Consider the following 72,089-nt stretch of genomic DNA (forward strand, 5'->3'; position numbering starts at 1 on the left):
GTGGGCATGTGGTAGTTTTGAAGATTTAATCACTGGATACATTACTATATGGGATTATGGTGGATATAGTGACCATGCTTCTACTTTCCTGACTGCTTTGAGATCCTATATAAGAGATGTGAAGAGGGAGGATGGCAAAACCAATCACAGATTCTTTTTTATATGAAATAATGTGATCCACTGACCCATCTGTTGTGGGGTCAGTGGTGATGAAACAGATGGCGTTTATTGGCTTCCATTTCAAAATGTTGTTGACTTCAAAACTATGGACAAAAAGTTGTATTTTCAGAAACGTTGCACAGAAGAATGCATTTGGCATTTTTGGGCAAGGTGCATAGAGAGAAATATGTCTATTAGGAAAAGTTGAATATAAAATGTGCATGCTAGGGAGACGTGCATAGTAGATGCATATTAAATTTATTGATTTTATTTTACATTTTATGTTATTTATATGGCTGCCCAACTTACAAAAGTTACTCTGGGCAGCCTACAGAGTTTAAAACCAAAACCACAACATGAACCTCATGGTGCCTGAGGTGAAAACAGTAAAGCCCAATCACAAAAATAAAAGGCAACCACAAGAACAGAACTCATCTAACCTCCTGAGCCAGTTACCTGGGGAAATTGCCAGGTCCTCAGAGCCTTACAAAAGACTAACGGGGTATGCACATGTAGGGAAAGTTATATACGTGGATTTTCTTGCAATTAAACAATAGTTCAGAGAATGCTGAAGTGAATTAAGAACTGAATACACTGAATATTGATATCAGCTAAATATAGATACAGGAATATTTTCATCAAATTTATACCAGGAAGATATGTCCAAGTAACATAGTTCCATTCTCCTTTGAATATTTTCCCTTAAAAAACTACAAACTGAGGATATGGGGGGGGGGCTTTCTTTCTTTCTATCATGGATTACCAGAGACTAGCAAAATTGCAAACTTTAAGATTATGACAGTAAATAAAGCATTATTATAAGCACTATTTGTGGCTCAGGAACATATATCCATGCTAAATAGGTCGTACTACATATCCCTTGTGTTGCTTCATATCTGCTGCTTACACCAGCTAGGAATTCCAACCTCTCAAAATACCAGGGCATGGTGGTGGGGGGGGGGTGTCAAAAAAGTCAAGGTAGCATCCATGATCATGTGATTGAAGCCCCACCCCTGCAACTTATAATAGGAGTATATAATAACGGTAAAAAAAAGAAAAGAATAGTTTATGCTGCCTAACAATATCTATAATCAAGACGGATTGAAGTTGCTATGTTAAATCATGGACTTTATTGAATTACATATATGCATTACAAAATATGGAATGAGGTACAGCAAGGAAGGTGGTGTAATTTGCCCTCTCCACTGATTTATACAATATAGCATTAAAGGGATCTTAAAATCATATAATATACCAAAAAAAAAAAAAAATGATTCAGATAATTCGCTGAGTCACAATGTTAGTTCTTTTGTTCCCTTACAAGGATTATTGATGGCCTCATACTCTACTCAAAAGATAGATAATTCTATCTTACATTCTGCTGTGATTTACAAACCACATTTTAATAAAAACAAAAGCAAACAGTCATTAAGATATTAAGGTATAATAAAAATAGAGTAATAATTTAAAAAATTAAAAATCAGAAATAAAAATATTGTTATGTTTGTTCTTGTTATTTCTCTCTGTGTGTGTCTACGCTTACATGCGCACACAACTTCCATAATACGTATGCAAATTAAAACTATAAAAGGCAATGAGAACAATAAAAAAAAAATGCAGCCACAAATACAGTTAAAAAAAAAAAAAGATAGAACAACATGATAAAACTACCAGTGCTTAAAAGATATAAGACAACTTAAAAGCTCAGGAAAATTAAAATGTTTCTGCCTGGTACCTAAAGTAATATTGTGCCATGAAAGTATTTCTCCCATATTTCTTTCTTTCCTTTTCCTTTTCTTTTTACCATTCTAGTTCTGTTGTAGAGGAAAGAAATTGCTTTCAAAAAAAGCAAAGAAGTTTCAGTAAATTGTTTTGAGGTGCACAGGGGGTCCTTCCTGCTTTTCTAGTTATGAGGGTAGCATCATCTTGGCAGCGTAAGGTGTCACATGCTAACCCTTCCCTCAGGAAATTTTCAATTCAGGAAATGCAGGTGGTCAGAAAGGCTTCAGACCAATGGAATGGCCTGTAATGAAGAGGGAAGGGGGTACTACCATCCTCCGCCATCTCATAAAGATTCGCTCAAATTCAGCTCTAAAGGAAATTCAACAGAAATTCTAAAGCACCCTGAATATGAAGCAGGAAGAAAGCAAAGCAAAGCAAAACAGAACCGTCTTTTAGAGGAAGGAGATCCCTTTTGCAAAACTGAATCAAATTTTGGCATGACACAGGAAGCAGCAGTCATGCTTCTTCACAGATCAAATTCCACATGCAAAACATCTCTGGTCATTTGCAGCCTAATCTCTGATGGTCGGACACCAAGACAATAGCTTAATCTCTGGGAAGATCGATGTGAAAAGAGAAACTGGCTAATGTCCCTATCTTATTTGTTTAATTATTTATGTATTTCTCATATTTGTTAACCACCCCAATCATACAATTTTGGACAGTGTACAATGAAATTAAGAATCAGACAAAAATGATGCCAAATAAGCAAAACGTGCAAACAAATGCACTAGTAGAGTCCCATAATCAATCAGCTGGAGCTAAACGACTAGTGGAATAGTAAAGTTTTAATTATTTTTATGGGTATAAAAAGGAGGGTAGTGTTCAACCCTCTGGGTGAAGCATGTTCCACGCTACAGAGGCCACCACAGAGAGGACCCTGCAGCTCATCCAGATCCTATGGACTTTCCAAGGAGGAGGGTTTTGTGGCAGTTTTTCTTGACCAGACTGGAGCAGGTCGGGGAAATCAATTCTGGCATTTTTTTTTTGATGAACCTACTGCCATCTGACTGCATGATATGGGTGCATCTATTTATTTAAATGCTGACAAGTAATACAGATGGCAGTGTGATGGAATGCCTTGACAAATCCTGGAAACATGGAAGAGGGAGCAGGGCTGTTAAGGATTCCTTAGTCCAGGGGAGGGGAGAAGCATGAGAAAGAGATTCAGAGATTCAGATCCAGATCCTATGGACTTTCTTTAATTACACTAGGTGTAAGTTGATCTGGAGAACTGCTTTGACAGGCTTTCGAGATTCTGTTACATTACCCTACAAGTGGTAAAGATCATCCCAGAAATCCAGATAGTTCTTGTTTCCTGAGTTTGCCAGCCCTCAAAGGATTTGGCATCAGTCTTGAAAGCTTGCCAAAGCTATTCTCCAGACCAGCTTGTATCTAGGGTAAGTAAAGCAGTTATTCTGAGTCTCTTTTTCACATTTTCCTCTTCCTCTGGACTAAGGTACTTTTCTGTAACAGACCTGCTCTTTCCTCTGTGTTCCCCAGGCCTCTTAGACATTTCATTACAAGAAGGTTGAAAGTACCACTGAGGAACATCTGGATGCCTTCTACATGGAGGCCAACAAGACTGATAGGAAAGATAAATTCTTTGACAGGTAAGCCAATCTATATCTGACTGCAAAAGATGACATCCCATAACAGGGATAATTTGGCTCTGTGCCATAAAAATTTGGTCAGAGCAGTCTTGTAGAAGTCTGAGAGGAACTTCTACATCCTAAGCTTTACCACCAAAATATTTTTCCCTTCAGAGACAAAATCAGTTTCAATGCTGGCTTCCTTTTTTTTAAAAAAAGAACCTGTTAGGGAGAACAGTTGCTGATCCATCCTGATGTTGTTTGATCCTCCAATAAACAGCATCAGAACATTGATGGCAAGGATACCAAAAATGTAGCTTGAATGTGTAATTGCCAGTGTCTCTGCGGTGGCCTGCAGAGCCTTTCCAGAGCAGATGGGACCAAAACTTTGGCTTATTTTTTTTGGGGGGGAGGGACATGTTGTGCAGTGTTAAGGCATCAATTTCTTCCCTTGAAACCCCCAGATGTTCTCCCCAAAAGAGCATAGCCAAGCACATTTTAGCACTGACATGTCACACAAAGTCTTGTGTCATAGCCTCAAGTCAACCAAAGTTACTGGCTTCCATCCTAAGGACAGGCAGTCATTTCTATGCAGCTTGTGACAGCACTGTGTCATCTCACATCAGTTTTCTGCCAACCTGAAATTAATATCTATGGAAATAAGCCAGGCAATTTTCCTTCCCAGAATAGAGCACACAGAACAATAATATTCTACTGCATTAGTTTCCTAGTTAGATAGAGACTTTCATGCTCTGGTCTGGATCCTAAAAGGCTATTCCAGAGTAGAAAATAATACACTCAATATTGGAGATTTCTCCAAGACTGTGCAGTGCTGTGGATTTCAAGGCAAAGAGGTGTTCAGACCATATAAATTAAATAAATAAATAAATAAATAATGGATGGGGTGCTCTTAGAGTACCACTTCTCTTTCTTTGAAGCCACACAGCTGTCCTCTGTAGCTGCAGTGCAATCTCAAGAAGAGGCATGTTTGGCTTAAGGAGTTGCCTACAAGCATATGGACACGAGCTCTCAAGCACCTTTTTCTCTTTGAATTTGAACTATCCTGTGCTAAATTTTAATAATTTAATATATTTAGTGCTTCGTGCTGGGAGTTAGTTTGGATGTTATACCAAAACAGACCAAGTCATCATTTTTCCTTTGTTCCTGTAGCTTCACCTAGCTAATGAACTTAAACCAGTTAGTGCCCCCTCCTTCACACATTTCACAGAACATGTGAATGGAAATTGTGCAGAAGACCAGGGCTACAGCTTGGAAGTTCTTCATGCTTCATCTGCCTGCACCTCCCTTCATCTTCATTCTCCTCTACAGTAACAAGAAGAGTGGTTGGAAGAGGAGTTCCATTCACTTTCCTTTAACTCCAACTCCAACTCTGCATGATGCCTTGATAATGTAGTGTGGGACTGGAGATCAGCCAGTAGCCTGCAGATAAAGACCAGGGAGCGGGGGACAAGAGATGTCACACTCATCATGACAACTTCACAAAAATTATGCAAATGACATATTGTATGTCATTTGCATCATGATGCAGCTGACACAAATTACATAACTTCCACAACAATGTCACTGTATGTGACACCATTGTCATACCAGATGCCTATAGATATCAGTCAAATTGGGCTCAGAGAGGAATATTGGGAACTTCAGAAATGCTATGGAAATGTATTCAGCAAATAACAGCTATGGTTGAAACATTATGATACGTTTATGGTAGTTCATGCTGCATTCAAAATAAGGGCTGCATTTCTGCTTTGGAGTAACCAGAGTTGTTGTCACATTAAGGGTGGCTGGGAGATATCTAGATGGATCTTTAAAGTTGAATGTTGCCTTCCGGTTCTTGTGTTCTAATCATGCATTGTAATTTCTGTTTGTCCAGTTTCTCCAGCTACCCATTTTCTTGTGTTCTTTGGATTTGGAGAATCCTTGCTGTGGGTCTGTTTCAAGATCCATAACACAGAATTAAGCCTCCTCACTTCCCATCACTGGTATCAAGTTTCAATGAACAACATCTCCATGCCAGCTTTTTCTTTACCTGGTTCTTTATTGGTTGTCCTAATTCCCATATTTATTCATTCTTTTAACACAGGATGGAAGTTTTAGCAAGAGGGTAAAGCTTGAAGGATGGTTACCAACTCTTTTATGCTACCATAACTTTGGTATTCACATATTTTAGCATGTTGGGTTAATGTGGGATGTTCATCCCAGAGTATGGCACAACAGTTATTAAAGTGGTCTGCCATTTTAAAAACATCTCATGTGCTTCAGAAAAAGCACTTCCCCAAATTTCATTTTTAGCTCATTTTATCTTGATTTTGATTCAGTGTAATTCAGTTTGATTTGTTTATTGATTGGAAGATTGAAAGAATACTGTATATGTGCTTTACACATTCATATGTGAATACCACATATCAATGAAGATTATTCTAGAGATTTATCTTAGCCCTTTTTTCTCTTACCATTTTCTTTTTCTTTGACTTGTTTGTAAATAGACTATTGGCATCCTGCTGTTTTTTCTGGGGTGCTGTTCATTCTTATGAACAAGCTCCTTAAAATGGTTTACTTCCTTTAAAGATTAAATCCAGATGTGGAAAAAATGCTTTACTTCAAACACGTATTGCAAGCATTAGAAATGTACCAATGCAAGCTTTGAAATTTGAATTGTTAAAGTAAAATTAATAGAATATTTGGATTCTTTGTGATGGATTAGAGGAGAGAAAGACAGCTTTTGATCCAGTGGAAAAGGAATGGATGGGACTTTTTCTGGATCACTCTTCCCCTTGCAACCTTCTGTACATTCCGCAGAGGGCTAAGGAATTTCTACAACTTGTAAAGAGAGATGACAGTTACAGGAAGAAGAAGAAATTTGCATAAATATACATCTCCTTAATGGAGACTTTTGTCAGATGAAAGAATCTTCTGCAAAGGTGAACATTCATTTCCTTCACAAAAGTAAACCATGAGATGCAACCCAATCTTTCAATTCCATGAAATATATTTGGAAAAAAAATAAATGAAAATGTTCCTAGCTACATATGGTTTTCCCTTCATCAGTCATTCAGTCAGGTAGCAGAATCATTTGTTTTCATTCTGATTATTCACTATCAAAATATTTGACTAGAGATACAATGACTTCAGACCAGATTTCTCCTATGCCAGCTGATTCTCTCTGCATACTCACCTACCTACCCATTCTATCTTTTCCCCCTCCCTTCCTTTTATGCTTTTGTAAGGGAAGAAACAATGAGATGACATGTGTCCTTTCATCACAGAAGTGCAATAGTGAAGACTATTATAGTGAAAAAACTTCAAAGTATGAATTCTTTCTATGCTGTATTAAATGCCAGATTCTTTATTTTGCAATGAATATGCATCTTTTGAAGTTTCAAGGGTAATGCTGGCATTGAAATGAAAAGTAGCTCAATGAAATGCTTTAGCAAATGTATACAAAACTGGTTCATCCACTAAATGGTGCCAAGGCCAGACCATCTCCTGAACATATGGCATAATTATTCCAGCCAAAACCCTACAGAAAATTTTCAGCAACCATCCTACCTGACATAGGATAATATTGGGGCAGAAGCAAGGCGCTTTATGTTTGATAATCTCCAAGCAAATGACTCATCAAGTATTTCAGTGGGATAACCTACATTTTCTTAGTGGTCTTTTGGGCTTTTTTTAATGAGAAGATTAATCATGATAGATGTGTTTTCCCCCAACACTTATTTTCACAATTAGGAAATAACAAGCAGTTTCATTTCATGCTGGCCATGGGTGGGATTGAGAATTCCACCACAGCTTTAACTAGGACAGTTTTGGCAGATGTTGCCCCCTACAACATACCAAAGAGATTCTGCAGTGGCTAAGATTATATTAAGATAAGATTGAGATTTTGAAATGCACTTGGCTGAGACTGGAGTGAATCTGGAGTGTTCTCTCTACCTCAAGTAGGTAGCACGGTCATTGGCATGCTTTCTTGCTCCTTCTGGTTCTGCCTGAGCCAGGTTGCTGACACTGGGTTGCAGGTTTCAATTCCATATTGCAAAGATCAGTTTATTACTTTCTCATCTCCTCAAATGATCATCTCCTCCTCCTCCTCCTCCTCCTCCTCCTCCTCCTCCTCCTCCTCCTCCTCCTCCTCCTCTTCCTCTTCCTCTTCTTCTTCTTCTTCTTCTTCTTCTTCTTCTTCTTCTTCTTCTTCTTCTTCTTCTTCTTCTTCTTCTTCTTCTTCTTCTTCTTCTTCTTCTTCTTCTTCTTCTTCTTCTTCTTCTTCTTCTTCTTCTTCTTCTTCTTCTTCCTTTTGTCAGTGTAGACTCCTGACAACTCCCTGGAGAAGTCCCTGCAATTTCCTTGGCAAGATTTCAGAAGTGGTTTGCCCTTGCCTTCTTCTTAGGGCTGAGAGAGAGTGACTGGCCCAAGGTCATCCATCTGGCTTCATGCCTAAGACAAGACTAGAACTCATCAACTCCTGGTTTATGGCCTACTGCCTTAACCACTACACAACACTGTTCAACTGTTCTTAGTATTAACATTAATATTAGTGTTACCTTCCGCTCATGATTTTTTCCCCCCAGTGTTGGTGCAGAAGAGGGGAAGAGAGAGGACAATGCTATATAAAACCAGGTTAAGCATCCCTGTCAGACTTGTGGAAATCATTTTAAGTCTCCCTAGCTTAGTGTAATCCTGTCAAATATGGCTGTCCATATGCATACTGAAGAGTTTGACCCATCTGACTAATTGGGGCAATTATGCAGCCACACTGATTTTATTTTGCAGAAAATAAGGCATATCTAGAGAGCATTTCTTTCTATAAATGTAATAAGAGCCCAGTGGGGAGTGGTGTATTTTTTTTGGGGGGGGGCAAATATAAAGATGTATGTGTGCAAACATCTTTCAGACTTGGAGGAAATACTGCACAATTTTTTTCGATGATGAATCTCTACAGAAACATCTGTTGGCAAAAGGTTAGCTCATGTTACAATGTATTTCTATTGAAGGAAATGTCATATGAAGGAGAGTATGTTTGAAAAGGAACTTGTTTTATTCACGAATCCAGCTGTTGGGTATCCTTAGAGTACCAATGCAAGAATTCTGAAATCCCAACGTCTTCCCTTCTACTGTGGAATTGTGAATGGAGTGATCGAATACCTGCACAACCTTCCTGCTGTTTCAGAGATGCAGAGGGCTAGTGCTATGATAAGCCTGGGCATATCCACTCGGTATACCAAAAAGTTAAAACAAGGCCATGATTATTTATTTAGTATGTGGGTGGGTGATGCAAAAGCTGGTGGGCTGGTGATGTGCAGCTAGTGTAGGTAAGAAAACAATTCTCAAAAAAATTATTTATTTATTTATTTATTTATTTACTTACTTACTTACTTACTTACTTACTTACTTACTTACTTATTATTAAACTTGTATGCCGCCCATCTCCCCCAATGGGTGACTCTGGGTGGCTCACAATAACAAAAAAGAACAAACACACCAATCCCTCCATCAGTGACTAAAATCCATAAATAATTAAAATACAAACATACATTAAAAATGTCCTATCCCCCCCCCCTGTATATTTTAGCACTAAAACCTTCAAGATGCTGGGGGGGGGAGCCAAAACCCATCACCCCACCAGCCATCTCCACAGGTGCAAGCCCCCATCTGGCCCCCAGGCCTTCTGGCAGAGCCAGGATTTAACCCCTTTTCTGAAGGCCATGAGGGAGGGGGCACACCGGACCTCGGGAGACAAGTTGTTCCATAGGGCAGGAGCCATAGCAGAAAAGGCCTTCTGCCTAGACCCCACCAATTGGAATTCCTTGACCAGTGGGGTCTGCAACCTGCCCCTTCTGCTGGACCAAGTGGGGCGGGCTGAAACAACTGGGGTGAGATGGTTCCTCAGATAACCCGGTCCTGTGTCATGAAGGGCTTTAAAGGTGATGACCAACAAATGAGTTAAGTAAAATGTCACCAAGGACATGTAAGCACAGGTTTGAGATCTGATATGGACCAGACAAACCACATGATTTCCAGATTTCTCTTTTATTCAAAAAACAGACAAAAATAAGCAATTTGAATAGAAGCCAGGTTTTATTAGAGCAGACAAATAGTTTCACTTTTCATCAGCTTCTTTACATGCTTGCATTCCTTAGCAGACATTTTCCCATCTTCCACCCGATAGCTTGACAGAATCTAAAGTAAAAGTACCAAGCAAGTATTTTTTCCTCTACATCTCCATTTGTTCTCAAAAGCACTCTAAGTAAGCAAAGCTTAACACAATATGATAGATGCCTAACGTGTGTGCCTGACCTGCATGCACACCCACCCACCCAAGTTTCTAACTCCTAGTTCTGCTCTTGTTTACAATTCTAGATGTAATGAAAGGCTTTACATAGTTAACTGACATTGTACCATCCACTTTCAAGCTGAAAAGATGGGTGACTGATTGGTCAATTCTTGCTGACCAACAAGAAAGGGAAATAAATTCTTGGGTTTTTGTTTTTGTTTTTGTTTTTGTTTTTTGGTTATATTCGACCATAGTCAAAGTTTTATCTGGCCCTAAGTCACCACAACACTTTTCCCCTTCAGTATTCTTCTCCAGATTGTGCCTTCAAACTCTTTTATAAGTCTTCTCCGAGTCTCACCCAGCATCCCTTAAATCCTAATTAATGTCAACTGTTCAGTCCATCTTAGGTTTACTAATCATGCTTACTCTGGATAGAAACCAACATGTCCACCTTCAATAGCCAGTAGACCTGTCTGGTTCATTTTATATGTGGTAGCATTTCTAGCTGCCAACCTCTCCTCCATTATTCAACTTCTACTCCTCAGAATCCCTCTGATCTTAATATGTCATCCTGGTAGTTTTAAGACTTCCTACTTGAGGTCAACTGGGTATCACCCCTCCTTCTCTTATGAAAAGTATTGTCAGATGCAAAACTATTCCCTATTCCTACACAGGGTTTGTGATTTCACAACTCCAAAGCATTTCTGACTGCTAAAACTCAGAACTGCCACAAAACTCCAAGCATCTATCTCCTTTTACTCCCAACCACCATGGATGTCCCTGGGCTATATAATCTACTGGGCTGCTAGTCCCCTTTCTTTCCAACACCCTCCCATCCCTCCCTGGGCTCTCCTCAGTTCCCGCTGCTGTCAATCTCCCAGGTTAGCAAAGACCCATTCAGCAAACATTGTCTGTTAACACTGAAGTCAGGTAACTGAGGCCCATTTAACTGAGGGTTTACTGTGAGTATATTTCAATCTCCTTTTTATTATACGCTGCCTGCTGTAAAAGTCTGCTACTGCAGAGGGAAAATCTAGAGCATGAAGTGTCAAAATGTAATAACAGGAAACTTCCAGTGCCTGAGTACTTAGCACTGAATAATATAAATGGAGCACGTTAAGAGTTCCAGGTTCTGATTGCTTGTTTGTTTTTAATATGATTGCCTACATGTTGCAGAACTTCCCACAGTTATTTCCCATCCTATTTTATTTTAGAAAGTAAACATCATATCTCCAGATTTCATATTTGCAAGGTCATTCTGAAGACAGAAGTCTTTCTTCTCATCATCTCAATATCTAGTTCATATGGACCTACTTCATATCATTCTTCATATGGAAGAAGACCATATAAAAATTTCAGTCCCCCCCCATAAATATTTGTTTTCTGCCTTTGGAGCAATTTCTACTTTTGTAGCTTATTGCTTTGCTCCTAAAACTACTAAGAGTATATATGTATGTATGCATGCATGCATGCATGCATAATATGCTCTTTTAATATATTTTGCTTTACTCAGGCGGCTTATAATGGTGGTGGTGGAGAACAATAGTGAATGCTATAAAATGACAATAAAAGAATGGCATACCATAAAACTAGTGAAATAATGGTTTGAATGGCTTAAACGGGATAAAAGCTGTAAAGATTTAAAAGCCTGGGACGTAAAATAAGACAAATAATACAATATAATATTCCCCCACAACTTAAACAATAGTCATTTGGATTCAGGCAGCACCTATATCTAGTACAACAAACAAATAAACATGCAGGCTTCATGGAATATATTGTTCCCCTGAAGGGAGGCCAGTATGGAAAAAATGCCCAATGTGGAATCATTTGGAGATTGCAGCTGCGTGTCTAGGCCATGAGGTCAAGCCCTAAGTTCTCATGTTGAAAAAAAGTCTCCCAGGATGGCTTTAGTTTAATTAAGCCATAAGCCTAACAAACAGCTATCCCCAACAGATTTCTTGAAGCAAATAATTCTTTCCTGAGAAGAAATGCTTCTTGAGGACAATTTCCTTGTCATGTAAAAAACAGCTCTACAAACTGAAGGTTTGTTTGGTTTTTTTTTAAGGAAAAAGCTGTACTTAGATGCACATAAAGGCACACCTCTGTACATTTTGTACCATTTTCTTCCAGGCACCCTCTGTCTTTTTTCATATTGCCCAGTCCGTTTCCAAATTTTGTTCTTCAGCCTTTTTCCCCCTTCCTCTGCCCTTTTCTCTAGCCTTCCTGACTTGTTCTGACCACAAGCATTTGAAACCTTTCAAATATTCACTGCACAGCAATGAATATTATTTCTATTATAAATACAATTAACAGGTTGCCTTCTCGCTGCTTAAACATTTAGTTTGATTTTAGTATTAATTCATCATTTATTAGCGTTAATATTTTCTTTATATTTTCATCTATATCACTCATGGCTAGCCATTACTATCATTAGGAGTACTTGTTATTGCTATTACTGCCATTTTTATCACTCAGAAATAAATAAACAAACAAACAAATAAACATCAAAGTTACTTTTCCTCAGGGAATTTCATAAGTCTGCATTGATACAATATTGATTCACAAGAAATGCTTCTCTTTTGTTCTAAAATACATTTTAACTCAGCTTTCAGCTATTTGCTCTGAAATTTACCCACTATGCCTCCTTCTGAGAGGCCTTGCTGTGGCTGGCTGTACTTATATGACTGGAATGAAACTTGCAGGAAACCTTTTTCCAAACAGATGTCCTGCTGAGCCTCACATATGGAAGATGGTGGGAAGGGAAAAGCATGGGTCTTTGGTCACTAAGGTCTGAGATTCTCCCTTCTCCTTCTCCTTCTCCTTCTCCTTCTTTAACAAGAGCCATGATGTGACAGAATGAAGAAGATAAATTCTGCCTGCTATCCTGTCACAGGACTGTTCAAACATACAATCTGTGCTGATAATCTGAGGGTGAGAGAAGAACAGATAAGTCTCCCATGGGAGGAGGGAAGTAGAAATAGGCAAAGAAGCTATCAGAAGGAGTTGCAGAGGAAGTTGGAGGAAGAGAGAGGAGGAGGAAAAAAGGCTTCCTAATGAAGATGGAATTAGATATTCTCAGGCTCCAGAAGAGATGCGGGCTCCAGGGGGATTGAAGACCATCAAAGAGGATTTGACATAGAAATCCCTGTGCATGGAAGATGACGCAGCATGGGATCTGGCACAGGAATCCTTGTGCATGGAAGATGACTCAACATAGCACAGATATTCAGAGGGAAAAGAGGAACCAAAGTTACCAGAAAGAAAATCCAGTGGAGTCCTTGGGGTTCTCTGATCTTAGTTCTTTTCTTGCAAACATTTCATTACCTGGCTAGGCAATGAAACTTTGCAATAAAAGAACCAAGCTCAGAGAACCCCAAGGACTCCACAGTTCAACCCTGAGCTACACATATTTGCTTCCATTAGAAAACCCAGTTTTTGCTAACTGTGAGAGGTTGCTATGTTTAACTGAACCACGGATTAACCCTTTGGGGAATTTTAGGATAAGTACACTGTCACTTCAGCAAAAGGAGTAATCTTGTTGATAGATAGTTAATATCCAAATTGTAGAGCAGTTAGGTCATAAAGTAATTTACTGCATTCTAACTTACTTTGGCGACCAATGCAGGAGGGAGGGGAGCACTGTAACTCGGTTCATGAGCATTAGTTGAATTCTTCTTCCTTAAACTGATTTCCTTTTTCTAATAAGAAAAAAGAAAAAATGAGATGGTTCACAAAAAAGACCTTATATGTTGTATTTTGTCTGATCAATCATTAAAACTGAGAACACATGCCACTAGGGAAATTGGACAGCCAACTGCCAATTCTACAATAGAAAACCAATGCTAATCAGTGCAGATCAATTCACGGGTCTTTGAAGCATGACTCATATTTGAAAAGTCAGGCAACAACTTTAACACACCACTCTTTCAAACAACAACAACAACAACAACATCATTCTGGCCAAGAAGGATGAAAAGAACATCTGTAAGAATTCTCCCAGATTACTAAAATAGCACACAATCAGGTGAAGATTGTGAGGTTGCTGTGAGGACCCCACAAATCCAAACTAGGAACTGGATTCCACTTCATTTAAAATTAACTTCATTTGGGAGGGCTGATTTGCACTGGAAATGGAGTATTATCTGATTTCTGTGAAATTTAAGTAAACACTAGTAACTATTTCTAAATGTGCATGTATAGTTCTCAATTAAGTTATGGGCATTAATTATAAGATAATCTATAGCAAATTTGTCCTATATACTTTAGCCTAAAATCTTTCAGTTGTCTAGTGATACCCCTTTTAAGGGTCTAGTAATGCTATTTTAGGCTGAGCATGTGGAAACTGCAAAAACAATAATGTTACTAGAAATTGGCTCAAAAGAAATTATCAGATGTGTTATGCTCAAGCACAGAGTTACCAAATCACTACATACTGATAAAATAAGAAACTGATACTATTCTCAGCTCTAGGAAAGTATGAGACATTTACAATAGACAATTTTACTAGTTTTTTTTTTAAAAAAATATACTTAAAAAAACATAATTAATATAAAAGATATTCTGGGTTTGGTTGAGGTTTTTCCCTGTCTCCCTAGGTATATATCACATTATTTCTTATAGCAGTAGCCTCTTTGCAGCTCATTTTTCAGAAATTTGTCCCTAGAGGGCTCTTGATAGAGAGATGGAAAAAGTATGGAGATTGGAAGAAGGAAAAATAAGAAAATTCCTGAAATAAAGAGCATGATGTGAATAAAGGAGCAATTTGCTTGCAAAGAAACTTATATGGTGGGCAAATAGGAGAAGCGCTTGGCTGATTTCAGTGTGGTTCTATAGCTTTTTAATTATGTCATTGTTAGCTTCAATAGGAAAAAAGATAACAATGCTGGTTCCAAGCTGGCAAAGCTGAGGAACCATTCCTGAAAACCCTTTGGGAAAATAAATAAGCTTTCCGGTGTATCTAAGGGTGCATCCAAATGTTATGGCTATCTATGGTCCTGTATAAATGAGAAATCAAACGCTATGGTAATCCATGGTCATTTCTCAGTTAAATACACATGTGCAATATTCAGTCCAATCCATTGATCTTTTCTTCTGTGTTTTCTTTGCCACCCATAATGGTTTATCTCTTTTCTATACAGAATGAGGCATTTGTAGACATGCTCCATGCAGATTGCAACTCACATGGAGCTCCGGAGAAGCATATTGGGCAAAAGGTGTATTGTATTTATCTGCATTCACGCAGCATGAACCCACTTGATTGAACATAATGACTACGTGAGTTACGAAATCTCTGAGATGTGTGACTATGTGAAATTTCTATTGTTTCAAATGGAAGCAGCATTGTGGTTTGCTATTATATATTCAAAAGAATCAGTCACTTTCTCCTCAGTCAGCTTTCTCATTTACATAATCACATATAAATTATGCTGGATTTTCCTTGTCATAATCAGCACCATTCTGTTCCCATAATGAAAATGTAAACACTTACAGGGCATAAGCAAAAAATAAGATAAGGCTGCCATCCTGGACAGTATTAAATAAATAAATTTAAAAAAGACAGACAAATATCCTGGCTGACAGTTATCAAATGAAAAGTGCTGTCATATTCTGGCAGAATTTAACACTGCCAATGCATTGAACTGGAATCACCACAATGAGAAATTGATTATGCTTCTTGATGAGTTAAATCAGAATTTAACTATTTTTGTCAGCAGTTGTTCTGACTGACCCTTATTAGTAACATTCAGCTGTACAAAGGACATCATGTGTTCTCAAGAGGCTTTTTGAGGGTTGTACACTAATAGGACATATTCTTTGAAAACTCTTAAAAATCTAGATTTTCTCAAAAAGTTCACAACTCTTGGATACACTGTGTGTACACATATATATTTATTGTTTATTCTTTCACTGTCTCTCTCTTTAATATTTATTCTTGTAAATATTCATGAGGGTTGTGCACTCTCAAGTATGATTCCCAAGTGTTTTGGATTTTATGTGAACACCTCAGCAATTCATTAACACAGCCTAATGGAACTTGGAAAAAAATGCAACTATGTTAAAATGAAAGTCTCAAAGCAACAGCATGTATATTTTTATTTTATTTATATATCAAATTTGTCACTGCCCATCTCTTTAACAAATAACTGTGGGTGGTTTACAGAGAAGATACAATCAATTAAAAATACAATGTAAGATAGGATGTTAATTGGCAAGTAGCTTTTGTGGAATTTGAAAACCTTAAAACCTTATAGTGAGACACAAGCATCTTACTAAGGGGAATTATGATTATTTATATTTTTGCGGATTTCTATGTACTTTAGTTCAGCAGTATCCCTAAGTGATTCATGAAGCCCTCAGATTTTTCTCTCCAAAATAATTCTATTGAGCAAGCAATTCTGAAGAAATGACTAAAATATTCATTCCTGTCGATAAAATCAGGATTTTTTTTTTCTTCTCCACACCATCAACAAACATTAGCAATATCTCAGATTGAAAAGCATTTGGTTTCATATTATCAACCAAAGTCAAAAGGTAAAAGATTAATTTATTTTTGATGCAATGGGCCTGACACATGATTGTCCTAATGTTTGTCTGGTAAACTAACCTTATCCTTTTGTTACAACATTGACATTCTATGGAAGGTTTTTATTATTCCCTCAAGCACAATTGTACTCTGAACTCTTATTCTAAGTTAACTGTAAATATTTGTGGGCACATTTTTTGTTTATGTGTGTACATAAGAGAAAGAGAGGGGGGGAAGGGCTCTTGAGAAGGAAAAATTCAGATATGTTTTAAAAATACAGAAATAATCTCAAAAATAATATTTGTAATTATAAAATTTTAAAAAATAGATACTAAATTCACATTTCACTGATATGTGCTACAAAATATGAAGACATGTTTTGTAATTCTGCTATTTTGTAGTGCAATTCTTTGCTTGGAACACAAATTTTGGGAATTTGTAATGCTAATGTTATATATGAAGCATTATGACACTAGATTTCTCCTCTGGCTGATATTTTCATCAGAAATATAGAATGACTTCCCATCCACTTGTTCAAGGGTGGGCCATCCTCAGGACCTCAACTAAAATTTGCTGGTAAAGTTACTCAAGAATGTTAATGTACATTTTTCTGCTTTTCTTGTTGCTCTTGTTGTTGAAGGAGGAATAAAATAAGAAAAATAGGTGCAATAAGCCTGATTGTTCAACACATCTTTTTCAATTTTTAAAAAATCCTCCTTTCATGTAGAGGGAAAGGACTGAAAATTCTGGTTCTCTTCCAGTGACATCACTGCATTAGTGCCAGATGTTCCTCAGCCGTTAGTGTCCAAAAATTAAGGGAAGGGAGAAAAAAAGGAAATTTTTCTTTAGTCAGTTTCAGTATTCCTATCAGGAGCCTCTTTACTTCCTACTACTTATATAACCTGAAGAGAAACCAGGCCATAAAAAAAAATTAGTTTAATATTCCTATTATTTTGGAAAATAGCCACTTTCAGTAGAAGAGAAACAACCACATGGTTGTTTACAACCACATGGCATCACCATAGCATACAAACCAACTAAAGCCCTCCAAAACATCTTCAGTAAACCAAAAAACCCAGTAGCCCAAGAAGAAAAGAACAGGAGTCATCTACAACATACAGTGTAAGTACTGTAACAGCAGCTACTGTATGTAGGACAGACAGGCGGAAGACTAGTGGAGCACATCCACGAACACCAGCTAGCAGTCAGAAGACACAATGAAAACTCCTTATTCTCACAACACATGGACAGACTCAACCATAGTTTCAGCTGGGAAACTGTGAGCATCCTACACCAAGCTAAATCTCAAAATACTAGGGAATTCCTGGAAGCCTGGCACTCAGAAACATCAGCCATCAATAGACATATAAACTACATTTATACACCACTCAAAAGAGAAAATAAGAAAGCTAACAAGGAAACAAAAAGACCAGGACACATTCTGTCCAGCAGCGAACACCCAGATAAGCAGGGATTAAACCAGGCAAACAATGAAGCAGAAAACAGTACCCTAATCAAGGAACTACCAAGGAGAATTTAACTGTATATTTATTTATTGTTTTAATATGTTGTAAGCTGCCCAGAGTCCCCCATTGGGGGGAGATGGATGGGGACGAGTTTAATAAATAAATAAAATAAACAAATAAATAAATACATAAATACATAAATAAATAAAATAAGGAGAAAACCACATCCCTAACAACACTGGCAAGGTAAGCTACTGTATACAGTATAAACAAGGAGAAAACCCTACACTCACTCACACTGATGATGTTACCTAGTTGGCTAATGAGACATTTGCAAGCAAACAATCAAGCTCAGAGAGCACCAAGGACTCCACAATAACCACTTTATCATAGGCAGCTAGGCAGGTTTCTCTCCATTGACAGTAAAGGGGAAATCAAAAAATGATTATTTATTTTACATTTTACTGACAGCGTTGAATCAAACATGTAAGTATGACATCTTGTCAAATTTCAGAAGGTGACAAAGATTTTGTACTATTGCTTTTAAATATAATAGAAATATAGAATAGATATAATAGAGAATGATTAACAGAGAATAAAAATGAAATATAACAGAAAAAAACAGGTTTGATTTGAGGAAAAAAAATGAGTTTTTTATACTCTTGCTTCATTGATGCAGCTGATCATATTTTATAGAAATACAAAAGTGCTTGGGCATAGCATACTTCAGAGCTAGGCAACTTCTCTGACTTGAGGCAGGCCTAAGAAAAAAAATGGGCAGGGCAAGAGAAATCCCATGAAATAAACCAAGATCAAACTGCTACGAACTAATTCTGTTTAACAGCAGATACACTGCTACCCATTTGGTCCATCAAAAGAAGCACTTGAAAAAAAAATAAAAAGATGAAATTTAAATAGTAAACCAGTAATTTCAAAATCTTTCTGATTTTTTTTGATGGATCACTACAGACAAAAATTTTTGCAATATTAGGCTGGTACAGAATTAATTCATTTGTGGAATGCTGTTGTCTACTAATATAATTTGTTCTGATCTTAAGGAAATGGAATAATTTGTTCTTTATGAAAACTCTCTTCACACAAAATAGACAGAATAAAGTCCTGAATATAGCATCTGTAGGCATGGCAAATAACGAATACATTTTAAACAGAATTGGGCAAGGTTGTCTTGATTCTTGCCATCTTAAGTGCATAGTGTTCACTTGTTCTAATCACTAACTCCAAAATTCCAAGAATAACATTTAGCTTCTTCCTACTAAATTAAGGTGACACTTTTATATGATACCATGTGATAATTTACTCCTTGTCATGACTGCTTTGGGAGACAGACACAAAATTTAAATTATTCATTTTCCCAGTGCTGTTGGAATGCATCTGACTCCTAATTGAGGCTGAAAGTCATTTCTGGTCTCCAATATATTGATTTGCCTCTAACATGTAGAATTCTCTGTTTTAAGGGAAACTCTGCTTATACTTGTGGAATCTCCAACCTTCATATTATACCTACATTCTTAGATCAACCATTGAAACACTATCCTTTACGGCCTTTTCTGTAGTAATCCCAAAAATGCCCACTGCTCTTCACAAAGAGATAATTATTTATCTTTCTTTTGCAAGCAAATAAATATGTATCTATTCTACCCAACTTTGTGAAACTGAATTATCTTCTCTCTGGTACTGGTATTAGCTTCAGGTTTTTTTTAATTGTAAACTGTTAATTATTTTTGAATTGTTCCTTTTTTTCCCCTTTAGTCTTCTAGAAAACTCATTGACAGACAACTTATAAATGTCAATAAAAATAATCACCACCACCACCACAAGCCAACATGAGCAACAACACTTACAGCATTTTCCTTGTTCATGTTAATTAATCTTTCGTTTGGAATTCCTTCCAGCAGTATCCAACCTGTGATTTTTACTTCATAAAAACAAATGTGAATATTCACTTTATATTTAAATATTTTTGCCGTCTAATTGGTTGTAACTTGATTAATATACCAAAGCTAGGAAAGTGGAGCCATAAATGCCATTCATTCATGTAGTCATTCAGGTATGCAATCCACTTTTCTGTTTATTGTTAGAACACTGATGTTAAATCAATAACACGGGCATGTGCCATACTATAACTGTAAATAATTTGTAAATTACCCATTTTTGCTACTATAAGAAAAGTCAACTCTATAATATACAGTATTGATACAGTGCAAACCAAATATACCTGTGATATTTCTCATCAAATTAATTAAACATTAAATTTATTAATCAACTATTATTAAGTCTTCCCCTACTACACATATCAGCTGCTTTCATTCCCGGCACAAAAGTAACAAAGACAATGCTTTGATGTCTTTAATTTTGTATTAGATTGTTGCTCATATAGTTGAATAACTCCTCCAGCTCATTGAGATCATCTGATGACGTTTACCTAAATTACTACAGGCTCATCTCAAGACATCTCAGAGTTAAGCCTTCTTTGCAACTGCCCCAGCTCTTTAGAACACACACTCTGCTGGGTTAACCTCTAACCTCTTTGTTTCTTCCTAAAAGGTCCAAAACAACACTTTTTAAGAACCTCTTAATTGTTTATTCTATTTGATTTCAACTGGTGTTTTCCACATGCTGAATGTGTCTCAGTATGTTATACATACTCCTATTGATGGGATTTGGGCAACAGTATGATGGCTTGTAAGAAAGCCAGATTGTACCAAAATTGAGCATTATTGTGTGGTTATCATTAGCAGAGTGGTGTGTAGCATAGCTATGACTAAGGCTGATGACCAAGTCTACACTTATTGTCTTATGTGAACATAATATGTGAAAATCCCAGCTGATCAAAGTCATGATGGGCAGCGTAAGACAATACTCCTGGACCCATCTCTTGATGACTGTGGTATATGGGAGACTGTGGCGTGGACTGGAACAGGAATAAATGATAAAGATCATTAATTAATGAATGAAATGCACATATACCCACAAACACTAAGAGGAAGAATGATAAAATAATGAATTACAATTTAGGAAGTTAAAAAATGAGGAATAGGAGTTAGTATAAAATAGTGTTGTTTTAAAAAGTCCCCAAACTTTTATCAGGCTAATTACTTATTTTTCATTATGAAACCATTTACAAGATGAATGATTATAAGAAGAGACATGAATGCTGAAAATGTCCACTGACCTACCTTCCCTTGAATAATTATGCATGAAAAAACACATCTTTAATTTTAACTTTATCAGATCATCATGTATAAATAAGACTGTACTTATAGAATAATAAATACAGCTTTCCAAAACATGTAAATTATTCACAAGAATGCATATGAAAATTCAACAATTTCTGTAAAATGGTCTCTGTGGGGATATTCCCATGATCAGAGCCTCTTTCAATGGACTGATTCATTATTCTGGGGAAACTATTTTCCTTTAGCTCCTCAAAGTTTAGAGGCTTGTTAATTAGTGGATGGATAAGCAAGAGTTGGATGTGCAAACTTCAGTGTTACTATAAATTCCTATGCTTGGAGAAATGAGTGAAGTATGATAAGTAGCTTCTTCTAGAGTAGGCCTAAATTCATTTACTTGTAATCAAAGACTCTCTCAATATTTTCAGAACCTCTTTATCACTTATAATAAAACATCACTTATCATTGCCTTGAGCTTCATAGAGAAAGAAATGCATATATGCATCACCATATGTAATTCTTTTTGAAATATACAGTTGTTTTCAAAGTACCATGAGAAAACATGTATTTTGGACCTTGAACAACTTGGAGCAGCCAAGGTGCCAAAACAATTAGCTACAGATCCCAAGTTCCCTTCTTTTACATCTCAATTTGAATGCTTCACACCCTCTCCATCCCCCAGTCAACATTACCATTAGTGCAAAGCCACTTTGACTCCAGGTAATAGAGCAATCTAATTTGATACAGTAACTCAATATGCCAAAGTGAGGTGCTCTACTTCAGTGCCTCCACTCCAAACCTTCGAGACAGATCATTTCAGTTCATCTGGCTGTTTTGTATCACTGGAAATGTTGAAAGCCAAGGAAGAAACTGGTATAGTGAGACATGGCAAACAAGCCAGTCTTTATTTCATAGGGCCCCATTGGTGGACCTCCTATAAAAAGAAAGATCCTTTTGAGACTTCACTTAGGCTTGCTAATTGCTCTCCTGTTTAGTTACATATTACTCTACATTATTAGCTGAGTTGAAGCATACCCACCAATAGAAGGGCTCAAATGAGTTAGACTGGCCCCATTATCTGGCAAAAACTGAGAGTGGGCATTCTTTGAAAGTTTAAAAAGAAAGTTGTTGGGGGAAATTTGACAAGACTCTGTATTGTTCAAATGGAGGTGGTTTACAAGATGGATACGAAGGCTAAGACTTTCACAGCTTTCACTTGTGTGCAATAAGCAGCAGGCTGTTGGCATTTCTACTTTCCACCAGAATGACTGAAAGGGAATAATGCAGAGTAATTTCCAGGCCGACCAATACCCTGGGCTTGAACTCATCAAACTGATACTGTCCTGAAGGGAGAGATGTTGAAGACCTGATTGTTTCTCTTGTTTGCTATTGAGGAAGCACTTTAAAAAACAAATCCCTGGTAAGAATGCAAAATGTACTAGTTTCCCCCGCCCAACCCTTCAGTAAGTGTTTATCCAGCTAATGCATGCTGTTGAAAATGTGTTTGAATTACAGCTATTCAGTAATAAGTACAGTTAGGTACCGTGTAAGATTGAACAATCCATTAACATCCTTGTACTTTTATACAGGAAACTGTTATGGTTAGTTTTACTAAACCACTTGCTTTAGAAGCAATGCAGAAGAGGGGACCACAGAGTAAATTAATGCAACCCACTGGTGACCATGAAAAGCTTTAGATAATGTCTAACAGTGAAAGATAGTGACAGTTTATTATGAGCGTATATTGCTATTTTCATCTGAAAAACATTGGATGACAGCTTGAGAATGTATTTTATCACTTTAGAGCTTTGGGTTATTGTTTTCTGTCACTCCTTCCTTTTGTGTGTTTGTCTGTATGTATGTGGGTCAACTGAGAGCCAGTTTGGTGTAGTGGTTAAGGCACCAGGCTAGAAACTGGGAGACTGTGAGTTCTACTCCCACCTTAGGCACAAAGCCAGCTGGGTGACTATGGGCCAGTCACTCTCTCTCAGCCCCAGGAAGCAGGCAAGGGCAAACCACTTTTGAAAAATCCTGCCACAAAAACTTCAGGGACTTGTCCAGGCAGTCGCCAGGAGTCAAGACTGACTCGAAGGTACCAACCCCCCCCCTAAAAAACGTGTCTATGAGGGAGAATATGAAGTTGTTTCATCAGCATTGAGCAACATTTGTGTATACCTTTAGCTCTAGAAGTATCTCTAAATTTGTTCAAAGTTTAATACAGCATTCTACAAAAATATTTTTGTAAAAATATTTACAAAAAAAAAAATTATAGTCACTAACATGACATGCTTATCATGCTATTGTTTGCAAGAGCTTGAAGAAATGCCAGGTTTGTCTAGTTTGTCTAGTTCAGGGTCACATTTTACATTTTTAGGAAGCTGAGGACCTAAGTAAAGGTCAAGGTGTATCACATATGTTGGTAGAATTTATTTTCAGTGAGTTTGGTGAATTTATTGGTGATTTTATTTTCAAACACTTATGACTGTTTTAGATGTCACATTACAGTTTTTATCTGTTTTCAACAGGCATGTCAGAGGAAGATGTAAAGATTACAGAATTGGGGCCCAAAGTTTTAAATGTACTAAATCAGTACTTCCCCATATACCCTAAATACAAAGCTAACTTAGCTTTTTTTAAAAGGGAATGTCACAGTTTTACAATCAAAGCAGCCATGAGATGCCTGATATGGAGAAATATGGATTTAAATACATTTTCCTGAATTTGATAGAGGAAGGAAAAGTTTATTCATGCCCTTGGCTTCATATGTATTAATGACTATAATGTACTCTATGGGGGACTGCTGTTGAAGACCATCAGGAAGCTTCTTCATCTACTGCAAAGTGAGATAACTTGATGCTCCCATATAGCAGCGGTACTATGCGGGCTGCATTGGTCACCAGTTCAAGGTGACCTAGGTGCAGTTCAAGATACTAGTTATCATCTTTAAAGTCCTACATGGATTGGGGCTGGTTATCTTAAACCAGTTAGAATCCCCCACCCAAAGAGTGCCTGCAGAGGGAATTGGAGGGTGAGCCCTCTCTGCAGGATCTCCCCTCCTATGGAAGGCTGTTCCACCATAAAGAAGATCTACAACCTTACTTATGACCTCACTTTTGATATTTAGAAAGCTTGTGAAAACTGGGTAATTTCAAAGAACATTTGGGGACTGAGGCATGTGTGGTTGATTGTATCTGGGATACTTGAGGACACTAGGATTAATACTGGTTATGTTATGATTAATGGATTGGTTGTTGGTAGATATTGATTCTCTTATTAGTGCATGATCACTGTATCTTTTTTGGATTATTATATGCTTACATTATTATTGTATGTTAGCTTGGGAGTCCAACTCCCAGTTCATTTTAAAGTATCCCTGTCTGGACAGAGACGGCTGTCTAAACTTCTGCTTGAACACATCCAATGAACCACCAATCTGGGCAATTGTTCCATTGTCAAACTGTTCTTACTGTTAGGAAGTTTTTTCTAACTTCCATTAAGAATCTGGCTTTCTGTAACCTAAATCCATCATGTTGTATCCTGCATTGGCTAGATTTAATTGTCATTATTGTTGGCAGGACTTTTATTCTGCTTTGAAAGGTTGAATGGAAGCAATTCCCTTAGTAAATAAATGATTAGTGCCTAGAGGAATGTATTTGATAACTCCAGGTGAACAGGTTTAACTGGCCTCTTGCTCACTCGGAATTAAATTTTCATTGCATTGCTGCATAATGAACTCATTGAAGGACTAAATTACTGAATAGCATTTTTCACTGTGAGAGCAAAACACACATATTTATCCTTCTGCTTCTCAGATTGGTAATAATATTGATAGTCTTTTTTTCTTCCCCTCTCTTGTCTTAAAAGAATATTCCTCAGAAGGATTCTCAGCTTTGGTTTGGAAAATATGCACAACTTGTGAAAACACTGTTTCTCTCCATTTTAAAAGCAAGCTCTGGAAAGATCCATTTAAATTGTCTGAATGTTGAGTGTTTCTTCTCAATGCTTCTTTTTCCCAGTGAAGAACACATATTTGTTGCAGTGAAGATGAAAAATTGTTGGCTGCTGAGAAGGGAAGTGAGGGCACTGGGGGTAGAATGATCTTGTGAAGATTATGCTAATCAAATGCAAACAGCCTATCAAAGTACAAGAAATTGCATAAAGGAGGGAATATTTAGACATGCTTCAATAACTACATAACATTCTGCATCCTGACTGGCTGAAACAATCCCATCTTGGCTAACTTTTTGTTTAAGTGCCAGTATATTCAAATATCTTAGGATAGCCTTGCATCATTAACTTCCCTTGAAAGGCAATTTACAGAACCAGTTTCAACTCCCCTGAAAGTACCTTTAAGGGAACCATTTCAGAAGCATATGGCAAAATCAGTGTGTGATAAAAGGTTCCAAAACAGAGTGAATTAACAGAAAGGAATTAGATTTAGCCTTAGCTCTTTGCCTTTGGAGATCTGGGAAAAGAATTCAGGGATTTCCTTTAGATTCTGTTGTAAAAGTTCACATTATTTTTTTTCCAGAGGGCCACTCTCTCATTATAGTCATTCTTATGTTGTCTATTTTCCACAGTTGAAGCACCAGACCAAGATGATGTGAACTAGTCTTGGTCTTCCATAAATGTCTTGAGGGAAAATGAATGAATAAGTAGTGTTTCTTCTTCCTGTGATATCTAAGTGAAAAAACACATATGCAATGTAAAATACTTTCAAATCCAAGATATTATTGTCTCCCCTTATTATTAAAGACAAGGAAATGTGGGAAAGTGCCATATTCATGCTTCTTCTTTCATTCAGTTGAAACACAGGAAGTTGAAATGTCTAGTCATTTAGCTCAGTATTGTCTGCCATAGCTAACAGTGGTTCTCCAGCTTTCATAGCCTGCTGTTTTCCCATTACCTGTAACAATTAACTGAAGATTATAGAGGTTAAACTCAAGCCTTTCTACATGAAAAGCAAGTGCTTTCCTTACTATAGAGAACCACTGGAGTATGGTTCTTTATGGTAGACTAGATCTGGAAGTTGAAAAAAAGAAATCCTTTGTGGGAATTACTTTCATGTCAGTTATCATAACAATGAATGTAAATTGTTCCTCCCTTACCACCACCACCCCAAAAAAAGGAGGAAAGGGAGCATTCAACCCTCTGAGCATAAAAAACAAAATAAAACGGACAAGAGTTTGGCCATCCTAAAATTATTGATAATTTTTTATTTTAAAAAATCATGAAAAAAGAATAAAATTATTTGTATTATTTGTCTCGTTAGAAAATAGAGTACTTGCTGGAATTCTTACATTACAGCATTCATATACTGTACCTTCCACTTCTTTGATGATGTTTGATTAATTGCCCTCAAGTCAGTGTCAGCTCTTAATGACCACATAGAAAGGTTCTCTCCAGGGTGACCTGTCTTCAATTTGGCCTTTTAAGTTTCTCAAGGGTACATACACTTCTCTTGTAATTGCTGTTCACATCCAGCTTGATGTTAGTCTTCCACTTCTTCTTTTTCACTCAACTTTTCTCAACATTATGTATTTCTCAAGGAAGCTGGGTCTTTGGAAATGTATCCAAAATGTAATCAATTGAACCTGGTCATTCCTGTCTCTAATGAAAAACTTGATTTTTTTCACTCCCAATGGATTTTCATTTGTTGGGTTAACTTTTACCAGTCTAGACAGCAAGGAAAAAGTGTGATATCCTTGAAGAAGATTCCCACTACTCAAGGAAAAAATTGTCTTTACTTCTAGATCTTAGTACTCTCATGAGAAACTTTCAAGAAATTTCAGGGCTGCAGGCTAGCCTGAGAAATCTAAAAGACATACTGGAAGAAACCAGTAGCAAAACAATTCCATATGACTGCCAAGAAAATTATGTGGATGTATCTACAAAATCATGGGGAATCAAGTTTGACTTGAAGGAGATTTTATGTTATATATGTTTAGTAATGTCCAGAGCAAGCCTCTAAATATATTCAACTTCATCTGATTAACTGTATAATTTATAAATATATGTAGGTGGACCTCAATAGTATACAGTATTATTTGTACAAACAGAAGCATGCATACACACATGTAGTGTTTGATTTCAGTAGACAGAAAAAATGCAATACGGACATTCAGATGCCAGATATATTGTTGAACATCATTTCTAATGTGAAAAAATTAGGGAAGAAAACTATTAACATTGGCTGAAAACAGAATTTTTCAGTGTCCTCCTTCAAAGGAAGGAGGTGCTATAAATTTGATTGATGGGGTGATATTCCCCAATGCAAAAAACGTTGATATATCATTTGCTACCATTGCTGATTATGATCTGTTGACACTTTTTGTAATTGTAGAACATGTTTCAAGCAGAATAGCATGTTAAGCCTCTTTAAACTTTCTCCATTAATGAATTTACTTTGGACAGTGATTGACCAACATCACGGACCTAGAAAGGAACTTTAGACTGTCCTATTTCCTTCCAAAAATGCTTGGTTAACTATGCAGCTGATTTCAAATACACATTTCCAATGCACATTGGAGTTCTAAGGGATCCACTCTTTATGAGCATGGGCTGTGATGTTCCTTTTACAATGCAACATCAGCTCTTTTGCTCTAACAAGGTATGGATACTACGTATGTGGTTTTGAAGGCAATAAACACACATATGACTTAGAAGCCTAAATGGTTTATTGAATAAAGCAAAGCAAAAGAATAAAAACTTAAAAGGCTAAGAATAACATGGACAAAACATATCCAGAAAAGGCAGCAAAACAAGTAATAGTATCATTCAATAAAGGAATGTGAATACAGGAGCAAATCTCATGCTCCTTCAGCTCTTGGGAGCCCCATCCTTGTTAGACACAATGGCAAAAATTCCCCAGATTATAGCATTTAATGTGCAGCCTCTTTCCAGGGAAAGTCTTTGCTGAAGCTCATCCCTGGGAAGGCCTTTCCAAGCTCATATAGTACATTAGTACAAGTACTTGTATTTTGAATTAAGCTTATTCATTGCTTAGATTTCTTGCCTGTCAGTTAGCAAAGGATTATGTTACATCAAACCCTCCCTTCTACAAATGGCTAACCCTGGAGCTGGCAAAACACTTCCAAAAGAAAGAAATAACACTTTGGGGCCAAAACAGTTGAATAAGCAGCTAGAGAGGTAAAGTAAGGGGGAAGCTCAGAGGAATTCCAACTGCTGAAAATACAATCATCAGGTTGTGTGTGTGTGTGTGTGTCTTTGCTAGCAATGGTGTAAAGCCCAACAATTATGGTTTATAATAGAATGAAGCAAATTTAAAAGTGATTTTTCCTTTCAGCCTATTTTTAAATTAAATATTACTAAACCTTTTATTCTGATAAAGTACAGGTAATCCGTGGCTTACATCCATTTATTCAGTGACTGTTCAAAGTTATAGCAGTGCTGAACAAATGGACGTATGACCAATCCTTGAAGTTCCAGCTGTTGCAGCACCCCTACAGTCATGTGATTGCGATCTGGGTGCTCAGGTGCCTGACTTGTGATTACAATGTTGCAGGGACCTACGATCATGTGATTGCCATTTGTGACCTTCCTTGTTGGCTTCTCACAAGCAAAGTCAATGGGGAAGCCGACAGGGAAGGTCGCAAGTCACTCCAGTAAGTCGCTCCCACTTTTTCTCCTGACCACAGCACCGTTACCCACACATGGGTGACCTGCGCCAGCCCTCTCCCAGCCTCTTGCAACTCACACGCAGCCTGTGCCAACCCTCTCACAACCTCCTCCAACTTACGCACAGCCTGCACCAGCCTTCCCAGGACCTCCCTTGACTTGTGTGCGGCCTGTACCGGCCCTCCAAGAGCCTCCCCTGGCTTCCTGCAACTTGTGCACAGCCTGCACCAGCTCTCTCCCAGCCTTCCCCAACCTGTGCATGGCCTGTATCGGCCCTCCCCGCCCCCACATATTATCCCCATGGCACCCCTGTGTTCCTTACCTGGGACTCTTGCCTCTTCCCACTTAATGACCCACATGTCTTGGGACTACAACCACAAATGGGACTGCCAGAATTAGTGTCATTAAGCAAAGCGGTCACATGATATCACACTTTACAACTGCATCAATGCAGTCACATGATGTCACACTCTACGACTGCATTGTTTAGTGACAGCAATCCCGGTCCCAATTGCCACTGTAACCTGAGGATTACCTGTATACTGAATTGGCTTTGTATATGGTAATAGCTGATAGGATTGTCTATGTTTCTCATTGGAAATTCTGAACAATTCTTCCCACAGAAGAATGGGAGAATGGAAGTTAAGGAAGTATGCCCTGATGTCAAAATCAACTCCTTATGTGAAAAACAAATTTGATACAGAATTTAACTCAATGTGGAAACAACATTTAGATTATAATCTTACAAATGGAGTTCATACCTCATCCAAAATTTTGGTTTTCTCTAAGGTTCAAATTTATTATGGTTTCTCAAATCTGCCAAATTTCCTAGATCAGGCAGAAATTTACTTCAATTTCCTTATCTCAGTATATAACTTACAATTTGAGTGATACTGGTAATAATTCTTAGTTATTGCACAATCAATATTAATATTGCCTTGCTTTAGTATTGACAGAAAACTTGAAATTGATATAAGATATTCTAATATGCAGATTTATATTAATGTTATTTTGAAACTTTTTTTCTGGCCAATTTTAGAATGTTTGTAAATCTCCTTTGTTACCTTTTTGTTCTTTTTCTTGTTTTTTCTTCTTTGATAGTACTTATAAAATTAATGAATAATTAAAAAAAAAAAGCAGAACTCTAAGACCTTACTCAGTCATACTATGTCCAAGAATACTGAACAGAAGCCATTTTATATAAGAAAGCAGAAGAAAATGGGACATGCCACCTGTTCTCCCTTGTCATTACAATAGTCTTCTGAAATAGCACCATGATACACTGTGAGTCCATATCTTATCATCACTGCTCCCACATCCATGAATTTGCATTCCTGTTTACCATACCAAAAAGAAGGAAGCAGAATATTGATTGAAGTTACAACCGTGCTTATTAGGGATAATGCAAAAAAAATGTAACCTGAGTACGTGGTGGAGGGTTCCTACGTAAGAACATTACCTCTCTTTCTCTTGCTACTCACACAACAGTACTTTGCTTTACCTCTTTCTTCTTATTTGATACAACCTGAAGGTTAATCAAAGTTTGCTATAATATAATCAATCAGAGAGTGTGACTTGATATGAAACATAGCATAATCAGTCAACGCATCTTGTACACTGTAATTCCTACGATGGGAAAAATCCTCATGCATAAAATGGAGCTACTTAACTCACAAGCTAAAATAATATTGTATAAAAATATAACAAGAACAGCAGGGACAGTAATCATATACTAATAATACAGTCCTCATCTACCTATCCAATGTCAATTTAAGCTTTGATGTGTGTCCTTAGCACAGAATAAAGAGGATGACATTTGCTCCCATTCCCAAAGCTGGAATGCTGGGAACAATGTAACAAGACAATGCTGTTTGCAGCCCCAGGAATGTGTTGTAACTGGTCATCTTACTAAGTATTTTAAGACTCCATATGACTTATAATCACATGGAATCTTTAAAAATGCATTGAACCAGGTAATGCAGTAGAGACAAGAAGAAACAGAAATATTTTTCCAGTGCCTCAAATGAATCCAAATATTGTGCCTTCGGTGCACCAGGCTGGAATAACACAGGCCCTGAAAGCAGGTACACAAGTGTCTGAAAAGAATTCACATAGTCCCCTTTTTCCATCTATTTTCAGTTGTCAAAAAAGGCAAGGGTACAAGAGACACCTGTCATTTTTGAAAAGCTTTGACAACTACAAATGCTTGCCTTGTTGATTGATGTGATGATTTCAGAAAATCTTGTTCCATTTCAATGTATTGAAAGCAGGTATGACATATTGCATAACCATGAGTATTAGCTATAACAACTCTTCTTTTGGATTCCTGTTTCTAAAAATTGATGTCTCTTCTTACAAATTAGGTATATTACAAAACGCACGGATGTTTCCTTTTGGCAATGGTTAATGAGATAATGATTAATCTCCTCAAGGCATACAAGGATATATATTTTTTGACATTTTTATAATAAAGTGTGCTTTGGATGACATCTATTAATAGCATGAGTGAAAAATATAGTGATTTAGTCATAAAATATTTGTAGCACTTTCACTGATTGGTTAAGTCCTGACAGCTTGCTATTTTACATAAGGATCTATGGCTGGAATAATAAATTTATGAAGTCCTGCAAGCATTCTCTCCAGAAGCTTATTCATGGCTTCCCCTCAAAAAAGTCAACACTTCACATTACATCAGAAGATATACTTACATAATACCACTGAAGAAATATTTCACACCCAATATAAGCAATATGATTGGGCGGGGTGTGTTGTATTAGGAAATATCCATTACTACCTTTAAAGGTTTACTGTGACGATTTCTGGCAGTTAGTAGGGACGCATAATTTATTTCACTTCTATTCAGTTTTGTATGTTGTCACTTATAATTTGATGTTGTTACGCTTTATGTTCTTTTGTGCTTTTAAACATTTATTTGCACATTGTTCCACCGGATGTTCTAAATGCTGACATGAAGGACTCTCTGTTGGAATATCTGAGACACGTAGTGCCTGCAAACATCCAACTTAATGTTTCCCATTGCTTCTCCGGAGATCCAGCCCTGTCGCTCCCAGCTATGGAGTCACATAAACAGCCTCAGTTCTTGCTCTTTACATGACTCTTGCTACTCAAATGGGACAGACAGTACAATAGCTCTTTTTTTAAGGCATACATCAGAATCCCAAAGACTTGGGGCATTGCAGAAGTGTTAAGATACCAGACTGGGGAACACTGGTTCACCTGACAAAACTCTGCCTTTGGAAAGTTGTCAGGGTCTGCTTAGTGTTTCAACTGTTTATCACTGTATTTTCAAAACTCCCTATAGAATGTGCAGGGCACAGAGGTGAAGTCTTCTAGATGTGTTCATTATGCCTGAAAAGGACTTTTTGTAGTGGGCTGTGAGAATAACCTTGGGAGGCAGGATGAAGAGTCACAGCCTAGACAATAGTCTGATAAGAGAAATTTGAGTCCAAAGTAGGGGGGGGAGTGGAGAAAGCATTTCAGAAGGGACCCTCCCTAGTTCTCTGGAAAGTAATGGCAAGGGAGGGGGTTAAGCACTTTCACACTTGCAAGATTCTGTTACTGTAACCTTAGAATAAAGGTAGTATTAGTACTCATGGTTTTGATTTCCTGTCTGGACTACCTCAAAGGGCTGACGTTTTTGTATATCTCTGACTCAAGGAATGAAAAATTTCTTGCCAGTCAGGAGTCCCATTGGGGCAGAGCAACCAGAACATCCCTCCCTCCCTCCCTGGATCCAAGTGGCTGTATTTCCCTGATTTTTCTGAGCTCTTTGCTTGTAGATTCTGCTTTTTGAACTCCATTTTTAATTATGCACTGTGTAAAATTTTGTGCACCAAAATCAGTGTAATTGACATAAAAATAATATCTTTGTGTTATGCTTGAAGATGTGGAGAGAAAAGATGATAAGGAAGATTGTCTGAGAACACATTCATGCTAAACAAAGAGTGATTAACTTCCCCATTGTATATTCCACAGGAAAGGCAAAACAGATTTCAACTTCTCTTCCCTGCTCCCCCTTCCCCATTTCTTCTTACAGTATATGCTCACATTGCTACTTAACCTTGTGCTTTAACTGGGTAAGTAATTCTTTGCATTGTAACAGATAAACATAGCAGTGTCATTTGTTATATAAAGGCATCAGCTCCTATTAATACTAAACACTATATGCTTGCTTATAATGATGGACTGAATTACTTCCATTAAACCGAGAAAAAAGCAATAATCCAGCTTTATTTTTCTTTGCCAGGGAGCTTGCTTTAGAAGAGGTTTTTTTTTTTTTATATATATATATTTTAAAAAGTTGTCAGTAGCAACTGATTGTGAGGAGAGGTACATATTACTCAACCATCTCCTTCAAATCATATCTTACTCCTCAGACAGTATATTGTGCACTGATACATGTTCTTCCATTCCATGAGGCAGATGTAAGAAAAAGGAGAAATGGAATAAATGAATTTAGCATTTCTAGTTGTCAGTTAAGAAAAGAAGATAACAGAGCAAATGGCATTTATCTACCATGATGCTTCCTAGATTAATCAATTAAAAACATCCATTTATTCCTCTGCAACTAGACCAAATGTTTTGTGATAAAAAAATTGAAGTTACACATAATCAATCAGATTTCTTATCTGATGCATATAAATGGTCTGTTCATTGAACAAAAACACAGATGACCAAAAGACACTCATAGTTAAAAATGCCAAATCATGCCATGGTTGACTGCTCATAAATTAAGCCCCTGTGATTGAAATGAAGACTCCCTACAGCTCAGAAGATGTTGAAGCATCCTCTTTTCCTGCTATTTCCTCATTTTCTTATTGGCCAAAGTTCATGAAATTCAGGTGGATCAGGGCAGGAAAAAATAGCATTAATAGTGGAAGTACTACACCTTTGGAAAGCATTGACCCTATCCAAATGAAGCACATAGGATCAAATTTATTCAGGGGTAGGGGGATTGGAGCTGACAATCCCATGCCCAAGGTGGATACAGATTATTAGTACTGTCTCCCTTTCCTGGTAGTTAGAGAAGCAAGGCTTATATAGTTGAGTTTTGCTTACCTCCTCCCTGCTTAAGAGCATGAAACTCACCTCCTTCCCAGCATTCTCTATAAACCTGGAGAACCAACTGTCCCAGTAACAGCCTCCAAATGCTTGCCTGAAAGGTCTACAGTAGAAATATAGTGACGTTCAGCTAAACATAATCCTAGAGGTCATGCAGAAAATGCTATAGGACACACACACACTCTCACTCCCATGATAGACCTTCTGGATAAATGTATGGAGGTCACAGGTGGACCTGTCATTCTCTACCCTTACTAATCATGAATGCTACAGAGTGTTAGATTCCACAGAGAAGAATCTCACCCATGGTGTAAGCTCATACTTTGCAAGTTCCTTCTCAAGCCATAAAAGCCAGGTCATAAAATACTCTTCTATATCAGGAAAATATGTCTGACACCAACATTGTTTTCTTTCTATTACAAGGGCAAAATGTTTTTGTAGGCCTTGGCATTTTGTCCTTTTACATCTGTATTATGTTAAACCCTATTATCTTGCTTGGTTTAACTTTTATCTCTTATCTGTTTTAGCTTTCTTTTAAAAAAATTAAATTGGCTTTATACTGTAAGTTTATAAATATAGGACATGCATTTGTTTTATTTAAAAGAACCCAACAGTGAAAGCACCCCAATTATATTTCATTCAGAGTTAACAAACATAAATTAGTTGCTGCATTTCCCCCCAATAAGTGTTTAGAATCACAATCTAATCCCAGCATGCAGATGAAATTCACTTTGAGCTAAATGAAAGGTTTTTTAATCTGGTTATCAGTCCTCCAGGTTATAGACCCAAGGCCTGGCATAAATTAAACTCTGAATCTGCTCTTTTCCAGATATGCATTACTTATTCCAAAAGGAGAAGTAACAGATAAATGTAATTTACTTGGAAAGGAAGACTAGCCTATTTGCAAAAGAAAGCACCCATGCCTATTTTATTATGACACCACAGTCTGATTTGCAATATCAGACATCAGGAAGGAGAGGAAAAAAAAATCTAATTCTTTATGACGTTTGGCAATTATATCAGGCAATTGTTAAAAAAAAAAAAAAAAGGTCATTAACAACCTCCAATCCCTACCCCAGTGTAATAGAAATCTCATTCCATGGTGGCATCTTACCTCTCCATTTGCTCTAATTGAGGGCAATTTGATCTAAATTTAATTTAGTCTTCTGGATAATGCTGTAGTACAGCAGCAAATGCAAAGGTTAACAAAGTGCTCATACTTTGTGTACTCAAAATAATACAGTGTGCTCCTGTGTAAAATGAGAGATGAAGATAATGCAGGGACTGACCACATTCAAGCAGCTGTATCGCAGCATTTGTAACGCAGCAGGGGCCAATTGGATGGATTATAAACAATGAAAGAAAATGTAGACCCTTGTAGGAGGAGAGCCATGGTAATCTACAGTAGCCAAAAACCAGGAGGAGTCTGGTAGCACCTTTTCTGTCTAAAAAATTGTTTTAAAAATTGTAAGCGAATGAATGATGGAGTGAGCTGTAACTCATGAAAGTTGTTAGTCAGAAAACGTGCTACCAGACTCCTGATTTTTAATTATTTGCAGAGTGTACGTAATTGAATTGGTGTGGTATCTCTTTTTCTACAAAGGATTGATGCACAGAACTGTATCTATCCAGTGAAACAGATGGAAAATGTGCATGGAAAAGAGCTTCATGTATGTTCATAAAAGCATACAAGTAATCCTTGCTTACCAACTGCTTTGTTTAGTGACTGTTCAAAGTTATGAGCTTGTGACCAATCCTCACAGTTACAACCATCACAGTGTCCCACAATCACGTGATCACCATCTGGGGGCTTTGCAACCGGCTTCTTACAAGCAGAGTTATGGAGAACACAGAAGTAAAATGTACATGTACTAGTAGATGATAACTATACGGTATATGATAACTTCATGTAACACATGCAGTTTTCAAACTCCTCCCTAAATACTTGCTTTTAATTCATAAAACCAAATATCTTGTTCTTTTGTTAGTGGAGAAACAAGGAAGAGCACACACAAACAGCATGCAGTCTAATCTCACTCCAAGAAGCATTGCATTAAGTAGTTGTAAGCTTAACTTGTATTCAGACTTTATTCTGAAATTTATAGTTATGATCCTGCTGAGAAGATCTCTTGCAGCTGTTCAATCAGTAGCCCACATGGACACTTCCATCCTAGATGAGATGAGGTAAATATGTGGGGTAGATTATACCCTTTGGCCCAATATAATTTTCTTTCATGAAAAATCAGCTCATTGGTTTCTTGCAGGAAACTCTGCACCTAAGGATAAGTTTGCAAATTTATTTTTAAGGAGATTTCTGTTCTTGGGGATAGACATCTCTTTGATTTCTCTGTGGTTAATGTTTATCCTTACAAAGGAAAACACAAAGTACTATCATGTGGATTCTCTCTGGGAAATCGCTGTTAGCCTAAGGGACAGAGATACTGCCTATAATCATTAAGGACATAATTGTAATCACTGGATTGATGTTTACATTGGGACAGCTTCCTTTGCAAACAGAACACCAGGGACTTGTGATATTTTAGACGCAACCTGGGAAAATCAGCAGCAATCATGGGGTGAAGAAATCAACACTCAGCAGTGGCTTGGTAATTCAAGACTGAAAGTCAGACTGGGACCCTGATATTTTCAAATCTATTTCTTATAGAACTCGTAGCAAAATTCATAGCCTGGAATCCTAGTAAAATCATCCATCCATCCATCCATGGCAAGTAGATTCTGCCAGACATGCCAGACCACCTCAGGTTTGAAATGTGATTTATCCATTCCAACAAAATGTTAGATTTTCAAATGGTTATTCCAGAAAGCAGTGCTTGGAGGCAGTGTGGCAAGATGCAGCTGAAAGATGTAGAAAAGAATTTAAGCACCTGCCTCTTGTCATAAAGCAGTACTACCTGTCCCTCCAGTGACCATTCTAGATTTATCAGCACCCCCAGAATGCAAGCCTATTTTTTCTGGAGTAATACAACCTTATTTTGAAAATGTTAAATGCCTCCTTCTTGTAAAAGGTCTATCTTCCTAATATGGCATGGTCCACATATTTGCCATACCAGTGTAACAATTTTATTTTCACAGATAAATAACATCAACATGATGGATGACTCATACATTTCTGTATATACTTATTATGGTTGGTTGCACAGTCAGCCAGATGTTTAGACTGGATTTGGCATTTTTATCCACCTATTGAGTCCTTCCCAAGGACCTGGGCAGGCAGATGTTGTTGTTAAAGGTATTGTCACAGGATATACTGTCAGCTTTTCCAAGTAAAGCTGACTTTCACAATTGACTGGTGATGATTTTGTCAATGCTGATGGTCTTCAAGTGGTGCTCCAGATGTTTTGGGATTGCACCTAAGGCACCTATAACTATTGGTGCTATCTTTGCTTTCTTTTGGCATAGTCATTCTACTTCTATTTACAGGTCTTTATATTTTGTGATTTTCTCCAGTTCTTTCGCTTCTCTTCTGCTGTCTCCAGGTATTGCAATGTCCACTATCCAGACTTTTTCGTCTTATCAACAATTCTTGATAATTGGGGTGTTGTGTGGCACTTGTCTCTTTGAATTCTAAAGTCCCAGAGCACTTTAGCTTCTTCATTTTCTATTTCTTTGTCTGTTCTGTGGTCCCACCAGTTCTTGCTTGCAGGCAAATGGTATTTCTTGCAGATATTCCAATGCACCATTGTTGCTATTTAGTCATGCCGTTGTTTGTAATCAGTCTGTGCGATCTTCTTGCAGCAGCCAACTAGGTGGTCCTCTGTTTCTTCAGCTAATTAGGTGGTTCACTGTTTCTTAAGCAATAAAACAACAACAACAACAACAACAACTCCTTCAAGTCAGCATCAACTCCTGACAACTGGCTGGACTAGTCCCTGCAGTTTTCTTGGCAAGGTTTTTCAGAGGTGACTTGTCATTGCCTGCTTTCTTGGGCTAAGAGAGTGACTGGCTCAAGGTCACCCAGCTGGCTTTGTGCTTAAGGCAGGACTAGAACTCAGAGTCTCCCAGTTTCTAGCCTGGTGCCTTAACCACTACACCAAACTAGCTCTATATACATATAGTACAGATGTATTTGAAATATATACAGATCTATTTCAAACATGCATACCAAATCTTTGAATTAAAGCAAACTCCCACTGGAGCTAACAAGAACATTTCAAACAAACATTATACATATACATATACATATACACACATACGCACGTGCACACACACACATATTAAAACAAAACAAAACAAAAAGGACTAATAATAATGGGATAGCCAAAGCAACACTTAAATGTTACTCAGATGCTTGATATAATTAATCATTTTCACCTGACACTTGAAATATTAAGAAAGTACCACTTGAATTTCCTTAGTGTGAGCTTCCCAATTCTCCAGGCATCTCCAGTTCTGAAGAGGGGACAGCAGAACTTAAATATTACTCAGATGCTTGATATAATCAATCATTTTCACCTGACACTTGAAATTTAAGAAAGCACCACTTGACTGTCCTTAGTGTGAGCTTTCTAATTCTCCATGAATTCTCGAGTTTTGAAGAAGGGACATCTAGAGAAGGGACTCTGATGAAGACCCTAAAGGGGAAGGTTGGTATCAAAGCAAAGGTTCTTATCTTTCATTTACATGGGCTTTTGCCAGTTATTGGAGGGAACTTGATTTTAATCAATTGTCCAGACTTTCTTTCTGGGCTTCTTCTCAGTTCATCAATAAACCCATCCCTTCCTATCTAGGGAAGGTACTCAGGGAAAGGCACCAGGGAAAATCTGATTCTGTGTGTAACCAAGATCTATCGCTTTCCATGGTTGTTAACCATCTCCCATGAGATTGGCCAGCTGTGAACATTTAGACTTTGGAGTCTGTACTGTCACAGAAAGAGATTGAAACTTTTCAGTCTCACCCTCAAGATCCCATCCATTTCCATCTGTAACTCTGTGTAATTTCTTTCACAAGATTTGTTGATAATACAACATTAAATATATATGGTCCAAGACTGTATCTATGGAAAAAAAAACTGCTCAAACAGTTCATAACTATGTATTTATGTTACCATGTAGATTAATGTAGGAGCATTAGGAGTGTTAATTTACTATCTATCAGCAATTATTCACCTCAGAAGATGAGTAAAAGAAAGCCTCAGGGCATAATTTGTTGTACAGATCACCTTAATGATCTTTCCATAGTTAACTTTCAGATAAACTGAAGCCCAGGAACAATGAAAGTTTTATTTTTCTTTGGATGAGAAAACTGGAGACATCCAGTATACTGTATTTGCAATATTTTTATATTTTATTCACAAATTGATAAGCAGAGTATAAATGATGGGACTGTGCAATGCTTTCAATTCAGTTTGAAAGAGATACTTTAAAATGAACATCAGCAACACCTAACTGCAACCCCTTGTGTAGCACACTAAAACAACCATGTCTTTTTTCCAGGATCATAATGTTGTTGTTGTTGTTGTTGTTGTTGTTGTTGTTGTTTTTTCCTAGGCAAGGGGCTTGAGCAGGTGGTGGCTGATCAACTCTAGGCTCTTTTGGATGAAATTGATGTTCTAGATCCATTTCAATCCCATTTCAGGCCTATGGAACAGAAACTGCCTTGGTCACCCTGTGCTGGGGAAAAGACTGAGAGTGCAACCCTGTTGATTTTCCTAGACCTCTGAGCAGCTTTCAGTATCATCAACCAAGGTATTCTTCTAGACTAGCTGTCAGAGTTGGGATTTGGAGGCACTGTACTACAGTAATTCCAGTTCTATTTGGATGGCCATTTCCAGAAAGTAGTGCTGGGGGATTCCTCTTCTGCCTCATGGTGGTTGGGTTATAGAGTTTCATGGTGAGCCCAGACTCAGATGAGGAGACCAACAATGAACAGCCAGCTCCAGAGTTGCTGAACGAACTGCTGCCTGAGGAGCTGCAGAGGAGGTGGGGCTGTCTGGAAAACAGCAGGCACAGCTGTTGTTGGTCTCTGCAGATGAGGAGTTTGCGCTGCCACACCCCCCCCAATGTAGGGGTTCACCATGCGGAGAGGAGAGCAGAGCAAATGCACTCTACAAGGTTCCTCACAAGAAAGGAGCCTCACCCTTCTAAATAAGCAACACCGGGGTTGTTTCTTTTTAAGAAGAGCAGCAAGCTCAAGCCTCTCCATTGGCAACAACTGTTCATTTATCTATCCTTGACTCCCAACTTGAAATTTTGTGACTTTGATGCTGGATCTGGAGTGGCTGATGAACCTTCTACAACATTTGGACCCTTGGACTTCACTTGACCACTCCTGTGTCTGCTATTTTGGTCTGGAACTCTCTTAAGCAAGCTTACTGGACTTTTGTGGATTTGTTTTCCTGCTGTGTGTTTATGTTACCTTTGCCAGTTGCTTATTTACTTCACAAACTTATCAATAAAGTTTGCAATCACCTCTTTGTGTGTTTGTGCATGCTTGGCCTGGGACAGGACATAAAGTCTCTCAGGGTGACATTTTATTCCTTATGCTCTTTAGCATCTACATGAAACTGCTGTGAGAGATCATCCAGGGATGTGAGCTGAGGTGTCATTGATATGCGGGTGATAACAACTCTATCTCTCCTTTTCATTTAACACAGGTGAGGTGGCTGGTGCCTTGTCTCTCCAGGAGGGGTCCATAGTCATCCTAAGGAGCAGGTTGGGCAGGGTAACAGCCTGGATGTAACGGTATGTAGGAATGACCTTGGGAGACAGGAGGAAGAGTCACAGACTAGGCAACAGTCAGATAAGAGGCAGCTGAGCCCACAGTAGGAATGGGGGCATAGCAAATATCTCAGAAAGGTCCCTCCTTAATTTATTGAACTGTAAAGGTGACGGGAGAGAGATGTACTTTCAGACTTTCAAGATTCTGTTAATGTAACCTTACAATAAAGATAGAGCTAGTACTCTGGACATGCTTCTTGTCTGGACTACCTCACAAGGCTGACACTGGATGAGGGCCAATAACCTCAGACTAGATGGGGATAATGTCTGTGGGTAGTGCATCTGTCCAGCTAAGTTCCTGGAGGAGTCCTCACTCCTCTCAAAGAAGCAGATTCACAGTTTGGGAGTGTAGATCTATCACTGTCACTAGAGGCTCAGGTGGTACATAGAGCCTTTTATCAGCTTTCTTAAGTTTGTCAAGAGCATCAGTTGAAGAGTGGCCAGGCCCAGGATCAACATTATTGTGAAATAGTTGTCTCCCCTATAAAATAATGCTTGAGGCACATATTTTACCTTTGAATTCTCCCAACTTGTATAACAAGCAAAAAAGTCCAAAAGATGTTGGCCCTGCCAGTCTGAAGAACTGGGAGATTACAAATGCATGTGGGCCCTTACAAGGTGGTTGTGAAGTTGTTTGAGATAAGGGCATTGCAAATCAAGATTATATTATTTTGAATGAAAAGAGACTTTACTGTTTTTCTTTCAGTATGTCAGCTACTGTATATGCTCAAATGTTGTAGTTATCTTATTCCCATGAAGAACACTAAGTGACACAAAATACAAAACACATCATTTATGCACTAGCATTTCAGTATGCTTTGGATAGATGGATGGATGGATGGATGGATGGATGGGTGGGTGGGTGGGTGGTTTACAGATCAAATATTCAGGAGCAGGCTGTACTTTTGAACTCAGCCATCTGGTTTACAGCCCAAGTGGGTCCACAAGTTCAAGAACAAGACATGAACATTATCAACACTAAGATTTGAAGAAGTACACAAAGGTGTGTGGGTTTTTTTTGTTTTGTTATGAGAGAAAACCTAAGGATGCAAAAAAAAAAAAAAAAGTCCATAAATATGAAACATTTTTAGCAATTATAGATTTTTACACCAACAGTTGGAAAAGGAACACAAATTAAGCATAGAATGGAATGCCTTGCTTGGAAAAAAGGATATTCAGTAACATTCTCTTGGAAGTTCCATTTGTAGATCTGTCCAGGAATTCCACATTTCTCTTGTAAATCTGTCCAGGAATCCCACATTTCTTAATTCCTCTCTTTGTCCACTCATGGGATCAACTTCTGTTCCTTTCTTTCACCATTAATCTTTTGATTCTTTTCTTCTCTGCCTGATGTTATTGCTTTCTACTTTCTTTATCTACGGTTTTTTTTTTTTAAAGAAAGTGTTATTCATGAACAAGAACAATTGGAAAGAAAAAAAAAAGAATACTTCAATCATTTATCAAAGACAAGAATAATGGACTTTATTAAAAACTTACAAAAGAGGTATAAAATAAAATCCCTGATACAATAAAGCTATTTCCTGGTAACTTCTAATTAATTTTCTGGAAACAGTTTAGATGAAGGGGCTAGAATTTAGTTATAAAATTATCTTCAGTGAATCACATTTTTAAACTTGGAAAGATTTTTCCCCCCTCACCTCATTCGTATTTAAAATACCATAGAATGATATTTACAACTTCTTGAAATCTCTGGATATTTTTGGAGATTGCTAAATATTGAATGCTTGGATGCTTTTTTGAAAACTCACAACAGGGGTTGCTCATTTCATCTTTGTTTTGAAATAATGTGACTCAGTCTGAACTTCCCTGACTAACGTGTGGATTATAGTGCCATTATTAGTCAGATTTTTCCCTTTTTAATTTTTTCCAAAAAACATGAGCCGAGGATGACAGGCAGTACATATACCTTTGATATTAAAAGATAACATCAATGAGTTCTACATTTAAAAATGGGTATTTGAAGTTGACATATTTTAAAAAATATATATTTGAAAGTGGACTTAAACATAACAAAATAAAAATGTGTATTTAAATTGTCAAATTCATATATTTTTTCACTGCAAGTTCATGCAAAAATAGGACCAAAAATTGGACTGGCAAATTAGTGTGAAAATCTGACACAATGGCATGGGCAAGGTACTTGTATATCTCCTGGAAGTAGTTCATACCCTAGGAGAGGGATCTAGTGCAGCCTGTGACTTTATGGCCTCCATCTTGATCCCAACACAAAATCATTTAGAGGAGCTTAAGGAAATCAAGTGATTAAAAAGAGATTTGGAATGACAGTGATGGAAGATCAAAAGTGAATGTGAACAAGGACATTTGAGCCTACACAGTGGTGCTAAGAGTTGCAAGCATCAATCCTTTGCACTTATTGTATCTTCAGATTCCTCCTGATAGTCCAATTTGGAGTTACACAGACCCTTTTAGGGTGAGATAAGACCCCTAAAGTGTTGCCAGATGATTGTGCAGTTTTCTTACAGATAAGGCTGCTCACATTTGCTCTGGGCTGTATGCCAGATGGAATCCAATGCAGTGAACAAGACTCAATCTTACAATGCTCCCTGAGATTCTTTTCACTCATTGCACCCAAGAAGGTGGATATAGTTGTGCTACCTGTAGCTCTGCCAGGCAGAATATGGGTTGTCAGGTCAGGAAAATGGTTGATCCTTCTTTGACAGAAGTACTAAAACTGGCTATTTTAAAGGAGGCAGCTGGGCACCCCTTCTTGAAGCTGCTCTCCTTGTGTCCAGCAGGTGTAGAGAATCAGGGACATGAGGGAAATAGGTAAGAACTATTGCATAAGCAAAGAGAGCTGAAACATTCCTTAAGTTGTGGGAAGCAAGATAGTATACAGAAGCAACTCAGGCAGGCTCTCCTTGATTCAAGAGGGTATAAGAGGGAAGGGAAGCATAGTCAGGCTTGCAAGAATACCTCATTATAGCTGATTTCAATTTTAAGTGTGGTCTAGTCTTCCTGTGGGGTCTGTTTCCTGACCTGATCTACCTCTCCTGCCCTGTCTCCAGCATTCCTTTTTGAGGGAACATTGTCAAGAAAATGGTAGCAGCTAAAATTCAGACCCTCCTGGAGGAATCAAATGACCTGGGTGTCTGTCAGGCACATCCTGTCATGAGACAGCAGTACCAACAGTGCTTTGGCCAATGACCTTCGTTGGCTCCTGCTTGAGACAGTTTTTCAAAACTGCATCAAAGAAAAATATTTGTCAAAAAATAAAAGCAGAATGATTTTCATTTGAAATTGTTTAGCAGGCAGTTTATGTTAGCAGTTACATAAGGAATTATCATTACACAAACCTCTCTGTGTGGTAAATATAAAGAGCTATCAAACTTTCCAGTCATTAAAAATATCTGCACCGGAAAAAAAAAATCAGACTCAAATTCTTTGCTACCAACGCATAGAGAAGACAGAGAAGATTGTTACTGTTTTGCAAATTCCTAGTTTCTGATTCATAGAAATAAATGATTGATAGATAGATAGATAGATAGATAGATAGATAGATAGATAGATAGACAGACAGACAGACAGACAGACAGACAGACAGACAGACAGACAGATGATAGATTCCTCATTTTATGTTAGAACTGTAAAAATGCTATCACTTTTTATTATTGGATTGTTGGTTCTTTGTATTGTTTTATGCATTTAATGGTCTTCCATGCTTAATTACACTTCACTTTAAATCAATGATATTTTACTGAGGTTGACTTCAAATTTGCAACTCCATGTTAAACTAACATTATAATTCTTATAGTGTTAGAGGTTTTGTCTGCTATTTCTTATCAGTTTAAGGAATGTGCTGGTTGTTTTTCTTTAATTTTCCATTTAAGAACCTTCTCCATGATCACATTCCTCATTACTTTAGAATATGTGCTGTACTTCAGTCTTGGAATAATAGAAACCATTTCATCTTACATAATACTCTACAAAGGTATTGTTGTTATTGCATGATCTTACTTTTCTTGTCTGCATAAGGCTATGATGGTTCCTCTCTTCCTAAAGGAGATAACAGAATGTAGATGTTAGGACCATTTAGGACAATTAAGATTTGGGAAATTTCTCTTCCCTTGTTACAGAGTTCTGATCAATATCTCCTAAAAACAACTTGTTAATCTGTAACTTAAAAATAACTAAAAAAAAAATGAAGCTGAGCATTTTACATCGAAGAATGATATAAGGAAGTGGATTACTTAAAACACTGAAAATAATGGAAATTAAGTGACTGCTAAAAGAAATAACAAATGTCTCCTGTTATACATTTGAGCACACTTGATATGACTCAGCTCATTTGTTCATACTGCTTATATTACACATGGAAATTAGAATATATGCTCAGACAAGCAGTCAAAGTTGACATACTTGTGAGGAGATCATATTCATTGCTGAACATTTGAAGAACAATTTGTTTCTTTCTGTTCTTCAGATGAAAGCCTCTTAAAATGGGAAATAGTGAAGATTAGAAGTAAACTTTCTATCATTGTAATGTAGATGACAGATTCGAATGGATTCATTCTCAAAAAATATAATTGTAGTCAGAGCTAATAACAATATCTGGTATGCCAAATGGAAAGTGATTGGCAACAATTCTTTTCAAAAAAGAATATTTGCATTCACAGGCAAGAGGGGCACTTTTTACAATCAAATAAATGTACAGTATGTGTGTACAGTATGTGTGTAACGATGGAAGGAGGATTATCAACAATTAGTCAGGCCACATTCATTCTTCTTGATTTCAAGATTTTCTGAATTGCAATAATAGTTTGTCTTTTTCTTAAAATAGTAATAATAAAAAAATCCACACATCCTTTTGCTAACTATAATCATGCCCGTACTTTGATATTGAAACAAGAGAATTGTCATATATGTGTACTTGGAACTATGTTTAATAATTGTTTATTGCTTTAAACAATAAGTGTAAAGAACTGGATCCCTTGCTTATTCAGGACATGTCATCCCAGCTATATCTACATGCTTACCTGGACTGAGATAATAAGCTCTTAATGTGAATCCTTGGGTGAATTTATTTTAGACAATGTGCTAAGAGAAAACTCATTCTACTATGACTTTGAACCTATCCACTAAACTTTAGAAAGCCTGGCATTGGTCCAAATGTCTTACTAGCACATGAACCAAATGCGCAGAACAATCGAGATAATTCAGAATTTTTCCAGAAAATAAATCACTGTATTGCAAGTATACCAAAACAGCACACTTCATTTGCTACAAGGTGTTTGTTCCAGAAAGATGAGAGACAGGCTAAAAGAGGGGTGTGTGCACAGTGAGAAATGGGAGGAAAAAAGTAGGAAGTTGAAAGTTTAAAAAATGTGATAGGATAGGATCATGCTTTCCTCTATACAAGAGAAGGAAATGATAAGTCCATTGGTTCCAGGACAGAGGCGGTTGGTCCTTGACAAATGGAGCATTATTTGAACTGGAGATCAGTTATCATCAAACAAAAATCTTGGTCTAAATGTAACTCCCCTGGGTTTGACTCTATTATATTAATAAGTTTGCATCAATCTACTTGGAGTCACCTTTGGGGGAATGCCTCTCCCACCCCCAAGAGGCCCTTTGGGATTAGGGGGTTATTGGCATTAAGGTTTGATGGTGCAGGAGACAATATTAAGCAAATATTAAGGGACAGAAATCTCTAGTTGGCCATGTCACTGGTTTCAAGTTATTTTAATTAGAAAATAATTAATTGTTCCCTGAAGCCAGCAGATTATTTATTCAGTATAATAGCTCCTAATGACAGAACATTTGTTTGGTAAATAGGTAAGGTAGAACTGTCTTATCTACAGCAGTTCTGTTTGAGAAATAGAGGAAATTTCTGTATTTTTGGATTTACATCCTGCCTTTTCTCAGGACCTAAAGGTCGGAATCTCCTTCCATTTTATCTCCACAAAAACCCCGGGAGATAAATTGGGCTGAAAGAAAATGAATAGCTCAAAGTCACCCAGTAATCTTTCCAGTTAAGGATAAATTGGGTCTCTCTGTTTCTAATGCAGTACCTTCACTACTAAATCACACTATGATTTGCCATTCATAGTCCAAGATGGAGAAACTCACTAGGACTTCATGCATTCCTGAAAAGGAAATTCCCACTCTTCTAGAAAGCAGTCTGAAAATCAGTAAAAATACAATTATCTTTACTGTCTATCTTAGTAAGACAGTAGTTTGGTGTGTCTTTTTTTTTTTTTGGTGCATTTTGGTGTAAATTAAACAAACAAAAATCAATAGAAATGTTAGCACATGGATATGTCCACTATGTACAGAAAATTTGTATACATCTTTCTCTAAGTAATGTAATTGTTAATATAAATTGCCCAAAGCTCTTTTTAATGCTAATCACTTTGCTTTTGTTCTTTGATATGTTAATTTCCCTAGTACAAATTTTTAAATGCAAATTTATTTGATATAAGCAGTCCTTACATTTATAGGAATTTCAGTATCATTCTTTGTTTCAGCTTTCAATATATTGCTGCCACTCCTTCTTCCCCTTCTTCTTCTCCTCCTCCTCCTCCTCCCAGTGTTTTCTTTGGGAAAGGTAACTGTCAGACTTCATGTGATGTTCATATCTGTGTTACAGCAAATTTCAGTGGGAGCAGAACATTCCAATTCAATCCCAGTAAAAGTTGCTATAGAAAGGAAAGGCAGAGAAATTTGTGGGAATTAAAGCCTGGAGGGAGAAAGAATGACACTCTTCATGCTTTGTTGCCCTTCAAGATCAGTCCTGAGGTATACTCATATTTTCAGAGAAATTCAGAGAAAATTGGACTATCAGTAGCTATTGTTCTTGATGGCTATAGAGTACCTCCTCAACTGCAGGAAGCATGCCTTAAATACCATCTGTTGAGGAATGACAATCTCTCCTATCCAGCCTTCTGTTGTTTCCAAATGTACCTGGTTGCCAGTGAATGTTGTGGGGGAGAGCTCTTGGTTTGATCCAGCATCAAGCCTCTTATGTGGTGGCTCACATGCTTGGCCAGCCTAATACAGCATCTTTGGTTCAAGAAGAACAGACTAGGAAAACTGCATAATGAATTACTTGCTTTTGGAAAAAAGGATTCTGGTAATGGAGCATGTTATAGACACAGAAAAATAACAACAACAACACTATTGGCATTGACAAAACCACCATCAGTCAATTGCAAAAGGCAGCTTTACCTGGAACAGCTTCTATCCTGCGACGATACCTTTAACACCATCAAACAACATCTGCCTATCCCAGGTCTTTGGGAAGGACTCAGTAGGTAGTTAAAAATGCCAGATCCAGTCTAAACATCTGGCTGACTGTGTGGCCAACAATAATAATACAAGAAGCTTTTCCAAGAGACTCTGTAAGATTTCAAATGGTTCTTTAATTATACAAATGGATGCTATGTGTCGCAAATTGAACCACTGATAGCTTGTGGAAAAGTGACCCTATCTTTTGGCACAAACAGTGGCTACTGCTACTGTGAGTTCTTACTTGCAGCTAGATTATTTGGCACTCTTGAGACTCATCATTAGGCTGACAATCATTCATGGCATCTCAGCTGAAATTAATCCTTCTCTCACGCTAATTTTCTTTCTTTCTGAGAGCCTTTGACACAGATGCTGTTACAAGCTGTTTGAAAAATTGGGCTCATACCCACAGGACTGCTGCGATTCTGAAAACTAAAAAATGCCTCAGTTCTTAAAGGAAAGGTGACCTCTGACCAGTGGAATCCATCATTGCTCATCATTATGATTATGCTAAAAATGCTTTTTGACAGTGACATCACTATCTAGTTCCAAATCACCTTCATAAAGTGGGAAAACATCATCATTGGTCTAAAAATGACTGCTTTTATATTATATATAATGTAAAGCTTGTGTGAGTATGAGGGGAAAGAGGAAATATTATTTTTCTTTTCTTCCTTCTTTCAAAGCAGAAATGCATGTGGATGGCTTACAAGGTTCTTTATTTAACTTAGCTGTGAAGCAGCTGAAAGATATATAGAAGTGTCCTGATTCTCATTATAAGCAGTCTGCGATCTTCTTAGATTCCCATGTTTGTGAAGCCCATGGGATGACATTTTGAGGGGGCTGATCTCATTTCTTGATGGAGGAGATGCTCCACAATATGGAAAACATCACTGGCCTATCCTGTGCAGACTCAGTGGAAGGAAAGATGAAAAATGCCTTCTCTGCATGTAGTAGAATTTCAGATGGGCCTTAAAGAAGCTGTCTGTGTTCTCTCCAATCTGACCTGTGATTTTTTTCAGACAGGAAAGTTGCAGAACCATGGAGAGGTGTATAACAAACAAGAACAGCAGCTTCCACCATGTTGAAACAAAGGAATACATTAAAGAAAGCTAGCCAAAGAAAATCAAGTCTAAAATACCCCGAAGATGAAGTAGAAAAACAGAAAGTCCTTTACAGATGACCATTTTCAATATGCATTATGAAGAAAAGATAAGCCATTAAGTTTGAAAAGAAAAGGATGATAAAAGCACCAAGGAAGAATCATGAGGTCTGTGTAGTTCAAAAATGAAATGAGATTTACAGAACACTACTGATTCTACAATTCTTGCTTAAAAAAACAAAACAAAAAACTAAGCATGGTCAGAAATTTAGGAAATCACTTCTGATAAATAATCTTTGCTAACATTTTTTTTCTTCCTGTGGTGCTCTATTTATCTAAGTAAGACATATTTGTTGATCATCTTAGTTTGAACATAATTAAATAATAATCCTTTATAAGTTCCTTATAAACAAAAAGTCTATATGACCCTCCTTTAATCTGTGGTAACTGAAAACATTATGGTAAATGTATTTTAGGACAAGGATTGTATAACTTTGCTACCAGTGGAAATGATTGTTTCAAGTTTCCCAATCTCACTCACCTCTCACACAAAAAAGGTAAACAATTAATGCCATTTGTTGCAATGTCTGTATTATAAACAGTTTGCCAGAAAATGCTTCCCAGTTTTCAGTCAACCCCTTTAGTTTTACATCTGTCTTTGGCTGTTAAATATAAATAAATTCAGTTTTGCAACAAGACAGGTTGATTTAAGATATGTGATTACAAAAGGTGCTTCAAGCCAGTGGGTCTTATGAAGTGAATTTGACTGACTGCGATTTACTTTCTTCTTATGTTACTTTATGTCAGTCACGGGCTTTGCTAGTTAATGGAATGGTATCTAGAAGACCTATATTTCCATAACTATGTCTTATTGATTGGCGTGGTCTCCCCAGTTGGGATGGATAAATAAAAGATCATTTTTAAGGCAAGGGAGGCAGCAATGTTGTGTATATTACTCTGTCAACACATGAGGGACTGACACAAAAGCTTGAAGGCTTGAATTTAAATGTATTTATATAGATTTCTTCCTCATATTGCCTGGTATTTCTAATTCAGTATGTATTTTCCCTAGTTCTGAATAAAACAGAACAAAGGAAACAAGTCATTTACCCTACTACACAAGCTGTTGGACTACGATTTTATTTTAATGTTAAATTGGATCTGCTAAATTAGGAGGTGATGGAATGAGTGAGGCAATGTTGACAATTTAAATGACTGAAAAGTGGAGACACTGCTATTAGAGATGAGAAAAAGTGTCATATTTTTTAAATAAAATAGCACAACTAAATTAAAAAAGGAAGGAAGGAAGGAAGGAAGGAAGGAAGGAAGGAAGGAAGGAAGGAAGGAAGGAAGGAAGGAAGGAAGGAAGGAAGGAAGTTTAGATCCCACTCAAAACCAAATAGCGGAACATATAAAATTGGAAATATCCATTTATTTTGCTTTTTTTTAAAGCTTTTTTACATTTTTCCGCTCTGTGTTTGCTCCCTTTTAAATTTCACAATTTTCAGGATACCTGGTTTTGTTTTGTTTTTTAAGCTCTCTTTTTTTACAAAAAGATTTGTATTCCGCTTTTGTATCCAAATGCTAATTGATGTGGCTGTAAAAAACATTACTAAGCCTGTATTTATTTGGATGAATGGTGCTGTGGGATTAATACTGTTTTCTGTTTGTTGACAAATGGAATTGTTCATTTCAAAAAGAAAATTTAAAAAGAATAAAAACAATACAAATTTTGAGAGACAAAAATAAAAAGTAAAGAAAAATAATAAGTAAGTGAAAAAAAGTACAATGAAAGAAGTAGAGAAGAGAAAGAAAAGAAAAAGTTTTAAAGAAGCAGCTTCCAGTCTTCTTAACAGCAGTTACAAGCACATTTATGTTTTCATCTCTCCCAAAGGATTGCAACATAATTTCCTTCTTTCTACAGTCAACCCTTTCTAATCATCAAACCCATAAATCACAAGTTCATTTTTTTCCCCCCAGCAAAAAAGTCCATAAGGGGTTTCAGGTCACTAATAAATGTAGTTATTGTCTAAGAGCTGCCGTTTACACTCGGAAGGTGAAAAAGCATTCTAAAAAGGAGCACAGAGAAACCATTTCCATGTCGCTTTTAAGAAAGCAACGTGCGTATGTCCATGTAGTCACCTAGAGTTGAGTGTTCAGCCTAGTTTTTAGGTAATGAGAAAATCCAGCAAGGAGACAGTGGACCAAATGCACATGGGCAAGTTATTCCCCAGAAGCAGAATCATTTTGGAAAGAGAATCATTCTTCGGATTGCACATGACCTGCCTGTTTATTGGCTATATCTTTAGCTTTTCAGGAAATTATAGATACTGTGAAATCTATGAAAACAGGAAAAGCTCCTGATCCTGGTGGTTATCCTATTGAGCAGTGTAAGATATACAGTATGCTGATGTTTCTCTCTCTCTTACATTTTTGGACACTTATAATGCAGGCTCCACCCTTTACATACTTGTGTATGACATTGCAATGCCATTGCAAAAGTGGGGAGCTTGGGTGAGTACATCTTGATGGACATGTCATTATGTTGCCACCCGTAAGATTAAAAACAGGCACCCCTGGCTCCCAGATCATAGGATGTTCTCTCCAGGGAAGTAAGCTTGGCCTTGTTTCACAGTATTCGGGGTAATAAAAAAACCATCTCTTTCATTTTAGGTGTTAATTGATTTTAATATTGGTTTTGTGTTGATTTTAGTGTGGCGTTTTATATTTTGTTTTACAGTAGTAAGCTGCCTTGAATGCTGATATAAATAGAAAGGTGGGGTGTATAGGAGGGAGGGAGGGAGGAATTTCCACTAATTCTTATTATGTTCTGTAAACTTTAAATAACTAATTTTATGATGAAAGTTACAGCTTGATAATTGATGCTTTATGTTTATTTATTTATCACAGTGCTTCTTGTAACAGATATGTATGAATGTTTAGCACACTCTGGGTAAGTAGTTGATGTTCTAATTACATGCCTAGCATGTTTTGTTTTTAATACTGAATGTAGAAAAAGGGGTTCTTAAGATAAGATGGCATTAAATATCTATCTTTTTCTTTCTTTCTTTCTTTCTTTCTTTCTTTCTTTCTTTCTTTCTTTCTTTCTTTCTTTCCTTCCTTCCTTCCTTCCTTCCTTCCTTCCTTCCTTCCTTCCTTCCTTCCTTCCTTCCTTCCTTCCTTCCTTCCTTCCAGTTTAGTTTAGTTTAGTTTAGTTTAGTTTAGTTTAGTTTAGTTTAGTTTAGTTTAGTTTAGTTTAGTTGGAGCCATTGCCCCTGAACAGTTTTATAATAGTCCTAAATCAAGTGGTGAAGCAAGTGCATCTGAAGTTGGGATTAAGGCTGCAATTTTATATTGCTTAAATGAAAATGGGATTTATAAATCTATCCATATTCATTATGGCATTATTCAAGTATTAATCTGTCCTATCAGATTTTCTCTTTAGTATTAAACACTTTCATATTCATACCTGGACATACCTTAACACCTGTGCACAATTTTCTACATAACCTTTCCAAAGGCATGCTTTTTCCTATACAATTTTTGAGCAGAGAAACATTTTGAGAAGGATGCTTCTGGCCTCCGTGAACTATGTGCCTATTTGTAATACAATACACTGGATTTGGAGAGATCATGCCACTTCACTTGAAATGAAATTTGTTACTGATTTCTTCTGTATTTCTAAATAAAGCAAGAGGTGGTTCCCTTAAGTTGAGTGGACAGATATGTATTGATGTGTATTGTAGGAAAAGAATACAGATATACCCTGAATTTTTAGTGGGTTTGTATACTCATTCATTTGTTCAGGCATTAATCTAGCTCAAAACCAGATAACATCTGAGGAGACATATGCCCACTATAACCCATATTTTATCCTATTCATTCCACACTGGCCTATTCTACCTCTTCATGCATTTGATATGAAGATCTCAACCATCTAAAACTTGGGTAAAAAAGTTGCCACTGAATTACAATTTTAAATGAGACAGAATAAGAAAATCATTAACTATATGAAGTAAACATATTAACTATTTAATTAATAAGATTTCATTATAATTAGCTTTAATTTAGATCAGAATAATAGAATCCTAGAGAAGGAAGGAGCCCTTTCAGCCACCAAATCCAACCATCTGCAGGAATTGGAATTACAATATCCCTGACAGATGGCCGTTCAACCTTTCCTTGAACCCATCCCAAGATGAGGAGCCCTCCACATCATTAGATAATTAGTAAGCCTGTGCAAAATCATGATTAGAAACAGTGAGGGGAGGGGAAATCTTTGTTGGCCAACTTTTTCCTTGCTTCAAGGAAAGTGGAATTTGTTCATATGCAAAGTAGTTGACCTTCCTGAGTAAAGACAAGAGATGTGGCCAGTTCTTCCATTGCTCAAACACAGGGGGGAATCCTGCTTTTTGTCAAAGCACTTTGAAAGGCTGCTTTGATCAAACCTTCATTAAAGAAAAGCATGCATTGGGGGTTTATAGAGTCCTTATAATTCATTCCACTGTTGAACTGCTCTGTCTCTTACACACTTTTTCATAACACTTAACTGAAATTTGCTTTCTTGTGAGTTCAGAACATGTTTCCTTGTCATGTACTCCAAGACAATAGCAAACAGGTCTTGACTTTTTTCCTCTGTGGCGACCCTTCAGATAGTTGGAAATATCTCCCCTCAGTTGTCTTTCCTCAAGGCTAAACAAGCACAGTTCCCTCAGACTCTCTTTGTATTCTAGGAACAGGTCTTGATCTTCTTTTGTGTCACATCCCTTTATGGATTTGAAAAGTGTTATCACATCTTCAGTCTTCTTTTCTTAAAGCTAAAGAATTTCAGTTCCTTCCATTTCTCTTCATAGGACTTAGTCTGCAATTGTCTGATCATCCTCATTGGCCTTGTTTGTACCTGGTCCAGTTTCTCCGAATCTTCCTTTAAATGTGGTAGAACTGGGCATAACATTTAAGATGGGGTCTGACCAGAAGAGAATAAATAACTTCCCTTGATTTTGAAAAGATTTCCTTTGATGCCATCTAAAATTATGCTTGCTGTTTTTGTGGGCATGTTCCACTTTGACTTCCACTCAACTTGCATTGCATTAAAACTCCAAAATCCTTTTCAGAGTTTCTAATCCCAGGCCAGATATTCCCCATTTTACACCTATGCATTTTTTAATTTTTTTTTTTTGCAAGCGAAGAAATTTGCATTTGTCTCTGTCATTGATAGTGTAGAATTTTGGTGTGCAAATCCTGCATACCACCCAGAGTCCAAACTTGCACACTTCTCTTTTAACAGGAAAATTTTAATCATGTTCATTTATTTATTATCTTTATATCCCACCTTTATTTTGCAGAACTCAAGGTGGTATGCATAATGTTCCCTGCCATTTTACCCACAATAACAATGCTGTGAGGTGGATTGAGCTGACAGAGTGTGACTGGCCCAAAGTCACTCAGCCAGCTTCCATGCCTAACGGAGGATTAAAACTCACAGTCTCCTGATTTCTAGACTAGCACATTAACTACTACACCAGAATGACTCCAATTGTGTTTAAAATCTTTCTTTAGACTCTTGCCTTTAGCATAAAATATTGAAAACGGAGGAGGCAGGAAAGTGAATTTTGGGTGGAGTTTCTATGAGCATCATCCTTTTGAATGGTTCATTCATCCCAGTTTGGAAACTTTCAAGAGGATCGATTAAATGTGGAAATGTCTCCTTGAGCAATTTTGTGTTGTCATGTTGGCAGATGCTATACAAGTTTTGCATGAAAATATTTGTTCAGTAGGAACTGTTTCTTATATGTAAGTCATTGGCAATTGTGTTCATAGGCAGACAATAGTGGGCATCCATTATTATCAGCTCAAACTAAGCTAAGAGCCATAAATACCTCAGAAGGCACAACACACATAATATCTAGAGCCAGGAAGCAGGAAAGCATTTTGAAATGGTCTTAATTGAATGCTCTAGATTCAATTAAGATGAGAAAGCTTAACAAAATATTCTTAACTTCATCTGAAGCATGGTACTCTTTCATGAATAAAATTACATGTAAGGCACTGCTGATTGTCTCATAAAGAAAACACAAATCAGTGAAATGGATCAACAGATAGATGTGTAATGGCCCCTTAATCCCCCTCGACACATGTTTATAGCATTTGGCAGACATAAAATAAGTAGTGGAATTGGGATCTGTTTTTTGACTCCAGGAAAGAAATAGAAAGAACATCTCAAATTTTAGAGTATGTTTCAACTAATTGGAGTCAGGGAATAAAAGGGTTGTATTTATGGAAGCAGGCATTTGATGGGAATTCTTTACTTAAAGTGATACATGGAATACATTTACTTTGGCACTGGATACAGATGTTATACTTTTGCACTAATAAATAATGTAGGGAGAATCCACAGGGGGTCAATGACATTAAAAGGGTGGGCACAACTGGGTGAGTGAAGCTTTTCTCTCTTTTATGTGCATGCAAAGCAGGATGCATGTTTGCCCCTTCTTGTGGGCACCCCTGAAAGCACCATTTATCTATCAAGCTATCATCTATCATCATACATCTATCTGTTTACTTTATATAGCCACCCATTTCACATATGCGACTCTGGGAGGCTTACAATAAAATAGATGAAAGCAAATAAAATGCATAATATAAAATCAAAACACATGGCAGCTAAGCTTCATAAAATAACCATCAACAAAGCCAAGAGATGGTTCTATCACATTTCTGGGGCCTCTGGGCACAAAACCAAGTTTTAGGGCCCTGCAAAAAGCCAGCAGCATCAGGGCTAACCTAATCTCAGGTGGAATCATGTTCCACAGGGCAGGTGCCATGGCAGAAAAGGGCCCTGCCAGCTGATGGCACCCATAACATGCCTCTCCTGCTGGACTGGGTGGGATGGGTAGAAACAATTGGGGAGAGATGGTAAGTAGCCTGGTCCCAAGCCATGAAGGACTTTAAAGGTAATTGCCATCACCTTGAATTGCACCCAGAAGCATACTGGAAACCAATGCAGTTTGTGGCACACTGGTGTCACATGCATCAAAACCTTAACGCCATTAACTGCCCATGCTGCCACGTTTTGTACTGGCTGAAGCTCCCAAATGCTCTTCAAGGGCAGCCCCATGTAGAATGCATTGCAATAATCCAATCTGGAGGTCACAAGAGCATGAATGACCATGAACAAGGCCCCCCGGACCAGGAATGGGTGCAACTGATGCACAACCTGAAGCTGTGCAAAGGCCCTCCTAGCCACGGCTTCCAACTACTCAAGCAGGAGCCGCAAGTCCAGAACCCCCATATTGTGCACTGGGTCTCTCTGGGGCAGTGCCACCCCATCTAGAACCAAAAATGGAAGGTTCTGGAACAAGGAGGTCCATAACAAGCTTGGTCTTGCTTTGGTTGAGCTGAAGCCTGTTGCGCCCCTTCCAGGCCCCCACAGCCTCCAGGAACTGAGACAGAACCTGCAAGGTATCATTCACGCAGCCTAGGATAGAGATGTCAAGATGAGTATCATCAGCATACTAATGATACCTCATCCCAAACCATCAGATGACCTCACTTCTCAGGTTCATGTAGATGTTAAAAAGAGGGGAGAAAGTACTGAGCACTGCAGCACCCCACAAAGGAGGGGCCACAGGCTGGACTTCTCCCTCCCCCATCAACATCAACATCAACTAGAACTAGAAGGGAGTAGGAGAACCAGTAAAACACTGTGCTGCCCACCTCCAACTCTGCCCCAGAAAGATACCATGATTGATGGTATTGAAAGCTTCTGAGAGATCAAGAACAGCAAGGATGGACACACCACCGCCATCCCACTCCCACCACAGGTCATCCAAGAGTGTGATCAATGCCATTTCAGTCCCATACCCAGGCATGAACCCTGACTGGAAGGGGTCCAGATAATCCACTTCTTCCAGGGGCCTCTGAAGCTGCAGCACAACTACCTTCTCTATATCCTTCCCTAAAAAGGAAAGAATGGAAACTGGATGGAAATTGTCCAGGACAGTGGGGCCTGGCAATGGTGTCTTGAGGTGAGGGTGAACCACTGCCTCCTTAAGAGATGGTGGGATCACTCCCTCTCTAAAAGGGGAATTAGCCATCACCAGAACCCAACTCTACATCTGGTCATGGGCAGCCTTGACCAACCAGGAAAGGCATGGATCTAATACACAAGTGGCCAAGCCAACAGCTCCAAGGACCCTGTCTACTTCCTCAGATCCAACAGGGTCAAACTTTTCCCAGATAACTGAACTAGACCTGGCCCCAGTACCTTCCATAGGATCTGCATCAAGATCAGAGTCCAACTTAGAGTGCATGTTATTTCTTTTAAGCCATTCTTTCCACATTTTTATTAGCTTCTACTACAGTATTTTACCTTGGAATTACAGGTAGGCCTCACTTAACAACCCTATTTGGGACCAGAATTTCTGTCAGTAAGCAAAGTGGTCATTAGCCAAAACATCACATGACCACACTGGTTAGCAACAGCAGTTCCAGTAGTCCTGGTTGTGGTCATTAGGCGAGGACTGTGCCATCATTAGGTGATGTGATGGAATGGAATTATGAAGGCCAAGCTCAGGGAGATAAGCATTTTCTTAGCTCACCGGAACCGCGTGGGAGGAACAAAAGGATGAGACTGGCACCTCTCTGAAGAATTCACACTGTTGTGGCTGGAGGACTTTGGGAACTGGGGTTTTAGTCTAGGAAGATTCTTGCTAGAGGTTGTAGCTAATAAACATAGCTGGACTGAATTTACATGGTCTCTTGGAGTTCCTTGGGCTAGGCCTGACAAGTGAGGACCTCATGCTTCTCCTGCCTTGCCACATTCACCTCTGCTTCAACTCCCTTCACCCACCTATCTCCCCCCCCCCGCATTGTCTGTCCTTTTGGCCGCCCTGCATTCTGCCACCACCCACACCACCCCCAGTTGACCTTCACCATCTTCTTTGTCCCGCTGGCCTAGAGAAGGGCCAGCAGCTACCTCATCAGTAGTGGGAGGAAGAAGATAGCAAAGGTCAGCTGGGAGCAGCGGGAGGGTGGCTGGAGAAGGTAGTGGTGGCAGAGTGTGGGGCAGCCAAAAGGGCAGAGATGGGGGGGAGATAGGTGGGTGGGGGGAGTTGAAATGCATGCTGAGGTCGTAAATGCAGGCAGCCTGCCAAGCACCCAAATTTTGATCATGTGAACATGGGGGTGCTGCAATGGCCCTAAGCTGGAGGATCAGTCATAGCTACCATTCATTCAGCACCATCTTAACTTAGAACAGTCACTGAACAGATGGTCATTAAATGAGGACAACCTGTATTTTTTCAAAAAAATGATTGGAAAAAAGCATATACACCCTTTCAATCTGTTCAGAGTTTTAAAATTCCCCACTATTTATTTTCAGATCAGACACATCACAACTAAATTAGCCTGCTGTTCTGAAATGCTGCTTTATGTCACGGCAGACAAATAAAATTAAATATTAAAAGTTTCTCAGAGGAAATCTTCACAACCTTCTTTCATATAGTACCTTGGCAGATGAAAAATATCTATAATACGTGTCTTCAGATTGAAATTTCTCCTAACTAAGCCAGTGATTCATCAAATGCTTAAGTTCAAATAGCTTTTTCAGTCATTATTGCACACATATTGCATATGTACATAATGCTGTGTTACATTTATATCCTGCTTTGCTCTGGGAGTGAAAGGTAATGCATACAGGGGGTCTTCACACATTTTATCATTGCAATGACACTATAACGTTTTTGGGTTGAGATAGTGCCTGACCCCAGGCATCTACTGAGTTACCTGATCAAGAAGGGATTGGAAACTGGGTCCCCCTACACATTGCCCTCTCTATATTTTCATACTTTAATATAAATGTAATAACGATATCAATGATTTAATTACTTTCTTTTAGCTTACCAGACCACATTGTGTTTTAATGCCATGCCAAATTTAATTGCTGAAAGTCATTAGGAAATGAATCCTACAAAATTACCACATCAACTTATAAAATGTAATACAGAAAGAAATACAATATTATATTTACCATAAAAGGTCTCCAAGGGCATCATGCCACATTTGTATTTAACGTACATTTCACAATCTAGCCAACCTTAGTTAAATCTACGAAAAAGGGCTCACTACGTGTGTACAGCTTTTCCAGAGAAATCAATAGAATTCAAGGCCAGATGGCACATTAGGTGAAATACAATCAGTGTAGTTCTGTCTGAGAGGTTTCTTTTTCTTAAAAAAAAAAAAAAAATCAAAGCAGCTGTCATTAGAAGAGCAGTACATGGAGATGTTGAAGTCTGTGTTCCTTTACTACAGTTCCATCTTAGCTAATAACTTTAGGGTTTGATTGATTGATTGATTGATTGATTGATTGATTGATTGATTGATTGTATGGCATCTCATACATGGACTTACATTAAATACTAACATTTAGCCTAAGTTAAAAGCATTTTAAAATATAAATATTAAAAAGATCTAAATTCAAATACCAATGTCTAGGCCATCTAACCATTGAAGCACAGCATCATTTATATATATAAAAAATCAGACATTGGGCCATTATATGCCCTCAGCTTATAGCTGGTCACAATGTGATCTATAGTTTGATGTGCAGTCCTGCAGTCACACTGAGGTGACGATGCCATACCCCATTTATGCAATGAATCCTGGCAGACGCCATGTGAGGTGCGAATCCTGTTCAAGGTCATCCATTGCTGGCGAGATAGATCAAAACCTGGCACCTTTTGCATCGGGTCAGCTATATGTCTTCCTGTATCTGAGCATTCAACGACCCACTTAACTTTCCACTGGGAGTCGATGTTGAAGTTGTTATGCAGATGTGCAAGTACCAATGGGGGCTTCCCAGATTTAAGCCTTCCAAATGATAAGTAGGGAAGGTCAGCATGCACCAGAAGAAGTGGGTTGCATGATTTTTCTATATTCTCTCACGAGTGCATCGTGCCTTTGCAAAACTGGTGGTGCTATATGGCTTAGAACAGGAAGCCAACAGATGGGAGTAGTTTTAATGCATCTGGTTATAATCCTCATGGTATCATTAAGTCTGGCATCTATCTTGCTAGTATGACAACTATTAAGCCATACAGGGGTGCAGTATTCTGCTGTGGAGTAGACCATCCCTAGTGCTGATATCCTAAGGGGGGCAGCTGAAGCTTCCCATTTTGTTCCACCTAATTTCCAGAGCGTGTTGTTCCTAGTATTAATTTTTGTGGCCATGTTCTCTAGATATATCTTATAAGAAAGAGTCTGATCCAATGTTACCCTAAGGTATTTTGGATAAGGGTTGTAGGGAAGTAAGTTATTATTCAGGTAAACCTTCGGGGCTTTATTTGCTAGTTTATTATTAAGGTGGAAACACATAGTCACCATTTTGCTAACGCTAGGAGTTAGCCTCCAATCAGTAAAAAAAATTCCCAGGATGTTAAGATCTTTTGAGAGGAGGCTGTCTGCCACCTCCATGTGTTTTTCTTGCACTGCTATGGCCAAATCATCAGCGTATCCAAATTTGCATCCCCTTGTTGCTGGCATATCTGATGTGTATAAATTAAATAATGTAGCTGCCATTACAGAACCTTGTGGGAGACCACTATTTTTTGTTGCTGTTGTTATTGTTGTTGTTGTTGTTATTATTATTATTATTAATTGGATTTCTCCATTGCCCATCTCCCCCACAATAGGGGACTCTGGGTGGCTTACAAAGACATTAAAACTATAAATATATATAAAATACATAATATATATAGAATTAAAACAATACTAAAAATACTATTTAATCTTCTTACCCTAGTTATGTTGTCCCCCATTATAATCTGAAAGGATCTATCACTCAACATGTTATTAATTAGTCGAAGAAGATTTTTACAGGGGATAATGTGGCACAATTTGTACAACAGTCCATCCTCCCAAACTGCATCGTATGCCGCCATCAAATCTATGAACATGGCTGTAGTTTTTAAGCCTCATTGAAATTCTGCTTCAATATAGCCTTTTAAACATAGCACCTGGTCTACACAGCTTCAGTTATTTCAGAAGACAGCTTGTTCCACAGGCACATGTTTGTCTATTATAGGGCCTATTCTGTTTATAATTAATCTCTCCAAGCGTTTGTAGCACGAACTCAAAAGGCCATTGGATGATAGCTTTCTGTTCTATCTTGCAGTTTACCAGGTTTTAAAAGTGATATTACTTTAGCTTTTTTGAATTCCGATGGGAGGCATCCGGTGGAAACAATGTCCAAAAGGAATTTACCAATCCAGATTTGTGTACTCCTCCCAGAATTTACCAGGAATTCTGGATGGATACCATCGAAACTTGGTGCTTTACCACATTTCAGACTATGAATGGCAGTATTGATTTCCTCTGTGGAGAAAGAGCAAGAAAACTCAGGGCTTGTTCATCCCAACCACCAAAAAGCTGCAAGTGCTCTCTTGATAAAGATGGAGTGTTCTTTTGCCCTTGGAGCTTTGGAGAGAGATATGACTCGACAGGCTATTTGGTCTGGAGTTACATTGGATGTTTGTCATGCAGGTTGTCTAACACCACCCAGTTTCCTTAATAAGCTCCATGCTTTCCTGTTAGATTTGGTGAAATTTAATGATTCTGTGAACTGTACCCACTTCTTGCGTCGGGCTGCATCCAAGCTGTATAGGAGATCATCGGCAATCTCTGGGTCGCCACTCTGTAGGAAAGTCTGATAGAGTCCTTTTGTCTTTTTATTCCATCCTGGGATATATTCTCTTCTAAATCCTCAAGGGATATGTCTTTTTGCCAAGGCAATTGTTGCCTTCATGAGTCTATGATAGTTCTGGCTTATTGGTAGAATCCACTGTAAAGTTTTATCAAGGTTTTCAGCAAATTTAGGCCAATTTGCTTTTTGGAAATTCCCTCTTGGTCTAGGGATTGTACAGATAAGGGAATTTGGATTCCAATTTGAAGCAAGATAGGATGGTGCTGACTATGCGGAAATTTGTTCATACCTATCTTAGTTAAGGGTACTGGCTGCAAATTTGGGCCTTCTGTAGCAAAACATAAATCTGGATTAGTTTTATGTTTCCATGCTGCCAAATGGAATGCTCCCCTGATATGTGAGCGAGATGTGGCTGCAACAGCTTATATTGTCCTTATATTAAAAGGTAAAAATGAAAAAAAAAATAATATTTTATATAACACAACCTCCTGGCCCTGTAGGGTAAAAACATGTGACTAGTGATTTCAGCTCTTCCTTCGCCCTTTGGCATGTAAATCAATCTCACAAGACAAAATAAAATAAACCAAACTTTGTTTAAAAAAAAAAACAGCTAAAAAGTATGATATAGGAAGCTCAGTTTACAAAAATATACTTGTAAAGTTTGTGGTAGCCCACAACATATTTCTGATCTGCTATAATTAGTGACTTTTCAAATTTCTTAGCTCCAGTGAAGAGTGAAGGGTTGGAGAACCTGTCTTTTGTGTACCTGACAGAAAGAGCGCCTCTCCTTCTGAACATTGTTTAAATTCAGACTTCAGACTGGCAGAGTATTATCACTTCAGACTGTCTTCACTAAGTATGCATACCTAAATAAATGTGATAGATAGCCTACCCCTAGGATCTAGACCACGCACGTGAATAATGTTACTCAAGATACTCTATCACTGGAGGAAGTGGAAGAGGAGCCCATTTATATCAGCTTTCCTTTTTCTTTGAGCCCTTCCATGCATAAGGGCTACATGGATCACAGATTGGTTGCACTACTGCATAAATCTACAATAGCATGGGTCTTCCATTAGTTCTCATGTGCTAAAGCTATAAATGTCAGAACATAATTGTCTCAGCTGCTTCTCCAGAAGAAACATAGTGAAGAAAGGTTAGTTTTATTTATCAATAAACCTAGTTATGATATCTGGACAAGTATGTGTCCAAAGAATACAGTAATTGGCAAAATAATTGTTTGTGTGGTTATCATTAAAATGTCCCAAGAAAGGAGAGCTTAAGAAAGGCAGATATGACAAAAGAAAGGATGAAGAGTGATTTTTTTTTTAATTGGTAAACAACTAAGCAATTTCCAACAAAAGTATGCTATAAGAATGAGACAAGTTATGTTTAATGTGTGCCTACCAAACCCAGATTAGAGTTGATACTTATGTCCTTTGGGGGCACTTTTTAGGAACTTTCTGTTATGTAGCAAACATTTCTACCTGTTTTTATACTCTTCTGAGAAGTGGATATAAATTGGGAGTTCTCTTTACACTGCGTCTACTTCCAATTTTTTCCTTTATTACTCCAAACTGTGATCACTATTGAAAAAAACATATTCTCCGTGGACACTGCCATATGGTATAGAAATATACACACACACACACACACACACACACACACACACACATGAACCAAATATCTTCATGTACTTTAATAGAGTCTGGGCCACTTTGTTGAACAGTTTGAAATTCCATTCCTCATTTGTCTAGGTACTTACCAGGGAAGGATGACAAACAGCCGTCTCCTCGTACATTGCATCCAAATCAATCTCCTTTAGATTGCAAGCCTGTAGTCCATTGCAACATTACTCTAATGGCAGAGCATTTCCAAGGGTTAGTTTGGACATCTGGCAATGAAAACTGTTTCCAGAGAAGTCATAACTGTCATTGAGGGATTTCTGAATTAATCATTCAAACATTCTGAAATAAACAAAATCTTTTGCTTTAGTATTTTGGCTATCCTAACTAACCAGTGTGGTTTCTAGCAAAAATTGCCCTTGGATCTCTGGGTAAAATGCTATAATGTACCTCCCCCTTTTCATTCAATCTAAGTAAGCAGCACCATTTTATTTGACATACCCAACTTTCTCAGATCTTTTTTTCCCTCTTGCCCACCCACTCTCTCTCTCTTTCACACACATACACTTTTCTCTGTCACTCGTACAACATTTTCACTGTTTTCTCTCACTCCCAGCTCATATACACATACAAGTGAAACTGTCAGTGGAAAGTAGACTTTTTTTAGGAGCAGGTGATGGCATCACCAGCTGTCTTGGTAGTCAACTTTTTAAATTTGCAGTGGCAGCTGCCAAGAGACAGAAGAAAGGATTGGAAGCTTGCTTCTGAGCTTAGATGTTTTGCTTTGACCATTTCGTTCCTGCCCATATCGTTCTGCCTCATCACGTACGGACTCCTTGGAGGCTGCCCAGATCAGTCCCACTCCTGCATGCTTTCTTACTGCATCCAAGTCCCATAACATCTCAGAAGGGGAGAAACAAGCAGAACAGACTCTCCCTCCCCCAAAAGACAGACAAACAGTGAGTTCACCAGAGAGTGAGGCAGACAAAGGTCAACATTAAAAACTCAAGGCATTATTCTGGCATCATGGCATAATTCTGAATTACATCTGATCTATCTGTTTGTCTGTACATCCATCCAACCCTGGCAAAGAAGTATTGGTGGTTTATTTAATAAAGGAATGTTCATTAAATCTTTATTAAGCTTCATTTAATAAATGATAATAATATTAGGGTCTTAGGTCATTATAGATTCCTGTAGCATTAGTCAAGCGGATGTTTCTAATTAGATTGTGGCAATCATGCATTTCTTCAGAGTAAAAGAAACATATAGTAAGAGTTAGTACGATATATGTATTGCACCCAAACTCAAGAATTCATAGCTCTGATGGTTATATATAGTCCCACTCTCTGATTTTAGAAAAAGAGTTATCTACTTTTTCAACATGAACTTTTAAATTGTTTTTAGGATACTCATAATATTTATTTAAATTATCCCCCCCCCCCCTTTGGGCTGTGTTTAATTCATTTCTGCATCTTATTTGTTGATGGCATAGACATGGCTGATCTTCACTTATTGTCACAATGTGGCTTCTCTGCCTTGAAAGATGTTTCTTTAGGTTAAGGATTGGCTAGGAAAAATCGTAATATAATACTTCCAAAACTATTTTAAGAAAGGAAGAAGATATTTCTGCTTGTGCCAAACTGTTTTTCCCAAATTCTGTATACTACATTCTGTTGCAATCCCTGATAAATGGACACAACACTATGTTCCACTTTAATTTCTCTTGCTCTGACATGTGATCTTTTAACTTACGTGTAATATTTCTATGACTCCTTCTCTAATCCCCACCTTTCAATAAAGAAATTAGCAGTTTTGGATTTAATTTATAACAAAATATTAAATGAATGACATTCCAATCACTCTATACCAGTACAGCTCTTCCCAGTTACTATGTAACTGTTTGTGAAGTGAGTCAGAAAGCAAACCAGAGGCAGCCTAATTCTGGACCATATGTCCTGGCTGAAAAAAATAAATAAAATAAAACTCAAGTATATTGAGTTTAAATCACTCAGTATCCTCTCTAAGTATGGATAAAGGTATCAGCTTAGCTTTCTTCCAGTTTAGGATGTCTTTCCTCCTTGTTTATGAGGTTATTTGCAAAATCAATGGAATGAATTTTGCATTCATCCCCAGTGAAAATGCTTCTATTTCTTTAATTAAAATAGAACAATTTTCTTAATGACAATTTGAGATACAATCCACATCCAAGGAAACCCTTTCATTATTCATAGCAGCATATATTTCCCCAAAGTAGACTTGGTCTCCGCTTATATTTAGGGGATGAATGAATGAATGAATGAATGAATGTTATCCTTTGGTGATCATAACTGTTTATGTAGCATGGCCTAGTCACCAGGAAATGCAGACCAAAGGAAATGAAATGCTACGTAGCTCTCCAATTTCTAAAAAGGCAGCTGTAGGTAAATTATCTTACAAATGAATTCAAATCCATTTCCTTACACGTTTACAGCCAGAGGGTTCTACATGCAGACCTGTTGTCCCATGTATGTAGCAGAAAAATCTCATTTGCCAATCATGCACTCTGTGAATTGAACACATGCTTGCAAAAAAAACTGCTTCGGGTGCTGTGACATGCACACTGCCTGTACTGCACTGTCTGTTCCTTTTTCCTTTTTCTGCAATCTTCTAATGGGGTCAGGATAAAAATTCTTATTTATGATCCTACTAATCTATCATAAAATCAGATAACATTTTATCATTCCTCAAGAATAAAAAAGGCAATACACAAAATGGAAAATATTTTATATAAAAGAGATAACTGTCACAAGAGTTTCTGGACAAGATGCTTGAATGACAGAGAGAGGTTGTTCTTGACAGAAGGTTAAATGTTTCTTTGTTAAATGTCAGAATATACTAGATAAACTAAAGATCACATATATAAATTGGGATACAGTTTGCAGATACATTAAATAAAAATAAAATGAAAACAGTGATGGCCAGGGAGAGTTTTTGTGAACAACCATGCAGTAATTTAACCCAAAGAGAGTGTTGTTATTTATTTTCAGCCAAGGCAAGACAAGTGTCCCTGATAAGTGAAATGGCTAATCATGGATTACACTCTAAAAAGGTCAGTTTTGTACAGCTAAGATTGCATAACAATATGCTGATTTGGGGGATCCACACCCACAGCTTACTAGAATGAGTAGCCGAATGTGTTGTACACATAAGAGCAATTTCATGGGTAAATCCATGTAGTTTTCTCAGCAACAACACAGAAGTGATTTGCCACTGTCTTTTTCTGGAATGTTTTTGGCTTTCCAATCTAGCCTACAACAAAGGGATTCCCTTCTGGGCTTCTATCCAAGTTCCGATGAGGAGGTTCCTCTTAAAGAGAGTTAGAAAAGCTTATATAAAATAGAATGGCTACTTCACTGAGTGGAACTAGCAATTATAATTTTTGTAAGACGGTAACGTATCACCTTCAATGGCTCCTGATTCCCATTTCAATTTGGGGCCAAATTCACAATCCTGGTTTGAAATATATAAAAATGTCCCCGATTTGGATCCACAGTATGTCTTTGCCTATATCCATTCTGAGTTATAAGATCATCAGAGGCCCTCCTCCAGTTTCTTCCACATGAATAAGTATGATCTGTAGCTATGTAGGACAGGGCATTTTCTCTAACATCCTAGCCAATAAGGAATACCCTCCCTAGAAATGTATTCAATAAATATGCATTGATGTAATATCTATCCATCCATCCATCCATCCATCCATCCATCCATCCATCCATCCATCCATCCATCCCTTTTTTCGCTTGACCCTTACAATTGTTGTAGTCGTCTTAGATTTCTATTGTCATGTAGGTTTATCCCTGTTACATTCTTAGATTTTCTGGTTACAACTACTGAAGCCTCCACTGTTTCAAGTGTGATTTTAATTGTTTAGAATCAATTTATTCTGGTACTGAGTTGTACCATCTTTCGAGTTTGATGCATATTATTCATGATTTGTTTTACATTACCCTGGTAGCTGCTTGTAAGATAGTAAAATTAAAAAAAAAATCTTTGAGATAAAATAAAGAAATAATAAGTTTTCCTGATCCCAATGGAAAAGAATTACTACTTTCTCTTATACATTTAATGTGCTTGTTTTTCCTTGAAATCCTTTTTGCTCTCTCCATGTTGTTTGAACACTTTATATTTCAATGAATAGGACTGCCGTGTATATAATGGTGCGACTGAAAGGACTGCTATTGCTCAAAACATATGATTGAGTACAGCCTAGGGGCAGCAAATTGCCTGCATACAGCCTAAGGTTGGACTCATAAGAATACATGTAACAAAACATCATTCTCCATAGTGATGTATAACATCTCAATTGCATTGTATTTTTATTGCATTACTGCATTTTCCCCCTGCATGTAAGTTTTTTTGGTAGCTATACCAAACAACAGTTTGTTCTTCAAGATTGCTATGCAGGTGCAAAGGTTGACAGTTTTTTTTAAGTGGATTGGAAAACCAAAGTGAAGCCAAGATCTAAATATGTCAGACATAATAACAATAGCTGTACCTGCATACTGCAGAGTTAATGACAGGTGACTTATTTATATATATATATATATATTAATGATCAGGTAGCTGACCAGCTAGAGAGAGGGAAACCAGGGTTGCATAGTGACAGTAAGGAAGAGTAGAAGCAAAATGTACCCTTGTTTTCCTTTTTGGGTGCAAAGGAAAACTATCAGAGAAAACTAGGCACTCTTTTTTTGGAGGGGGTATTATATATTATATAAATGCTTATCAATATGATCTATATTCATGCTTATTTGTTTGATTATATGTCATCAAATCAGACTGACTCTTAAGAACCACATGGATAGAATTTCTTCGGGATGTTCTCAAACTGGCTCTATAGGTCTTCCAACAGATAACTAATTACCACTGCAATCCAGTCCATCCTCTTTGGAGCTAGTCATCCTTTTCTTCTCTTTTCACCCAGCTTTCCCAGATTATAGACTTCTCCAGAGAAAAATAATATTTTGGCATAATATGTCCAAAATATAATAATTTTAGCCTGGACATTAGTGTTTCTTTTTTTTTTTAATATATAAGTTTTATTGATTTTTAAAATTATTATTACAATAGTAAAAGCAAATACAAACTAAACTCAGGGAAAGAAAGAAAGAAAGAAAGAAAGAAAGAAAGAAAGAAAGAAAGAAAGAAGAGAAAGCGAAAAAGTGCAAAGAAAGAAAAAGGAAAAAAATAGAAGAAAGTAAGATAAAGAAAAAGTAAAGAAGTATAAAGAAGTGACTTCCAATCTTCATTACAAGTATAAACAAATTTGATAACTCTTCACACCCTATAAAGTTACAAATAAATATCTCTTCTTTCTATAACCCATCCTTTATCTATACACAAATCCATAAATCATCAACTTTCCAGTCCTGGTGTCAGCAAAAAATCCGTAAAGGGTTACCAGAGCTTTAGAGAAACATGCCTTATTTAACTTTGGTCAAACAAATCAACTTTATATTCCTTCCTTTCACTTCTAGCAATCTTGATCTTTAATTCATTCAGATGTTATCATAGGATTTGGTTTCTCTTTGATTTTTCTTTTTCCCATCCCAAAGGGTTCTTTGAGGCTTTAGCAAACCATTTTGTAAATCCAGTAAAAAGTCATTATCCAGATCATTCTCTTGGTTAATCATTTGCAATTCCACTTTGATTTGCAAGCTTTAAACAACTCCTTTTTTGTATCCAGTAGAAAGTCCTTCTCGGGGTCATTCTCTTGGCTTTTCATTTGTATTTCCATTTTAGCTGCCCCTCTGTATCCAAGAATTTACCATCTTTGGTTCTGGATGGGGTTGCACTGCCCCAAACTGACCTGGTGCATAATCTGGGGGTCTTCCTGGACTCATGACTTCTGCTCAAGGAGCAGGTGGCAGTTTGTGTCCAGGAGGGCCCTTGCCTACCTTCATGTGGTGGGCCAGTTAATTGCACATTCTGTTAAATCTCCTTTGTTTGGTATTGGCACATACTGTAGACTGGCCTTTCTCAGTCTGGCCACTGTGCCATTCTCCCAATTTGATGGCATAGTTTAATTTGAACATTTTTGTTGCTTGTCATATTTCTGTAGCTATTCCATTGATTTCTGTAGCCTTCTGACTTGTAATGACTGGGGTGCTGATCTGATTTCATATTCTAGTACTAAAGGTTCTTGTAAATTGGGAATATCTTCTAAGGTATCTTGGAGCTGACATTTCTTCTTTTCAGAACTTTTTCTACTGCATTTCTTTTTCCTATGTCACATGGTCCAACTATTCTCCATACTATTTCCAGTGTGGACATTCCAGTCTCCAACCATAAGTGGCATATCTTGCTTGCATGCTCTGTCAATTTCAGATTAAACTTGAACATAAAACACATAAATCTCTTCTGCATCAGTGGTTGAAGTATAAACTTGGATAACCATTATATTAAAGGGTTGTTTGCAAAGTCTAATTGATATTATTTGTTCACTGACTGCGTTGTACCCAAGTACTGACCTTATATCCCTTCTGAATATAAAATTCTTCTTTGCTTTTCACATCCTGACTATTAAACAATGTGAACTTCTGACTGAAAGTGTCCAGTTCTAGGGCATTTCAATTCACTGAGGCCTACAGTGTTGATATGTAGTCAATTCATTTAATCACTCATTGTGTTGAGCTTTCCCATACTTATGTTTCTTAGATTCCATATTCCTGCTGTGATTCTTTTCCTGCTTGGCAGCATCAGCGACTAGACATCCTGAAAGCTTTTCTCTAGCAGTGTCATAAACCTCATTAGTATTCTAAAACATCCTCAGTTCTTCTTCAATAGCACATTGAGTCCATCCAACCTGAAGGGCCCATAATCTGCCACATGTCATTGGTCACTTCATAATGTCTATCCATGTGATTTTCTTGGTAAAAAACAGGAGTAATTTACCATTGCCTTTTCCCATGCAATAAAAAATGATGCCTTTGCCATTGTCAGTAGAGTGATCATCTGTCTCCACCATCTTCCTGTATCACTGCTGCTCTATATAGGTGGCTGCTTGCTTTAGCTGGGCAGCTGGGATGACCTTCATGCCTTGGGTGACCCTCCGTATATAACCAGAGCACCCAGAGGTACATCGGTAAGATGGCACCCAAAGATGAGCTGCTGAGAGAATGCCTGAGGCAGCAGCAGACATGGGAGGAAGTTCAAGTGAAGGAAGTACCATGGCAAGATAAGCCCCTGCATGGGATGTACCATCGACAAATAGCTGAGGTGGCTGACATTGGGAAATCCTATCAGTGGCTGGAAAGGGCTGGACTAAGAGATAACACTGAGGCACTGATCATAGCAGCACAAGATCAGGCACTAAGCACAGATCCATAGAAGCAGGGGTCTACCACACTAGACAGGACCCAAGGTGCACATTGTGCAAAGAGGCCTCAGAGACAGTCCAACACATAGTGGCAGGGTGTAAGATGCAGGCAGGAACAGCATATACTGAATGACACAACCAAGTAGCTGGCATTATGTACAGGAACAGCTGCACAGTGTATGGGCTTAGACCCTCCCAAGTCCAGATGGGAGATTCCACAGACGGTTGTGGAGAATAACAGGGCTAAGATCCTGTGGGACTTCCAGATCCAGATGGACAGGCAGGTACTGGTCAATCAACCAGACATTGTGGTAGTAGACAAGGACCAGAAGACAGCAGTGGTGATAGATGTATCAGTGCCAAGTGATAGCAACATCAGGAAGAAGGAGTATGAGAAGTTGGGAAAGTACCAGGGCTTGAAGGAAGAACTAGAGAGGATGTAGAAAAGGCCAAAGTGGTCCCAGTGGTGGTAGGAGCACTGGAGGCTGTGACTCCTAAGGTGGGACAGTGGCTCCAACAGATCCCAGGAACAAGATCAGAGCTCTCCATCCAGAAGAGTGCAGTGCTAGGAACAGCTAAGATACTGCACAGAACCCTCAAACTCCCAGGCCTCTAGTAGAAGACCTGAGATTGAGGAAGACACATACCATCCATAGGGGTGAGAATGGATTTTTTTTAAAAAAAAAATATGTAAACTCCCAATGTTCTGTTCTCATCCCTCCCAGGAAAAGCTTTCCTCAATCATGATGAGACAGCACAGCAGGAATTGAGGGGGGTTACTTATTTTGTGTGATCAAAGTGAACGTACGTATGACCTCAAGATACATCAAAGGACAATAAAATAACAAGCAACAGTTCATGGATAAAAGGGGGGAGATTCTTTATTTTAAGAAATGTGGTATATCCATTGATTAATTTGAATTACAATTTTTAGGTGTTGTCACAGCCCAGGACTCAGACTCTGACTCTGAAGAAGCTGCTCTGGCTGAACCAGTGGAATGTCAGCCTCAGGAGACACCAAGCCAGGAATCACCTGAGGCTGATCAAACACAGATTAAATCATCAGAACAGCTGGAACAGTCAGATGATGAGGCATAGCCTCCAAGACCTAGGACTCGGGGAGTAGAGCAGACAGCAGAGCAAAGACACTCAGTGAGGCTCCTTGCCAAGCAAGGGAGTAACTCTCTTAATTAAAGATAGCTGGTTGCAGCCTGATTTAAGAGGCAGTCCTGACCCGTGTTTCTCTATTGGAAACAACTGTCTGATCTCCTGCTCTGGCATGTTGCTCCTGTGAATTCTGCTCATGAACCCTGAAACTCGGACCTTCAGACTGGCTGACAAACCTGACTTGGCTCTCTGAATTTCAGACTGGATTTTGACTTTTCTTCCCTGTGTTCCTGTTGAAAGTGAAACTACCTGGACAAGCTTTCTTTCCCAGAGACTCTGTTTTGAACAACGGTCCTTTCCTTGTCTGCTGGTTATCTCTTCAGCTTTGAGTAAATTGCTATTCTCATCTAGCAACTCTGTGTGAGTTTGAAACTTGAAACAGGACAGGTGTATCCCACCCC

Source organism: Python bivittatus, unplaced genomic scaffold (assembly GCF_059951505.1).
Source record: "Python bivittatus isolate LINGU-HERP-01145 unplaced genomic scaffold, Pbiv_v1 ctg000020_np1212, whole genome shotgun sequence".
NCBI lineage: Eukaryota > Metazoa > Chordata > Lepidosauria > Squamata > Pythonidae > Python > Python bivittatus.